Here is a 52,821-nt window from a genome sequence, read left to right on the forward strand (position 1 = left end):
TACTTATTTCTCAAAAAATCAAAATATAATTTAGAAATATTGCATCAATTATTTAGTGTTGTCACATTCTTAAAGTCTCGGATTTAATACTTTCGTTAAACTAAAATAATATCATATCAATTAATCCAATATTTACTGATAAAATAAAATAAAAATTTAATATCTCTACTTGTAAATATTTCTTAAAAGTTAAAATAACATTAACGAAGAAAAAATAATACTTGTTCTAAAGAAAACATTGAGTATTAAAATATGATCTTCAAAATGTATGGAAAATGCTTAGAAAGAAATTAAGCAGATATGTCCGAGGAGAAGATATTCTAAAGAAATTTCTTAAACCTACAAGTAAAGAAGAAAGTATAAACTCTGTAGTTCTTTCTTTTTTGGTATATGGACTAAGCCTAAACATATAAAAGATATATGGATTGAATTTGATGTTATTTTTATTTGAGTAAATACATGTTTAATACTTAACTATTACTTTTGTCCTGTTTTTGTATCCAAATTTTATTATTTTTGAAATCATACATAATGTTTAGTTTGAGTTTTAATTTGATATCACACCCTTAAAAAATTAACAAAACTGTTGATGTGACATTTTTATTTTTTACAATGATGACGTGATATTATCTTATGGTAATACATCAATGTCATCCTTAAGTTTTTAATGGCGAGATACCAAAATAAAACCTAAACTAAACAATAAGTAAGGTTTTGAAACAAAATAAAGTTTGGATACTAAAATAAAACAAAAGTAGTAGTTTAGACACTAAATGTGTAGTTTACCCTTATAAGCAAGGGAACTAAAGATAAAAAAGGGAAATTAATTACACGGTGGAAAGGAAGAAATGTCCAAGGGCACCGCTAATGGCTGTGGCCACCCTGTCCTCTATAGAGACATGTCATTTTCTCATCTTAAACACCCTTAAGAATACCGCTTCCATTGTAGGGCCTCAATCCATTGTAGATCTTTCCTTATTTTCTCTAAAAAATTACTTTTTTTTTTGCTTTCCAAATTACAAGTCGCTTAGTAGGACAAATCATTAACCCTTTCCCTACATCTTATCTTTGCCTACCACTTGCAGTATCCTGTGGATCATTCGTTCGTACAAAGCTCTCAGGGTATAAATTAAGAGCGCTAATTCCACACCAAAGAGAGAGTTTATCATGTGTATGTCGTTGGTTAATTAGTTTATGGCAATAGCAAGCATGAGCAACGATAACGTTGACTTCGACGAGGACGACAACAGCAGCAGCGGCAGTGGCGGCAAGGATGAGCACGAACAAGACATAGTGATGCCTGGATTTCGATTCCATCCGACCGAGGAAGAGCTTGTGGAATTCTACCTTCGCCGTAAGGTAGAGGGCAAGCGCTTCAATGTGGAACTCATTACTTTTCTTGATCTATATCGCTATGACCCTTGGGAGCTTCCTGGTATATATAGATATATGCGTGTGTGTGTATATATTTCCTCTCTAGTATTTACTTATCATACTTCATACATTCATTTATATCGATCCAATTACAACAATCAATCACATGATTCTTGTTTTGTTGGGCGTCAGCCATGGCAGCGATTGGGGAGAAGGAATGGTTCTTCTACGTGCCTAGAGACCGGAAGTATCGAAACGGTGATAGACCAAATCGTGTTACGACTTCAGGCTACTGGAAGGCAACTGGAGCCGACCGGTTGATTCGAGGAGAGAATTATCGATCCATCGGCCTAAAGAAAACCCTAGTCTTCTACTCCGGAAAAGCTCCCAAAGGCATCCGAAGCAGTTGGATTATGAACGAGTATCGATTGCCTCACCACGAAACAGACCGCTACCAAAAGGTATCCCATATTTCTTCACCTTTGATTTCCATGAAATCCTAATTTTTCTTCACCTTCTTCCACTTCTTTAGCTCTCCTAAAACTTATCAATGTGATAACAACTTCAATTTTGGGTCCCAAAGTTCCAGTTCCAGTCTAAATCCTTAAGTTTCAGGCTGAAATATCGCTTTGTCGCGTGTACAAGAGAGCCGGCGTTGAAGATCATCCGTCACTCCCACGGTATCTTCAAACGAGAGGACAGCACACAGAAAAGAAACATCCCCAGGTCCAAGATACGGCTCAACAAGCCATGGAAAGGTTTCAAGGCTTTTTAGGAGGACAATCACAACAAATAGAGATCGGAAAGATAATGAAGACCGATGGGAGCAGTAGTAGTTCTGATGCTACACCAACTCTCGGACTTTCCAAGCAGGCTGCGTACCGTCCAATGGCTCCCGTAAGAACAACAACACTTGGGTTACCATCTGGAATAGTGGAAGAGGATGGGCTGCCCTTAACTAACCAGTCTAAACAAGGCTTCACTTCATTACTCCCCAACTCCACGACTCTCTTTCCAACAATGGGTTCATCGTCGGTTTCATCGAATGTCGTCGACGATCTTCAAAGGCTAGTAAGCTACCAAATGAATCAGCTGCAATACTACAATACTTATCATCATCATCAACAGCAACAACAACAATCCGAGTTTCCGATATTTACTCTACAATCACAGGCTCAGACTCAGGCTCAGGAACAGCAGCTTTCACTCAGCATGCTACCCGCCTCACTTCCACCAACGACCTTCTCGGATCGGTTGTGGGAGTGGAGTCCAATCCCAGAACCAAATAAGGAGTACAATAATCCTTTCAAGTAATAGATATGTATTTTATCTCTCTACTGATCATATCATTTGTGTCTCTAGTCCTTAATTTCTCTGCTTGTATTTCCACCATCTCACTGGCTAGAATTTGATCAAATACAACTGTACTGAATACTTGGTTCTCAATTAGGGTTTTTTGGGTCCTTTTTAGGATAGTGCTGACTCCAACTTAAGGAAGGAGCATATATTTCTATCACTTGGTGGTCATACATCTTGAAGATAAAATTATGTACCCAGAATTTAGAACATGCCACTGAATCATGTTAATGTATTCTTAAGGTCAACTCTAGATCTCTTTAATCTTGAAAACAATGGAAAGACATCGGCACTATTGGAGACGTTTATCGCGATTGCGACAATAACCAATTCTATTAGAGGTATTACAGTTGTGAAATAACAATTTTGGACTACACCTTTACCGCTATACATCAGCTACTATTCTCTAACTATTCTGATAAGAGACCACTATTTATTTAAATCCGTGATCAACGGAGACGAGTGGTCTGGTGTAGTAGTTTGCAGTAAGCGAGGTTATAGGGCATAGCTGTATTATAATGTAGGCAGTGTTGATCTTTTATTGCTGCAAATGAAAAGTCAGGAAAACCCGCATGTGCACACTTTGTGGTGGTGGGCGTGCTTCTATGGCTGCGCGGTGGCCTTTTGGCGTTTCAGTTTTAGGGTTAAAACTAGAGAGGTCCATGGGATGCGGGCATCCGTTCCCTCCTATCACTCTTATCACTTAATACTTCATTGCTAGCCCATCAATGTACATAAGTTCATATTGACCTTTCAAAATTAAATAAACTGTTAATTGAATTATCGGTTGATTTGGTAAAATAAGATGCTAAATTTTTCAATAATTATCAATTTTTTTAATAGTATACGATGATTATAATATAATATTTATTTATAATATTATTTAGGTATTGACAATGTATACACATCATGCAAACGTAGATGTTTGAACCCAGAACTTCAAAGAAGAACCTACTCCCTTAATCACTAAGGGCCCGAATTCGAAACAATTGACAAATAAATAAGATACCAAATATGATAAAAATAAATAAAGAGACGACTGATTACATTTTTTATTAGTTTGAGGTGATTATAAGATAATATTTGTTCGAAAATACTCTCAATCGTTTGACAATGAACGTTCAAACACCCATTTAAACGATGTGCTCAAACCTAGAACCTCTAAGAATAAATAACAACTATCATTTAGCCACCGAAGTCGTTTGGTTCGTACAAACCACTACATTTCTTTTACCAACGGACAATAAACATATATAGTTGATTACGTACGTGTGGCAACATCATTCTCGTTTCACTTTTCAGCACCAAAATAGAATCACAATTAGCTTTGGTGATATCCTGTTAAACTAGTTCGTAACAAGAAATTAAAATGAAGTTGATAATCCACCCGATAACAATAACTCATCCACCCGAAATTCGACCCGATAACAATAACTCATCCACCCGAAATCTGACCCGACCCAACCCGCATAATATATGCCATCCACCCAATCCGAACCTAACCTGACTTTTTGAAATAAAATCTAAACTCGACCAGATCCGAAATAATAAAAAAATTATTCAATAAAAACAATGATTTAATTGAAAAAAAAATAATATATAGAGGGGTATTATTGTAATTATTCTTAAATATATAAGGTAAATTTTTTTTTAAAAAAAAATCGAGTCTGGTCGGATATTTTTCACCTTAAATCTAAATCCGACCCGAACACCACTTTTAAAAAACCTGACCGAAACTTAATTTTTAAAAAAAACCTACTCGATCGGATCAGAATCCGTCGAATTCGAGTCCCATGCCCATTCTAAGTAAGTTGTAATTTGAGATCTGCTCGTCACTAAATCTACAATCTCGTTTTTCATTCAAAATGTATTTTTTACACAAACTATAATTTTTCTCCCCTAAATATTTATCTTATTCATATTCTTCTGAATATTACAATAATAACGATATTAATTATAGTTTTCATGTATTAAAGAGATAATTTTAACTCAAGCACGTTTATTATAGAGTAATTGAAAATTTATTTATTACATGTGCTAACGAGTAACCTACCCGTGATGAATAGAAAATATATAGTAATACTATGAATGACCCATTATCGAATACTAGTAATAATATAAAAAAAGAATATTCTCTTGTGCTTCTAGACATTTCGAGCTTCACATATTCTTGTAGGGGATCAATTCCGTAGAAGATGGGATCAGTAAATGGAAATTCACTGAAACTTAATTTTTGTGATATCGTTAATATTGTACCAAAAGTATTTTTAGAGTATATTGAATCAATACAACTATCCTTCTTCTGACATAGCAAGGTAATTTCAAACAGTGTATCGACATGAAGCGATAGATAATTTTTTCTTCTTCTTGCTTGTCGATGTATAATCACGTATCATACAATAGAAAATTCCTGAAATTCTTAGAATATTATGTCTCAACTCTTAAGAAGTTTATAACGGCAAAATTTTTTAAATTTTGATTTTAATTATTTTAATTTTATAATTAATATATTTAAAATTACTTAATTCATAAATTTTAAAATATATTTTTATAACTTTGTATCAATAATATAATAAGTAATTTTTTTAAAAATGACTATTAAAATTTAAAATGTAACAAATTTATTAAAGAGAAAATAACCTCAGTGACCAAAAATACCTTATAATATACGATTTTAACCAACTTTTTTTGGATTTGCCAAAATGACCAACTAAATCGCAATGCGATCGATAATTCGCAACGCGATCTCCGGTATCGCAAATCAGTTTCCAGATTCGCAACACGGTTCTAACTATCGCATTGCGATTTCCCAAATTCGCATTGCGATTTTCCTAATTCGCAATGCGAATACGTAAATCGCATTGCGATTGCGATTTACGTAATCGCATTGCAATTTACGTAATCGCAACGAGATTCTGACTATCGCAATACTGAATTTCAAATTCGCAACCCGATTTCTGAATTCGCAACAGGTTTTAATTTCGCAACACAAATGTTTTGGGTATATAAATACGCAGTAGCAGTAACTCATAACCTAAATCCCTAAATCGCAACTCATTCCATCTCCATCTATCACTCTCTCCGGCGACATCCGTTCCTATATCCAACGACATCCTTCCCCATCCGGCAACAGGTTTTAGTTTCGCAGCTCGTTTGTTTAGTAAATTAATTTACAATAATGAAATCATCTAATGTTGATCATGTTTGGATAGATTCGTGTTTTGGAGGGTCATGGGAGAATGTTCATGGTGTTTTACAATATATGCCTTTACCCATGAATCTTCAACAAAATTTGTCATTAAAAAAGTTAACTTATGAAACTCTAATGTTACGTGTTGCAAATAAATGTAATTTAGAGCCCCTAAGTGGATTTAGGCTATCTTATCAGAGAAATGGTAAAGTTTATTTGTTAACCGATAATGAAGATGTTGAACGATTCATTGCTTACATTAGTGTTTCAAGTGATGATGTTACATTGTATGTTGTTGAACTTAGAAGTAGTGAAGTTGGGTCAGTAGCGGGTAGTAATCAACTAAGTTTTTCAACCCAGTTTATGGTGCTCAAAATTTAATGGTTCCACCACAATTTCATCACCAAGCAAATATTGTTTCACCACATTTCCAATACCAAACACAATCTCAAAACCCACAACCTTTCCCTAATCCAAATCCCAATAAACTTTCAGCACCAAATTTTGGTTTTCGTATTGACCAGTTAGACGATGATGAGCCAACAAAAAAATTGTGAGTACTAGTCAGTATTCGAAATTTGATCTTGGTCAATACCCGGACTTTGATCTTGGTCAATACTCGGATTTTGATGATTTTTCAGAAGAAGAAACAGACCCTGCGTGTAATGATTTTGATATTGGTCAATACCCGAATTTTGATGATGAAACAGCCGTTGCCGAGGAAGATGTTGTTGATGATAATGAGGAGGAAGTTACGACTGTAAATGAACATGTTGAACATCCATTCTGTAATTTATATAACACTGAAGAAGAAGAAGAAGAAGAAATCCCCAAAGAAAAGTCCCCAAAGAAAATGCCACGGGAGTATAACTGGAATATGCCAGAATTACTTCAGATACCGGAAGAAGAGTTGGTAAAGATAGCAGTTGATTGTCACACAAAAATTATTCGTATCAAGAAAGATGATTGTTTTGATACAAAGGAAGACTTGAAGATAGCTTTGTATACGAAATGTGTGGAAGATGGCTATCAACTAAAAGTTAAAAAATCAAGCAAAGATCGTTTCGAAACAAGGTGTATGATTGACAAAAACTGTATGTGGCGTATGATTGCAAAGAGGATAAAAGATTACGAAATGTTTCAAGTTAGGACTTTTATTGATAACATACATGTTCAAGAACCCAAGTTTTTCCTCACCATAGACAGGCAAACAAAAAGGTGTTGGGTGGTTTTCTGGCTGAGTTAATGTTTCTGAATGGTAGGGTATATCGGGGACATGAAATTATGACTGACACGAATGCTCGGTTCAAGATTAGTATCTCATATTCTCAAGCTTGGAGAGCCAAATGTTATGCCTTGGAATTGTTGAGGGGGTCGCCAGAAGCATCGTTTGCCCAACTGTCGGCTTATTGTCACAATTTAAAGCTGAAAAATCCTGGGTAGGTAACTCATATCAAAACAGATAGAGATGGACACTTTGAGTTGCTGTTTATCCCCATTGGTGCTGCGGTTAGTAAATCAATATAATTTTGTTGACTCATTTTTGTTAGTTACATGCATTTCACATTTAAATGATTATATTTCTTGTGTATATGATTTTGTAGATTCGTTCGTTTATTAATTGCATGCGCTCAGTTATTATAGTTGACGGAGCACATTTAAAAGGTCGATACCTTGGAGTAAACTTATTAGCAGTAACCATGGATGCTAACAATGGGATACTGCCAATAGTTTACGGGGTTGGAAAATCTGAAACCTCTGATTCATGGACATGGTTTATGGGGCATCTTAGGGATTACATAGGTCCTATTAGCAATCTGACAGTCATATCCGATAGGGCAAACTCAATTGACAACGTTGTTAGAAGGTGTTTCCTAGATGCTTTTCATGGACTTTGTGGTGTTCATTTGTATAGAAATCTAAAATCAAGGTCTGCTGGTATAAAAAATCACAAATGGACATACTGGAAGGCTGTAAAAGCTTATCGGGAAGTAGATTTTAATAAGCATATAAAGTGTTTAAGACGTGTTTTGCCTCAGTATACTCAAACACTATAAGATGTCGGGTTTGAAAGATGGTCAAGAGTACATCAACTTGGAGCAAGATATGGTTTCATGACGTCTAATAGTGCAGAATCAATCAACGCTCTAAGTCGTCATTCCCGGAAATTACCCATTACTATGTTAATGGAGTTTTTTCGAGCCTCTATTCAACAGTGGTACTACAAGAAAAGAAACCATGCAGGTATTATTTCTTTAAATTCGTAACTTATCATATATTTTACTAAATATTATTTATTTAAATTTACAGGAACATTGGAACATTGTGTTACACCATGGACAGAAAAAAAGATAACGAAACGTGTTGTGAAGTCAACGTCATGGAGAGTTGAACCATGTTCAAACACTTTGTTTGAAGTACTGGATAATAACTTAAATGGGCTTGTCGATCTAAATGCGAAGACGTGTAGTTGTATGAAATGGCAAACATCTGGTTATCCGTGTGGCCATGTTATAAAAGTTTCTCTTCATCTAAACCAAGATGATTCAAGCGCATACGCTATGGATTGCTACACTACAGAAGTATATCGACAGACTTATGGCGAGATTGTCTACCTTATTCCACATCCTTCTGAGTGGGACATACCAGATGACTTACAAACAGTTTTGCCACCAGCCATGGACAGAAGGCTACCTGGAAGACCAAAAAGTCACGATCGTATACCGTCTAAGGGTGAAGAGAAGAAGAGATCGACATGTAGTCGGTGCAAGGAAAGTGGTCATACAAGGTTGACATGTGGATCACCAGTGCCATCACAATCATCTTTTCCTCTACCAAAATATGAATCCTCATCAAAATCCAAAGCTCATATGGTGTCAAGCAAAAGGCAATCAAAATCGTAATCATCTTTAAAATCCCAATCACAACCGGCTTCACCTTTTGGGACTGTTAACTTAGGTGATTTTTAAATGCAAACGTTGTATTATGTGGATTTTATGTGTAAACTTTTAACATTTTCAGTTAGGCATGTATTAGTAAATTGAGTTTGAAAATTGCTATGATCTGTTCAGTTGTTATCAGTTATTAGGCATTCATTTGACTATCGCAACACGAAAATGACGTTCGCAATCATCTTAATGTCTATCGCAATACGGAAATGACTATCGCAATGCGAAATGAAAATCGCAACGAGAGAATCGCAACGCGAAATGAAAATCGCAACGAGAGAATCGCAATGCGAACTGAAAATCGTAACGAGGGAATCGCAATGTGAAATGAAAATCGCAACGCGAATTTAGTTTCGCGTTGCGATTTTGTCGTTGCGATTTTCATTTCGCGTTGCGATTTTCATTTCGCATTACGAAAGTCATTTTTTCCTTCAACATAATGCATATTGAAATCAACAAAATCAACCATTACATTTCAATCAATTAAACAAGCACAAATAAGAATTATGTTCACATCAATTAAACAAATCAACTTTTACAAATCATCTTTTACAAATCAATTAAACAATAAAAAAATAAGCAATAATTCTTATTTCCTCATCTACTATTGAATCAACTTTTGCAGCCATACATCATTTTCACGCAGCTCACTTCTGAGATTAACCTGCAGAAACCAAACATTTGCTCATACAACACTTTCTACACATCTAAAACCTACAAATAACAAATTATTGAATTCTAGGTACTTAACCAAACATTTTCAAACTACAAGCCTATAAACTTACCAATTGTTTATGGACATTTTTATAACGCGGATGCAGGTAGGCAGCGTCTCGTATATATCGATCTAGCCATATAATGCCGAAACCACAAGCCTACTGCAGCTCTATCTCTATCGGTGGGAGGTAGATACTTTATACTTCCTGTGATCAAACGCTCCAACGCCAAGCATACGAGAGGACCACAATATCCTCTGGGTCCTTTCGTTTGTTGTGGTGCGGTCTCGTCTATGCTAACTGTAATATTGAGCTTCTTTGGATTCTTGTTTCCAGAACGAGTCCAATAATTTATCGCATCCAAGAATTTAGCCAAATGAGAGCTCCATCCCTTAATAATATCTCTTAAATCAGCCAATGATATGTAATTTATCATGCTGTAATATACTATTGCCTTAAGGGATGAGAGCTGAAGCTCGACGAGAAGCCAATGTTTACGTTCCAAAACAGGGATAAACACATGCAATCATAAGTAATAATTCATTCATTTGCGCACTTATTTATGAATACCTTTAAACTCAATCTAAAATAAATACTAACCTTATCGACCTCCCACCATGCAGGATAAAGTTTAGCTTGTCCATTGCCCAACGCAAATGATTCATCTCGTTGATTCTTCAAGTGAACGGCGTTAAAAGACGTCGGCATAATTGTATATCGTGTATTTCTTTTATTTTCCTTAAGTTTCCTAATTATTAGAAGACGTGACACCCACGCATCGATATGCTGTTTTACAAAAAAGACATATATTAGTAACTTACATAAATTTAAAAAAAAATAATCAAATTGAAATATAAGAAAAATATAAGACTTACCCCTCCATCGAAATAGCCATTGTCTTCGACCCCTAATAATACGCCCCACCAAGTTCGATCAAGCAACAAATAGATATCATCGTTGAGCTTGCATATGTCAGTGAAACACCCCTGGCTGCGCTCATGTAGATAAAAATCAACTGCGGTCTTAGCCCAAAGGGTGTTATCCAGAATTGTGTCCGGTAGTTGTCTCCTCTCCACTTCAGATACCGGTATGGTACTGGCCGGTAACTCATACGAGAGCCAACTTGAATCCATCATGTCCCGCACGTCAGAGGGTTTCTCAAGAATCTTACATATGACGCCATGTGAATCGGGCTCTTGAATGGTGGGAGAGACCTCTTCAACGATGACAGTGGCCTCTTGAACGGTGGAAGGGGACTCTCGAGGAATGATAGAAGCCTCTTCAATGATAGGAGTGGACTCTTGAGGGATGACAGGCGAGTCGGGCTTCTTCTTGCGGTGTCTTCACACTATTGGGGTGTACGGAGACTTAATAGCACTTGCACACCGTCTGATGCGTGAACTCTGTCGTACAAGAAAAACCTGACGTAAAGCATCCACCTTATCGGGCCGCTAAATAATTAAATACAAAAATCAGTAAATAAACAGACATGATATTTAAACAGTGAAAACAAAGACAAATATGTTTCAAACTTGCATTGAATTCACCCAAGTCATTATTCTATCATAGTTCACAAAATGCATCAGATAACAAAGGCAAATAGGTTTCAAACTTGCAACACTGTCAACTTAGTATTTGTCTTTGTCTATTGGTTGAAGTAATGCAATTCATTCAAGTTTCAATTTGCAGAAGAAAAATAGTTTCTGGAACTTAAAATCGCAACGTGAAAAATGACTATCGCAACGCGAAATGAAAATCGCAACGAGAGAATGACAATCGCAACGCGAAACAAAAATCGCAACGCGAAATGAAAATCGTAACGACAAAATCACAACGCGAAACCAAAAATCGCAACGCGATTATATTTTCACGTTGCGATTTTTGGTTTCGCGTTGCGATTTTTTCGTTGCGATTTTCATTTCGCGTTGCGATTTTCATTCTCTCGTTGCGATTTTCATTTCAACCAAAAGACAAAACAGTGTTACTAAAATATAGTTTCAAGAATAAACTATTTCTTCTTCTTCTTCTGCAAATTGAAACTTGAATGGATTGCATTACTTCAACCAAAAGACAAAACAAAGACAAATACTAACTTCAGAGTATTAAAGAATACACAGTTTAGCAGAATTGACAGCAAACGAACAAATTTACTTTCAACCAAAAGACAAAACAAAGACAAATACTAACTTCACAGTGTTAAAGAATACACAGTTTAGCAGAATTGGCAGCAACCGAACAAATTTACTTTCAACCAAAAGACAAAACAAAGACAAATACTAACTTCACAGTGTTAAAGAATACACAGTTTAGAAGAATTGGCAGCAACCGAATAAATTTACTAAGCAATCTAAGTGAAATGGTTAATCTAAGTGAAATTACGAGTAAATTTATCATCAAGTTAAATATGGAAAATCTTAAACTTACCTTGTTGCGTAGAGTATGAACCTCATTCTGCAACGATACTACCATCTCACGTAGAGCGTCAACCTCACCACGTAAAGTAGACACCTCCATACGCCATGCACCATCGTTATCACATAGAGTATCGATCTCCTCACGCAAGGCATTGACCTTATCACGTAACTCCCTTGACTCATCCCGTGGAGGTGGAGAACAAGGAGATGGAAGTCGTGGCATCTTTGCCGGTCGCCTATCATGAGGTGATGGTGGAGAAGAGGCTCGATGATGTGACGGGATAGGTGATGTGTAACACCCCCAACCCGTATCCGACCCGGATACGAGTCCGAAGTGTCACATTGACTTTTCAAACCTTGACTCTTAAGAAAAATCCCGGGAAATTTAAAACTTTATTTAAAACAAAATACAGACTTTATCAGAGTGCTCGTACTTAATGACTTATTACATGCCAACACTTTATACATAAACAAATACATACTTTGTCAAACATTTCTGATCTGATCTTTTGGTAAGGAAACTGACCTGTCTTGCTCCGTATCACTCTTTACTCTTCTCGAAACCTACGTGTGAAACAATCACACGCTAAGTCGAAGACTTAGTGAGGCAATAAACATATGTGCAAACTTTAACTAATAATCATACAGAACAATTACTGTTATCATTCATGCAATTCATACACTCTTACAGGTAACAAATACATACATACATATATGTGATAATTATTCATACCTCTTATCCCAAGTTCCTATGATCTCTTATATTCATATAATTTATCTTGTAAACTTATTACTATATCACCATGTAAATCTATTATAATTATTCACATATACTGTAACATGTACTCATATATATCCTATCATAAAACAAATACACAAAAGTAACTATATCATCATCTTCATGCTTATCACTATCATTGATTCTTTTTATCATATGATTCAATAAACTATTTGTACATTCATATATCACACATAACATTTCACAAGGAAACAAACATATCATCATATCAAGTTTATTAATATTATCTCGTATTTAGCCCATGTACACTAGTGAGAACTTAAGGTATGTGAGTACATTGAGGTTGTGCACACATATGCTGTCACCACAGCTCGATCAATGTCCCGAAGGACCAGTCCATAGATTCCGAAGAACCTAGGTAATCAGTCCATATGTCCCGAAGGACATAGGTAAACAGTCCATATGTTCCGAAGAACATAGGTAAACAGTCCATATGTTCCGAAGGACATAGGTAAACAGTCCATATGTTCCGAAGAACATAGGTAAACAGTCCATATGTTCCGAAGAACATAGGTAAACCCTCGACTCTTGGCATGCCAACTATACCCCTAGCTCTCATATCACATAACATGGGCATTATCATTTATAACAGTTCACATTACTTATTCATATTCTTTCTCTTATAACCACATATCTTTTCTTTTCAGTCACGTATCACATGTACGTGTAATCATATATCTAATATCAGACGTTGCATGTAATCACATAGCTTCTTTTCATATTCTCATCGGATCACATAGTTCATATCTTATACTTTGTTTTCTCATGTTCACATATATCATGTCATATGATTCATATCTTTCTCATGCAATCACATAGTTCAGTTTCACATATGCTCATATATATATATATATACATTACATATCACATACTTCTCATAACATTACATTCAAAAGCATGTTAACACATATAATCATGCATACATACAATTCATGTTATTCATATACGTATAATCATATATTCATGCATTCTAACAGAGGAAATAGACTTGTCGCAAGTCTTGTTTCCATTTAGCACCATAAACTAATTAATATGCACTCACCTGGCCTCACTAGCCCCTTTCAATCTCTTATCTTCCCTTTTTATCGATCTTACTTGTCAATGATTTTCGGAACTCGTTTAGGCTTTGAATCTACATAATTATACAATTTAAGACAATTATTAGATACCTACACCTTTTAATTGGGATACTAGCAACTTAAACGAACTTATTAAACCAATATTAACATTTTCCTATAGGGGGAATCGGTTCCCCCCTGTGGGGGTATCGGTTCCCCTCTGGCATTCTGGAATTCTGTCGCTTGAAGGGGTATCGGTTCCCCTTGAATGGGTACCGATTCCCCTTGCCCAGAACTCATATTTTAAGCTCGAAAATCACTTCAATTTCTCTCAAACACTTCATATATCATCCCCTTTTCATTCTTAACTCTAGTACACATACTTAAACCAATCTATATTCATTTATTTCATCTTAAACCTTAGAATTCTATTCTCAATCTAGAATCCAATAATCATATCAAATTTTTCATGTTATTCAAACATACTTCTAATACTTCTAACTTCTTAATCTCATAGATGACAAGTCAAATTCAACTTTCAATTCTCAATATACACTTTATTTCAATATTTCATTCCAAAACTCCTAATCTTTAAATCCTCATAAACTCTTCATTTTGTTGTTTTAAAGCAAATTAATCCTTCCTTAATCTTACTTAGCATCTAATAATCAAAACTAAACTTAAATTTCAGCACATAATCAACTCAAGAGACAACTTACCTTTTGCTTGGCTTCACACGTGAAGAGAAAATGAAGAAGGAAAAGAGAGAATAGATTTTTCTGGAAACTCTCCATCCTTATTCATATATATATCATTAATTTTAATTTCAAGTCTAATGACCATTTTGCCCTTTAATTTTCTTTAACAATTACAAAATAACCTTCCTCATATGTATCCAATAATCCTTGAACTATTTCATTCTTATTCTTTAGTCATCAAATTCCGAAACTTTACAATTTGGTCACTAACCCGATATTGAGGATGTTACATGATGGCTCTCATTGTAGAGGTGTATAGTCGGGTCGATCAGGTGATGGCTCTGAGTGAGGTGATGGCTCTCGAAGTGGAGGAAGTGGAGGCTGCTCATCATTCGTGCCATCAAGAAAACGCTGACTAGCTTGCCAACAATCAGTGGCAAGCTCAACCTCCGTGGGTGTCAGTCTCATTAATGGAGTGTTGGCCTCCTAAAAATATAAAAAGTTAAACAAAGTTAAACGTCTACTATTAATAACTTATTTATATATGATAGTATTTGTGTTAACTTACATTATTTATTGTCGCATATGGTATTAAGTCTTCCCAATCTAACATACGTATCATCTTACAGGAAATAGCCCTAGGAATATCATTTGAGGTTTTTAATGCATATGTCCGCATGCTGGGGAAAGCCTCGAATATCCAAATCTACAAACAATATAATAACAAACATTAGTAATTGTTAAATAATTAATTATAATTTTGAAAACATTATATAGAAATTCTTACCTTAAAGGCCCAAACAAAGCCTGACAAAGTGTATTTCGACCCATCGCCACGCAAACTTTTGCGGTCATCAAAGGCAGACGACAACTTAGTCCAGGTAGCTTTACATATATACGAACCCCACGGAAACAAATTCCATGTATTTAGGTCCTCTACCAATAATATTAGCTCCTGAGGAATAGGTTGTCTGGCCTCTCTGCCTAAAAAGCCGGCATACAAAAGTAGTAGAAGGCATACTCGGACAACATCGACGTCATTCATCCGAGTAAAACCATCTTTCTTATTAAACAATTTCTTCAGGTCGTCGACGTGTAAGTTCGGCTTCTCTATTGACTCATCAGGAAAAACCCTGGATAACCATGATGGGCGGGTGATATGACGAGTGTACCAGCTTACATCATCGTGTCCGAATCGTAGACCAATGATTAAGCAGAACTCCTTCCGCCCAAAACAAGTATACGCCGGTGGAAAATGAAACCATATCTCTTCCTCACCACGTTGTATACTGTCGGGTAGATCGCTAGTCATGGTCTGAAGCCACAAATGGGTCAAATTAGCATCTCCACCCGGATGCTGTACTCTCAGCCATGGCCCGAAGCAGGTTTCCTCAAACAAATTTCTTTGTGCAGGTGAAAGCTTCGAAGCAATTGTAGTGGCTAGGCTAACTTTATTCCTTAATGTCAATGAAGCCGAAAAAAATTTCTACAAAAACAATAAACATACCAAGTTAGATATACCAAAAACTACACTGTAAAGATATACCAAAAACAATAAACATAAATAGTAGTTTATTCTTGAAACTAAAATTTGCAACACTGTTTTGTCTTTTGGTTGAAATGAAAATCGCAACGAGAGAATGAAAATCGCAACACGAAAATGACTATCGCAACGAGAGAATCGCAACGCGAATTGAAAATCGCAACGCGAATTGAAAATCGCAACGAGAGAATCGCAACGCGAAATGAAAATCACAACGAGAGAATCGCAACGCGAAATGAAAATCGCAATGCGATTTTGGTTTCGCGTTGCGATTCTCTCGTTGCGATAGTCATTTCCGCGTTGCGATTTTTATTCTCGAAACTATTCTTCTTCTGCATTACTTCAACCAAAAGACAAAACAAAGACAAATACTAACTTCACAGGGTTAAAGACTAAACAGTTTAGCAGTATTGACAACAATCGAATGAATTTAATAAGAAATCTAAGTGAAATGGTTAATCTATTATTGAAATTACCAGTAAACTTATCATCAATATATGAAAAACCTAAAATAATGCAAAAACTTCAAAATAAAAATAATTAAAAAAACTAACCCTCGGAGGTTGATTTTCCATTTCTGAATGATTGTGAGGGATTTCTGACCGTGAATGGTTGTGAGGGATTTCGCCGGCGATGGGGACGGAAATCTTCGGAGATGGGGATTTTAGGTTTGAGGTTATGAGTTACGATTTTAGGTTTGAGGTTATGAGATGGAGATGGGACTGAGTGTTGTGATTTTAGGTTTGAGGTTACGAGTTGCGATTACTGTGGACGGTTCAGTTTCCGATATATTAAGAAATTCGTGTTTGGAATTTGAAAAAAAAATACGCGTTAATACGAATGGCGCTATGTAAATCGCAATGCGATTTACGTATTCGCATTGCGATTTTCCTAATTCGCATTGCGATTTACGTAATCGCGTTGCGATTTACGTATTCGCATTGCGAATTAGGAAAATCGCAACACGAATTTGGAAAATCGCAATACGATAGTCAGAATCGTGTTGCGAATCTGGAAACTGATTTGCGATACCGGAGATCGCGTTGCGAATTATCGATCGCATTGCGATTTAGTTGGTCATTTTGGCAAATCCAAAAAAAATTGGTTAAAATCGTATATTATAAGGCATTTTTGGTCACTGAGGTTATTTTCTCTTTATTAAAACATGAATTGAGAATGAAAAATCTAGTATAAAATTAAAAAGAGAGAATCGTGTATCTGTTGACTTGATGGTTCGAAAATTGTGACCCATGACCCGACCCATGAAAAATAGTGGGTTAGATATTCAATCTGATAATTCAAATAAAATATCTAATTATTTAATTTGAGTAATTTTGAACACTTCAAAATATAACTCACATTCGTATAATAATATTAAAAATGTTCTAATATCGGTTAGTAATTTAATATTTTTGGGGAAAAAACCAATAATAGAAATAAATTATAATGATCATTATTTTTTTAAAGGACTGATTTGGCATTTTAACATTACTACCAAAACATTCAATTATAGGTGTCTATAAATATCAATTAATGATTACTTCATTATTATTTTAAAGTAAGATTAGAATTTTGAGAGTAAAATCATAAATATAATATCCTCTTATAATAAATATATTTATTGACATTTGATAGTTGAAATTTTATAATTTTAACTTTTATTATTTAAAATTTATTATTGATGTAAATTTAGATAAATATGTTTTAAAATTTTAATAATTATTTTTTAAATATTTAAAAATTGTAGTTTAAGTTTAATAAATAATAATTTAGTTAAGACAATAGAAGTATTTTATAATAATTAAAATTCTCTTTAAATATATATTATATTTCCTATCTAATATTAATCCAGCGGATGTTATTTGCTGTCCCTTTTTCTAAGATTTTGGTAAGTTAATTTCTAGGGTAAACTACATGTTTAATACATCAATTATTACTTCTCTTCTGTTTTGATCATTCAACTATTTTTTTAAATGACACCTAATGTTTGTATTGGTTTCATTTTTATCACACACTGTTAAAAATATTAATAGAACTATTGAAGTGATATTTTTTATTTTTTCAATAATGACTTGACATTATCTTATGATGACATGTCAGTAACATCATTAATTTTTTAATGAAAAGTGACCAAAATGAATCCAAAACTAAAAGATAGGTATGATTTTGAAAAAAATAGTTGAGTGACCAAAATAGAACAAAAGTAATAAATGAAGTACTAAACGTGAGGTTTACCCTAATATTTTCTATAGAAAATCCGGGTGGGAGGTAAGAAAACAGGCAGCACATCATTTTCAGGGCAAAGTGTCGGTGGTGTTAGTGTATGACTCTTACACATATTTTCAACTTCTTGTTAAGCAAACCTAGTCTTTTTCTCTTCTTTTGAGCTTTGATTTTTTTTTTGGTTTTTCCTTTTTCATCACAGAATTTTGAGGCAGAAAAAGGAAAAGAAATGGGATTTGATTTGAGGCAAGTTGTGGCGGGCATACTCACAATCACCATGTTTGTGATGCTTGGTCAAATGATCAAAAGAGACCATTTTGATTCTCTCCAAGTAATCCCTCTCTCTTTGATTTCTTGTTTCTTCTACAACTCTCTACTTCTTAATCTATGTTTTGCAAAGATTGGATCTTTATGCGTTTTATTTGATTAATCTCCGACTTTATGATACTAAATCAAAACAAGTTGCTTCAGTTCCCACTTTATCTGTTATCATCACATCTTAGTTTGTTAAGCTTCGAATCTGCAACTTCAAGAAACAGAAGAATATATACTGACCCTGATCTTCAAATGTGGTCTGCTTGTTTGGTATTTTTTTTAAAGTTGTTTTCCAGGTGAAGTATATGGAAAACTAGATTGAATAAGGTATAGAAAACAACCCATTTGAAGTTTAGATGAGTTAAATACTTGTTATTTCAGATTTATAATTTGAGTCCTAGATCTTAATTCAACTTCTCAAGCCTTTGTGACCAAACAGAGGAAATTGTAAATGTTTACTTATAATGGTTAAATGTCAGCCATTTTTTCTTCCAATTCCTTTTACAACTTGGGGATGTATACTCTAAATTTGATTTTCTTTTCCCTTCCTTTTTGTATAGGAAAAACTTCCAGGAGAACCTGAAGATGTTCAATTTGATAGTACCGATGTCTTCGAGAAGGACAGCCTCGTGCAGCTTTCAAAGAGGAGCAGAGGACCTTGGATGGAGGGCAGTCGTGAGCTAAGACCATGTTGGAGCAGGCCCACTTTGGGTTCGTTGACTTCTCTTATCGTCCTGAAAAAATGATCGATTGTTTTATAAGTTTGCGAATGCATGTATCGTTATCCCGATGTCTGCATTTCTTATTGTGACTTAACGGGCAGACGTTTATGTAAATGTTTCTTTTTAATTGGAGTTCTTACTTGGCTAATAGATGAGATAGAGCAGGCAAGAGGGTATGTTACTTTCTCATTGACTAATGGCCCGGAATACCATGTCTCTCAGGTATACAAAATATCTATTTTGGTTATGACTTTATCGAAATAGAATAGCATTGTTGTTGCCTTTTCTTTTTCTTACAAAGAAGAAGAAAGAACCTAGGTCTAATGCATTCGAAAGTCGCTAATCCGTTGCATCCTCTGAGGTGTTTTCTGGATCTTTACTTTTCTTGAAGTACCCATGCCCAATACAATTTCATATATGGGTTCAGGCATGTGATCCTTCGAATAATGCATGCAAAAAACTTTAGTAAAGATTGGAATTTGACATGTCGGACACAAACATGTATCCGACATTCACACCTAAGTCCTAGTAGCATAGCTTGTATTGATGTTTACTGCTTGTTTTTTTTTCTTCTGAAAATTCTTGTTTTGCTAAATACCTAGTTTAGGTAGAATCTTGAATATTAAGTAGATTATTTTACGAAATGGCACACAGTGATAGCAGTTTATGAATGGTAATTTATTCAGAACCTTTTGCTTGTTTTCCATCTAATTATTATTCATTCCGTGGTGATTGGCGAGTACCTCTTCAGCTAGCTGATGCTGTGGTAGTAGCAAGGTACCTAACAGCAACACTCGTGCTTCCGAACATAAGAGGAAGCAAACCTGGTGATGAAAGGTTAGTGTTCTTATTAATTTTGAAGATTTATTCTCTATAGTAAAACTTTTATCTTGTTAATTCAATGAAGAATATCAAGTAGTACAAGTCTGAGTTAATGTAACTGCAAAATCTGACTGTTTCTATTATGATTGAAAATCTTCAGAAACTTCGAAGATATTTATGATGTTGAGAGGTTCATGAAAAGCCTGGACGGGGTTGTCAAAGTAGCAAAAGAATTGCCCGATGAAATATCAATTCGGGATCTTGCTGCCGTGAAGGTTCCAAATCGGGTCACGGAAGATCACATTGAGGAAAACATAGAACCAATTTTTAAATCAAAGGGAAACATACGGCTTGCTACCTACTTCCCTACTGTAAATATGAGAAAAACCGCACAAAAGAGTAGTGCTGATTCAGTCGCGTGTTTGGGAATGTTTGGAACTTTAGAGTTGCAACCGGAGGTCAATGAAGTTGTCGATTCAATGATTGAACGGCTTAGAACTTTGAGTCGCAAATCAGATGGTCAGTTTATAGCAGTGGACTTGAGGGTTGATATAATCGAGAATAAGAATTGCCGTGGAAGTGGTTCTACTGCAGCAAAAAGTTGTTATAATGCACAGGAGATTGCTTTGTTTTTGAGGAAGGTCGGATTTGATACTGATACCACTATATACCTGACTCAGTCGAGGTGGGATAACAGCCTCAGTGTCCTCAAGGATATCTTCCCCAAAACATACACAAAGGTGAGTTCATTCTTCGTTCATCGGATAATAATTCTCCCAATTTATGTTTTAGATGTGCTTCTTGGACCATTATGTGAAATGCTTGCACAATCTCAATGTAGTTCTGAAAGTTTTCTCCAGAAAAATCCTTTGCATGATACATTAATCCGTAAATTCGGTACAGTTTTTAATGCTTGCTGATAACCAATGGTTACTAGCAGCTCAGTTTTCGAAACATGTAATTCCTATGAACCTGAGTATGCGTTTGCTATTGGGAATTATTGTAGGAAAACATAATGCCGGAGGAGAAAAAGGGGAAATTTCTCGAATCCGAGGATTCGGAACTAGAAAAGGTAATAGACTTCTACATATGTTCCAAGAGTGATGTCTTTGTTCCGGCCATATCTGGCCTGTTTTATGCCAATGTAGCCGGAAAAAGAATAGCGTCGGGGAAACCTCAAATCCTTGTTCCGGCGGATATACAAGGTACTGCTGCCATGGTCACCAACTACCTCTCTCCTTACGTTGCCAAGAAGAACCATTTGGCTTACTCATGCTTTTGCTAACCTTCTTTTGAATCCATTCTTTGCAAGTAAGTGGTTGAGGCCTTCATTTGGGTGTTAGTTCTCAAGTAAAATTCTGTGTTTAAGATGGTTTTTTTCTCTCCTTAAAATGATTTCAATCGAGCAGAAATGTTATAGGGTTTGATCATGTGATGCAAAACTTTATTTTTATAATTCTTCATTTTTATATGGGGTTTTATCAATTTTGCAATCTTTGTAGGGACGGTCAAAATATCCGAACCCAACCCTATAGTGTGTGTTTTTTTTTAATTTTGGGGCGGGATTGGACGGGTTATATAATAGGTAGATTCGGGGTGGGGTTTAAGGTGAAAAATACCAACTTGACCCAATCCTATCCTGTTATTTATATATATATAATGTTAAAATATATTATTATAAAATATATTATTTTAAAATATTGATATATTTGGGTCAGGTCGGGATTGAAATTTTAGTCTAAAAATCTGTGTGAGTTCGGGGCAAGAGAAAAGCTAAAAAATATTGGGCGGGCCGGGCCGGGTATAGACTATATTTTTGGGCGGTCAAAAAACCGGTCGACCCATGCCCCATCCCTAAATCTTTGACTATAAAAAGAAAAAAGGTTAAATTAAATTTTAGGGTAATTTACATTTCAAATCATTCAATTATTAGTTCGGTTATAAACAGGTTATGTTTTCGTAAACTATAATTTAACAACTCAATTAAAATATTGTTACGGACATGGTCATCCGTTGTTAAAATAAAAATATGATATGATAACAATTTTGATCTTAAAATATCATGTATTCTGTCAAATTAGTTTTAAATTAAATTAACTTGATAATTTAGTTTTTTTTATATTTAAAATTCTATCAATTTATTTCTTTTTATGATACTATCAAGTTAAATGAATTCATTATATTCGATCCCATCACAAAGTTAAGAGCCTTGAGTTCTACTAACTGTGCTAGATGGGCAATTCATAACGAAAGTCTTTCACGGAAACTGCTCTTAATCTGGCGTTGGGGGCAGCTTACTACCTTACCTCTCCCTTACCCCATTACATATGGGAATAGGGTCAGCTAATTATTATATCATAAAGTGTAAGCAAATTATATGGTTAAGCAAATTGACTATTGGTACAATTTATATTCGATGCTTTAAAAGCAGTAAAATAATATAACATTTTTTGGAAAATAAATAAATTTAGAGAAGAATAAATATTAAATTGATAAAAAAATAAATATAAAAATTTAAATTATTTTGAATTAAGATGAAATTAATAGAATGTGTAATTTTTAAGACAAAATCATACCATGCTATATTAGACTTTTATTTCAATTTTAACCGTAGAGTGATTTATTTATAATAATATTTCAATTGAGTGGTAAATTGTATTTTTTTTAAATGTGACGTTTTAAAACAACTTAATACTAGAGTAATCTAAAATATAATTCATCCCGCCATACTTTATTTAATAGTTTAGGGCGATTACAATATAATATTTATTTATGATATTTCTTAATTATTAACAAAACGCACACACCCTACAATGTAGCTATTTAACCACAAAAGAGAACATACCCCTTTAACCACAAAGGTCACTCAATGACTTCAGTCTCGCAAACTATATAAATAAGTACCAAATTATGGGAAAGCCTAAGGGACGACAACCTAATTTAAAGCTAAGGAACGACAGGGAATAGACGAACAAAAAATGTGATAAAAAGTATAACTTTTTCGGTTGGGTACAACCTAAAATGTTAATTTTTTCTTAACATTTTCGATTGAACATAGAATATTACATTCTTTGTAACATTTTAAGTCGGTTCATAACTTTTTCAGTTAAACTGAAAATGTTATAAAAAAAATTAACATTTTAGATTGCTCTCAATTGAAAATATTATATTTTTTTCACATTTTTAGTTGCATACATTCCCTATTAACCTTAAATGAAACTGACGTACAACAGAATTACAGATATTACAAATTCCTGCCACATTCCATTCATTTCGTGCTGCAAACTACAAGCTACCAAATTCCTTCATTGACGCAGGCCATGATCCAGAGATAAAATCATCTTTCTATGAATTGCACTGCTCCTCAAACTAAAATATCCCTATTCACAGCTTGCAATTTATCATTGAATGATATAGCAGAAATTTTAGTTAATTGCATTTTTTATCTTGTCCATTAGATAAGCAGAACAGGAACATAAGAAAAGAAGAAGAAGAAACAGTGCTTGAAAAAGAATTTTGGAATCATGATGATGATAAGTCTATGGAGTTGTGGGCTTCAATATCAACATGTCGAATGCCGGGAACAAGTTCTTGGATCTCCTTTTCGAGTCGATCGACTTCACTTCCTAATGCTGTGACTTCTTCCTCACCTGCAAAAAGGAACTCTTTTGTTATACACATTACAGCTCAATTTATTACAATCACTACTTGCATACCATAATTTGACATGATCTTTAGCAATGCAGAATCATCTTTCTCCTTTGCAGCATCTCGAAACTGTGCATGACCAAATTTTGATTGGTTAACATGGACATTAAACATGATAAAATACCAAAATTGGCTTCATGCTTCCTAATTTAGTGAGAAACCCAAAGATCAAACCAGTTGGACGCTCGTCCTTGATATATACAAATATATATTGCCCAAGTTGCAGGTTCTCGATAGCAAACAATGCACATACAAGCAAACAATGTTTTGGTGATGATAAGACATTAAAATTTTAAACCATAGAACAGAATAGTTATCAGCATGTTGAATTAAATGATAATTATGAAACTATGTTATAGCTAGAGTATACATATATTTTTGATTAAGCTAAGGTGATTACAAATAGTATATGTTCTAAATATTCTTAACCATTTGACAATGAACTCTCAATCATCCTGCTACAGTCGCCGGTACTCGAACCAGTGACTTCTAGGAACAACAACGATATCTTTAACCACTGAGGTAAGTTGGTTCGTGCAGCTTTAGAATATATTATATATCATTGATTGTATCAAAGAAAATGTTTATGCACGCAGGATAAAAGGACAAAATCACGGCAATTATTAGTTACACATAGATAACAGCAAAATATACCGAACATGCAAATGTGTTGAAGACAAAAAAGGAAATGGGAGATCAAAATATTAACCTGTCTTGCCCACTCTTCACGTCCTGTTCTCTCGAGATAATTTTGCACAACCACCACTCCATTGAAATCTGTAGTACGTTGTCATAGCAATACATAAAATGTAAGAAGGTTTCAACTAGAGAAATGTCAATTGTTTATTTTAGCAGACCAGATATTAGCATAAATTCCATGCTAGTACCTAAACTCCCAGATTTACCGATGATCATAAATCCAAAAGTATGGACTCTGTACAATTTTCATCATAATTCCATCAAGAAAACATCATATCAGTATTCATAACACAATAGCATTATTGATCTGTTACTGACTGGAAGAGAGCCAGTAAAATGTATCTCTTGCTTTCCAGTTAAAATACTGTATTGGATGAGATGAAAATTTGCAAAGAAAAACTATTGAAATAGAAATAATTATTATTAAGAAAACTAATTTCACCGGTCCAATCACCTCACTCTGGCTATTATATAAAGCATCTACAACCTGCAGAAATTTCAACTTTTCAAGAATGATTACAAATGAAGGATTGCCACATAATTCTAGTAGAGATATACCGGATCGTTCTTCAAGAAATGGAGAACCTTCTGAATATCATGGTCATCAATTGCTCTCCCTATCAAGGCATGCCGGTTGCGCTGGATGAGAAATATTGCGACCTACAAAATTGATAAGCTCCAATAAGATATAACACAATCCAAAAGATGCTTGAAATTATAATATTATAGAAACACAGCCTCAAGATTACTAACTCGCTTATAACTACAATCCCCCCTCCCTCCATCTTTCTCCTTAACTCACATTCGCATGTACACATGTACAATGTCTTCTATTGCAGAACCAATCTATCCAAAATGAACTAGCATAGTCATAGAAGCAAAGACCAACTCAGTTTTTTCCACCATGATAATTCCATATTATATGCCATCCCCAACAACTAGTATATGACAACAATTAATTCTCAGGAAACAAAAAACGGACATCTTGAAAAAGAAAAAGAAAAGGAAAGAGAAACAAGGCAGAAAGATGGTCCTTCATCAAACAGACGTTGTATATTACATTTAGTCCAAAAGAACCAGCTAAAATTATGAATATAAACAGTTGGGATTCAGTTGCCAAATTTACCACGCTATAGCTACATTGTTTGACACAACTACATCTAAAAACGAAGTTGAGAACGTACGAGCCAATGAAAGGCAAAACAAGAATATTTCCTCGTGTATTAATCACCCAGGAACTTTGTTTCAGTAACCTAAATCGTAACCAGGTTTCTGAATATTTCATGTAAGAATTCACATTAGCAATGCTAAGAAATCCAGGCCAGAATCAACGTTGCTGAAGCCATCAAAGTACAGAACAGTACCCAATCATCCGTTTCATAAAGGATATATGCCACGCATTTTTGTCGTAGGCTCATAGCACCTAAATATGACAGATATGACATAAATCATAAATCAGATCCTGCAAGTCACCAAGTCCGCATATCACCTCGCCAGAGAAGACTTGGTGACTTGCCTAAATTATTGGTTTTATCCACCCTTTTCATTTCCTAAAGACAACATAGTATGTTTTCTCAGTAACCCATAAGAGCACAAAAATGCCCAAGTCTAATTGGAATATCACCTTAAAAAGGATAAAATGACAAAGAAGCTGTGATTATGTCTTTAATTCAAAAAACTCCAAGCTTCTGGTTAAGACAAACATTAGTTATTGACTATGAGAAACTAACAAATACCATCCTGCAAGTTCAAAGAGTTTGGTTGCATTATATCAGGCAGTTATTACAGATAGTCAGTTAAAGATGTAAAATTTTCAGGTGTAAGAAGTATAACAGACCATTCCAATAAGGTTGCCGACTATAATGGAACCTAGGGGATCATATAAGGCATTCCCAGTTGTCTTCACTGCAACCAATGATGCTGCAGCTATAGCAAGAACAGTTACGGCAGCACCATCCTGCAAAACTTGACATAATACAACGTGAAGTAGAGGGGAAAAAAACTGCAGTAGTTTTGAAAAATCACAGGTGTCATCATGATTCTTATAATTTTTTAAGGAAGAAAAATTGAACGAGGAGAAAAACTGTGCATAAAGGTACATTCACAGACTAGATAGGTGCAGTAGTCAGAAAAAGGGAATTGGGGAAATATAGAACAAAGAGGTAATTCAGTCAACACTCAACATCACCCTTAAGGTCCACAGAAGAAAGAGAACGGAGCAGAAGATGGCAGGAGACAACAGTAAAGCACGTCAACAATTTAAGAAACATATTTCCAATTTAGACATCCAGTTGAAAGTATTACTTTTAGATCTTTCAAAACAGTAATCCAATCAAACCTATTAAATAATTTAAAGGGGAAACAACTCCTCAATCATTAGTTCATTACACCAGGAGCTGATCAATTATACCAAACGGGAGCAATAATGAAGAGCATAAGGAGATAAAGATATATGCAATTATAAAATTCTTCCTATGAAGACGCAAATTTAATTAGTCTTTTATGTAATTTACATGCCTCTACAGTTCACTAGTTTAGCTGCCTGTTACATAGAATGGAGCAAGAGGAAAAGGAAATTACAAATAGTTCTTCTCTTTTAGGGATGCTTGTTAAATTTACTATGTCATGAACACCTATGTCTATAAACTCTGACCCATCGGTTTGAGAATAAACAAGATAAGCTGTCAAGCCATTTAATTTGCTTTATTGGAGAACCAGTTGTAAACTTTCTGCAGACTGTATTTGATGACTAGTAAAATATGTCATCTTCCAAAGGGAAACGCAAACTGTAAAATCACAATAATGACAGGGAAAACTCCAATAAAATTATTCAACCAGCTCAACTGCAAATATGTTATGATGACAGGAAGGTTAGGGTTTGATAGTGTTGATTTGGGGGAAATCGCGAAGGGAAGAGTTGGGAAGAAACAGCAGAAATTGGGGGAGACTCGAAGGAAATTAGGGATTTCTCTGGAAGGCTAGGGATCGAGATACCTGAAGAATTGGGAATTGAAGAAATTAGAAGAGTCGGCTGAGGCATATGAGGGGTTAATGGGTCTATAGGTTAATTCTCTTTTAATTACTGTTGGGCCTTTAAGATGGGGCTTGAGTCTGTTAGAAGAGGCTGGTGATAAAAGAGGGAATGGTGAGTCAACATAGATGGTTATTTTGTTTTAGATTCTGTTTGGACAGCTGGTACTGTAGATATATAACCTGTACCAATCCTTTAAGGATTTTTCATCTTATGAATGAAGAACGTTTTCTGTACCTAAAATCTCTCTATTTCTGAAATCCCTAAAATTCTTCTATTTCTGATCCTAAAACATAACAAATTGGTAATCAAAGCTGGTTTTGTGATCCAAAATCAAGTAGTTCAAGCTGGGAAAGACAAGGAAGATGCAGAAGATTGGAACCAGTGAGGTACCAGAACAGACCATGGAGGTGAAAGAGGAATCTTTACCGTCGTGGTGAACTGAGCAGAAAGCTGAGTTGGAAGGAAGGATTCAAACACTAGAAGAAGGAATGACTGAGAACAGGGGGTATTTACAGATAATCCTGCAGCTGGTCAATCAAGCAGCTGAGGAGAAGGATTCACCTCAGTCAGTGAAGAACCAACCAACAGCAGTTGAGAAACAGGACAAAAATGGAGGTAAACAATCCTGTTTGATTACGGTTCTTAACGAGCATGAGAAATATACTTTTCAACCGAATGAACTTGGGATATTAGCTTCTAAACCTGTGGGGTTTACTGGTCATCAAACTGTTAATCCAAAGTTGCAAGAAGAAAATAGGATGGGTAGTTCTAGTGAGACTAAGGGGGAAGGAGATGAACATGTTGATAATAGAAGCTACTGTAAAAACCCTTTTGGGAATACAAATGCTGTGTTACAGAGACCCAAATTGGAGTTACCAATGTTTGATGGTAACAACTCCAGGGGCTGAATTAGGAAATGTCAGAAGTTCTTTAATTTGTTTGGAATTCCAGAGGAGCAAAAACTGGAATTAGCTGCTATGTACTTAGTAGGGAAGGCTGAAACCTGGTTTGATGGTTATATATTGCAGAAATATAGAGTTACTTGGCAGGAATTTGAGGCTGATTTGTGTCACAGATTTGGGGACAGAAACTATTATGATATTATTGAAGAATTCAATAAGTTGATGCAGAAGGGGAGTGTGGAGGAATATCAAAAAAAAATTGAAGAGCTAAAACCCTATTTACTGCAACAGAAAATGCATCTGGAGGAGGCTTATTTTGTGTCCAGCTTCATTAGTGGTCTCAAGGAAGAATTAAAGCACAAGGTGAAGGTGTTAGAGCCAAAGAAGTTATCTGAAGCTTACAGGCAAGCAAAACTTTATGAATTGGCTAATGAGATTGAAGGGAAGAAGTATAAAGTGGCTAACAAAATTTTTTCTTATAATCCCTCAAATATTCAACAGAGCAGTGGGAATAAGGGGTTTTTGCCTAAGACAACTCCTCCTAATACTAGTAACAAACAGAGTTTATTGGATTACAGAAGAGCCAATAACTTGTGTTTTAAATGTGGGGAAAAATTTGCTCCCGGACATCAATACAAAGTGAGACAGCTCAACTATATGGAGGAAGAGGAACCTATTGATTCTGCTGAACAAGAATTAGTAGAAGGAGAGATTAGAGAGGGGGAAGATCAAGCTAAAGAGACTCTGGAAATTTCTATTAATGCTATTACAGGGAATGTGGGGCATACTATCCTGAGAATCCAAGGTTTTATCAGAGGAAAACCTATTAATGTGCTAATTGATAGTGGCAGCACCCATAGTTTTGTAACTCCTAAATGGGCCAAGGAAGGGGTTGAATTAGTATATACCCAACCATTAGTCATCACAGTAGCTAATGGGGAGAAGCTGTTCAGTACTGCTAGGAGTAATAAGGTGAGCTGGAAGATGCAAGGCTATGATTTTCAGCATGACTTCAGAGTATTAGCTTTGGGAGGTAGTGATATGGTTTTGGGGGTGGATTGGATGGAAGAATTCAGCCCTATAATGATGGATTTTAAAACTAAAACTATCAGTTTTGAGAAGAATGGAGAAGCTGTAGTTATTAAAGGGTCTCAGAAGCTACCACTAATCAGATCTATCACATGTGACAAATTACAGAAGTTAGCAGAAAAGGACACTGAATTGAATGGAGAGATTTATTTGTTAAGTGCTGAAGTAGAAGGCAGTGAAATTCCTTTACCACTAGAAGACCTACTAGAAGAGTTTAAAGAAGTTTTTGAAGAACCAAGAGGAATGCCTCCTAGTAGACAACATGATCATGCAATTGTCCTTAAACAGGGAACACAACCAGTAAACCTTAGACCTTATAGATTTGCTCATCATCATAAGGCTGAAGTTGAGAAACAGATTACTGAAATGCTGTCCTCTTCTATTATTCAGGTGAGTAAAAGTCCTTTTGCTTCTCCATGTTTACTTATTAAAAAGAAAGATAGAACTTGGAGATTTTGTGTGGATTATAGGAAACTTAATTCTGCTACAGTTAAAAATAAGTTTCCTATTCCTATAGTGGAGGATTTGTTAGATGAATTGAATGGGGCTGCTTTCTTCTCAAAAATTGATTTGAGGTCAGGATATTGGCAAATTAGAATCAAGGAGGAAGATATTTACAAGACTGCTTTTAGGACTCATCAAGGACACTATGAGTTTAAAGTAATGCCATTTGGTCTTACTAATGCTCCAGCTACTTTTCAGGCTTTAATGAATGATTTGTTTGGAGCATATCTAAGGAAATTTGTTCTTGTATTTTTTGATGATATCTTGGTTTACAGTCCTAGCTTGGCAGAGCATAAACAGCATCTAAGAACAGTGTTGGAGGTACTGTTGGAAAACAAGTTATATGCTAAAAGAAGTAAGTGCTTCTTTGGACAGCAGCAAGTGGAATATCTAGGGCATTTAATATCAGCTGATGGGGTGGCTACAGATCCTACAAAAATTAAAGCCATGCAGCAGTGGCCTTTGCCTAAAAATCTGAAAGCTTTAAGAGGATTTTTGGGTTTAACTGGATACTACAGAAAATTCATCAGAGGATATGGGGAACTGAGTAAGCCTTTAACAAATATGCTGAAAAAGGATGGGTTTTATTGGTCTCAAGAAGCTATTACATCCTTTGAAAGGTTAAAGGAAGTTATGTGTAATGCTCCAGTTTTAGCTTTGCCTAATTTTGAACAGAAATTATTTTTGGAAACCGATGCGAGTTCTAAAGGGATTGTGGCTATTCTTTCTCAAGCAGGAAGACCTATAGCCTATTTGAGTAAAGCTTTGGGTCCTAAGCATGCAGATCTATCCATTTATGAGAAGGAGTATTTGGCCATTTTGATGGCAGTTTCACATTGGAGGCATTATCTAGAGAGTGGTTCTTTTGTCATTAAAACAGATCATGAGTCCTTGAAACATTTACTTGATCAGAAGTTAACTACAACTATTCAGAGGAAAGGGCTTACAAAGTTATTGGGGTTGGATTATATTATTCAGTACAGGAAGGGTAAGTCTAATAAAGCTGCAGATGCACTCTCTAGACAACAAATGGATTCTGGTGAATTTGATCAAATGAGAGTTACTTTTATAACTCCTACTTGGATACAAGATATTGAAAAGAGTTATGAAGAAGATGCTCTAGCTCAAGAAAATAAACCTATTCTGGTTATTAATCCAGATCAATTACAGGACTGGAAATTACTGAAGGGAGTCTTGTATTTCAAAAATAGGATTTATGTGGGCAGCAAAGGGAATTTGAGGCAGAATATAATTGTGGCTTTGCATGATTCACCACAAGGAGGTCACTCAGGAATTCAAGCTACTTATCAAAAAATTAAGTCTTATTTTTTCTGACCAAGGATGAAAATTCAAGTTCAGGAGCATATACAGCAGTGTGATATTTGTCAGAGGACTAAAATAGAACATATTTCTAAGCCAGGGTTGTTACAGCCTATTGCAGTCCCAAACAATGCTTGGGAAATGATTACAATGGACTTCATTGAAGGATTGCCACCTTCAACAAAGTATAATTGCATTTTAGTGGTGATTGATAAATTCACTAAATATGCTCATTTTATGCCACTATCTCATCCCTATACAGTAGTGGAGGTTGCTAGAGTTTATCTTGACCAGGTTTACAAATTACATGGTCCTCCTAAGGTGGCTATTTCTGATAGGGACAAGTCTTTTACTAGTCTGTTTTGGAAAGAATTAATGAAGCAATTGGGGTCAACTACATTATTTAGTACTGCCTATCATCCTGAGACAGATGGCCAGACAGAGAGGTTGAATCAGTGCTTGGAGCAGTATTTGAGGTGTATGTGTTTCTTGAAACCAAAGACTTGGTCCAAATGGTTAGCTCAGGCTGAGTGGTGGTACAATACTAACTACCACTCTGCTCTACAGATGACACCATTTGAAGCTTTATATGGGTATAAAGCCCCTAATGTGACATGGACAACAAAATCTAGGGTGGAAGCAGTGAAATATGTCATGCAACACAGGGAACAGTTAAATTTACTACTACGAGAGCAATTACTTAAAGCTTCTAACAGAATGAAGCAGATGAGTGACAAGCATAGAACAGACAGGGAGTTTCAAATTGGAGATGAAATTTACCTGAAGCTTCAACCATATAGACAAACATCACTGGCCCTCAGAAGAAATTTGAAGCTTGCTGCTCGTTATTTTGGACCCTACAAGATACAAAACAAAATTGGTCAAGTTGCTTATAAACTAGAGTTGCCAGCAAATTCGAAGATCCATCCAGTTTTTCACGTGAGTTTACTTAAAAAGAAAGTAGGGAACAAAGGACTTATCTCGATCGATCCTCCAGAGGTCGCGCCGGATGGACAATTGAAGATTTACCCAGCCCTTGTTTTGGATCAACGAGTGATTACAAGACAGAATCGAGCAGTCATTCAACTGCTCATTCAGTGGACGAATATGGGAGAGACAGAGGCAACTTGGGAAGATTATACAGTTTTAAGACAACAATTTCCTCAGTTCGATCCTTGGGGACAAGAATCATCTGGAGAAGGGGGTATTGTTATGATGACAGGAAGGTTAGGGTTTGATAGTGTTGATTTGGGGGAAATCGCGAAGGGAAGAGTTGGGAAGAAACAGCAGAAATTGGGGGAGACTCGAAGGAAATTAGGGATTTCTCTGGAAGGCTAGGGATCGAGATACCTGAAGAATTGGGAATTGAAGAAATTAGAAGAGTCGGCTGAGGCATATGAGGGGTTAATGGGTCTATAGGTTAATTCTCTTTTAATTACTGTTGGGCCTTTAAGATGGGGCTTGAGTCTGTTAGAAGAGGCTGGTGATAAAAGAGGGAATGGTGAGTCAGCATAGGTGGTTATTTTGTTTTAGATTCTGTTTGGACAGCTGGTACTGTAGATATATAACTTGTACCAATCCTTTAAGGATTTTTCATCTTATGAATGAAGAACGTTTTCTGTACCTAAAATCTCTCTATTTCTGAAATCCCTAAAATTCTTCTATTTCTGATCCTAAAACATAACAAAATACTCCATAAATCCCACAAATACCGCCGTATGGCTCAATACTGAAAATATGGCTGCACTAGGGAATGCTTACCCCTGGGTAAGAAGATGTGCAACATAACTGAAGCTTAGTGCTAGTGCTTCCTTCTTTTCCTCTTTTTCTTATTCTTTCTTCTTTTTCTTTTTTTTTTACATTTGCAACGCTTAAGGGACAAACATGTGAAATTGAATGCTTAAATTAGTTAATGGTAAACCGATTAAAATTAGGCTTGTCTCTTCAATAAATCGATAGACCTATCCATAGCTTTAGCAGTTTCATTGTTTCAAGTACATGCACTCTACAACGAAAATAAGATAAAACTAAAATATTATGTCAAGAAATCATATCATCTACGATCTTATTTCTACAGCAACTGAATATTTTAAATTCTCCCCAACTCTTTAATGATGTTCCAAATTTCCCAAATCCCAAGTTTGCATTTAACAAGTTCAATTCTTTAACAACCAAAAATGCAAAAAGGTATTGTGAATTACCTCTGTCATGACTGCAACAGATGTAGGATCATGGCCGCGCCAGACATAGTCCTTCACTTTCATTCCCTCTGCTGCTGCTCCTTTCTTGACAGCTTGTATGGCAACAACAAGAGAAGCACCTGAAAGGAAGATATGATAGTTTAAAGAGGGAAATCTGAGGAGGAATAGATTAAGCAAATGCACTTTTGCGGACTCATGATAGCCTACAACCATAATGCTACAATTTTACCTTCAATAATAAATGAACCACATATGACCAAAGCAGCATACTCAATATTATCTGGGGGCTGAAGAAAACAGAAAGTCAAATATGATATCATTTTTCGAGAGCTTGAAAAAATAAGAATGAGGGAAAAACTATAGAAGCAGAGAGTATATAATATATATAAATAAATGGGGAAAAATAGTCAAATACATATGCTATCCATAGGTTTTGAACTCCATGAACAATTGTAGTGCCGGAACCAAGACAGAATATACCAACAGCAGATATCAAGGACCAAACAAATCGTTCCTTGGAATAGCTATATCTGAGAAAAAGGCAGAGGTTTCAGCCTATCCTTAAAATATATGAACTTGCATCGTGTTTACAAATAATTCCCTGGTGTAGCATGTATGCGTCAAATTAAAACATTGGAATTATGAAAAAGAAGTCACCCACCTTAAAGGAAAGAAGATATGTGTTATTTAAATTTTTAAAAAAATATAAATTTCACAAGTTTCTACTCTTCCTCAGAACAGGAACCAGTTAATTACTAGAATTCTGAACTACCTGGTGTAGCATGTATGTGTTATTTAGTTACAAAGCAACAAACTAGTATCAAGAGAGTAAGAGATTAATGGGGAAAACAAAAAGGAGTGATTTAACTACCTGATTAGAAAAATCTGCAAGCGAATGAACCATTTCAGCCAACATAACATGGCTAGAGGTTGTTAACCAGTCCCCAAACTTGAGAGAAAACACAAGGATGTTGCACCAGAATGCAGTTGTAACAGCTCGTTGACTAGAGTGTCAAATATTTTTGGCAAAAAACAAAATGTCAAGGCAAAAAGATATGAACAAGCTGACATATAGTCCAAGCATTCACCAAACAATCAAAAGGAAACAAAAAGAGCTCAAGCCACTTTTAATGAAATACAATTAGCAGCCAACACACTCTTAGTTTTAATCACCAGGATTCAATCAAGCCACTACTGAAATTCTCCTTTAACCCGCCGCATTTAGATTTTTGTTTTTGTTAGATAGCATTGAAAAAGTGAATTTGAATGCAAAACAATTTTTTTTTTAAAATGCAGTTCATTGAAGAAAAAATTAGGTGATTATTCAAGGTCCATTTTCGAAAAGAACAAATAGAAAAGTAAAAGCAAAGGAATTACCTGTGCTGATCAGTGACTTCAATCTTCTTTATTGGTTTTGCCCTCGTAAAAAAAGCCTGCATATACATATCGACATTCAATTGTAAACAATTCCCAAAGTTCTATATAGTATTATTAAGTTAAAAAATAAAATAAAATAAAAATTTGGTGAGCTTAACGAACAAGAGACGAACAACAAATTTAATGAGTTTAATGAGTTACGGGTTGAGTAATAAATTTTTTTAATAAACACGAATCGAATAAAATTTTAATAAATTTAACGAGCAATGAATCAAACTTTTTAACTAGCAAGTCAAATACTATTCAACGTGTATTCTTTGTACTCGCCACGTGCCTTATGTGGGGCCTACATTCCCATGCACTTGCCCATTTGATGAACTCACTCTCAAATCTCCAATTGAGAAGCGACATGTCATTGGGCCTTGGCGCAACATCGTTGTAGTATAAAATCATGGGGTTTTCTTATTAAAAAAACCTAAGGTATCTGAACACGTGGCTTAATCAGGCGTCCTCAGAACGCGAATAGTAATAGGGTCGGATGTGGTTGAACTTTCGCTGGCGCACACGTAGATTTTCCCGCCTTCTTAATTTTCTGTGAAGGGTGGAAAGCAGCTCGGCTCGGCTTAGATGACCTGCTTCATACTTTTAGAATGATACTGAGTTTTATCAAAATAAAAAATATATATTTTTTTAACAATACAATCGATCAAACATCCGAATTTCGCAGGCTGGAGAGAAGCCTCAGCGTAGCAAGGAGCCGCCATGGGAGCATGAGGAGTTCAGAGAGCACTATAGAGAATATTGAAGAGCTTGAGATGTTACTGGAAGCATACTTCGGTCTCATTGACAGCACCCTAAATAAGTTGACTTCGGTATGTAAAGCATTTATTGTGGTTTATATCCTTTTCATCTCCCCATTTCTTGGGCGGAGATAATACTATTTTCTTCTTGTTTCAGTTGAAAGAATACATTGATGACACAGAGTATTTCATCAACGTTCAGCTGGTATGCTATTTTAATTCATTGATAGAAAAATTGTTACTGAAGTATTATTTTCCACGACCCTGAATGCTCTGTTTGGATTCACAGTGGCTTTGTGGTTACAGCTACCCAACTGGCACCCTGAATCCAAATGGTTCCAATTGATATTTTAATTTTCCGATTATCTTAGCTCATTTCTTGAAAATTTCTTAGAATGGAAACATTAATAGGATGAAAAAAATCGCATCTTTGCCAGGTTTATAATCAGGGATGAATCGAAGGGGGGTGTTTGAGGGCAGTCACTGAAAATTTCAAATTATTAATATTTTCTTTGTATTTTCTATTGATAATTGGTTTTCATCCCCTATAATTTTATAAGTTTGTATCCTCCTAAAATTTTATAAGTTCACCCACATAAAATCCTAAAATCCTGCGTCACTCTCTATTTATAACCTTGAAAACATGATTGCAGGGCGTAGAATCCAACTATATTCTAAAACACTAGTCAGCCTTCTTTCTCTCATATTTCTTGATGTTATGATTTCTGGTACTCCGGTGATATGTTTGGATTGTGACAAATTGCCAAAAAAAGCATTGGATTTTTTGTATATATCTAAGGACAAACTTTGGGTTGCAGGATAATGTTTGAAACCAGCTGATCCAATTCGAACTGCTGCTGACAACTGCGACCTTTGTTGTTGCTATATTTGGGATTATAGCAGGAGTATTTGGTATGAACTTTATGATACCAATGTTTAATGACCCTGGTGCATTTAAGTGGGTCCTCATAATTACTGGGGTTTCTAGGATCATCATATTTTGTGCATTTATATGGTTCTTCAAATACAGAAGACTGATGCCCCTATGAGAAAGAAAAAGAAAACCATGAAGAAGAGAGCAGTAATTTTGGCATCATTGTTTTTTGTACCCTGAAATGTATATGGAAACTCGAGAAAACCAAAGCAGAAAGCTCTCATTTTGGAGTCCATTCTTTTGTTACAAATGCATGATCATCTTTCACTGCAAATGTACCATACGTAGTTGAAGTTGGAGGAAGTGAACCATGTCAAGCATGATTAGATCTGGTGTTAGAACACGGGACTTATCACCTTCAGCTGACTGGGTATTCTCATTTCCTACAGGCATCCGATATCGTCCTCTTTGGACACTTGAGGGGGTCTCATATTGGTCCTTTATCAGGGAATATGCGAGGTGACGAGCTCTGATGCTTCAAGTAAAAAACCAAAAAATGTTATTTGTTTTGACTGATTACTTGGAACTCTGCTTGATGGTCCAAAGTCGTGAGATCTAGAAATCAACTTGCGTGAAACAATCTCTTGAATTAGTATATCGATAAACAGAGAGGATTTTAACTGAAAAACTATCAAAATATATCCCGCATCATCTTTCTTTTCAAATAAACACACGGTGAAGAGCATATGGAATTAATGTCGTCTAAACCAACAGAGCAATTGAATAAATATATTAAACTCGAATGGCGCATATCATAACCCATATTAATATGTTGAAATTGAAACTCCAATACATCATAACCCATTAAAGTAAAATACCAAACGTGACAAGATAAATAATAATTTGTTAAATAAGAAAGCTTAAGTATAAATGAGTTTAACTCGATTGGTATTTTTACCGGTGCCACATACAAAAGCACATGCAATTTAACATGTTTAAACGTTCAAAATCCTAACGGTTTAAGGGAGAAGAAGGATCAACAAAGTCTAGTTATTGCATTAAAAAAGAAAGAAAAAAAGAACAAAGTATACTTAATAACATAAAGCTAAATCATCTTAAGTTAGATTGATAATTTATTCCTCAATAAAGCGGATTTGGTCAAACAAACATTCTCATTTCTAAGCAAAATTATCACAAATACGAAACAAATGTCAACCTTGAAAGTGGTCAGATCACTCTATTACTTCCCTTTTTTTCAAACATCATCTACCAAGTATATTATTATTTTTTCCTTTTCCTTTTTTTTCAGCATTCAAGGTTTTCGACTGTGTACAGGACATTACCATGAAGTTATGAGCTTCCATTCCGACTCTCAAAAAGTTGCTGAAGGATCGAAGAACTTGACTTATTTTGAAGAAGAAAGTCGTTGACTCCGTGCTTTGTCAGCTTTTTCCATGTAATCTTGGTGTGACTGATGCTTTGCTCCTGCAGGGAAAATCAAGCATTTGTTCGATCAGTTCAAGAGATCAATGTATTAACAAAGAATCTCTAAGAAAATGTCACAAGCAGCCGCAAATATTCACAAGCAGCTAGAGGATTAAACACTAAGAATGCAACATGACATCTAGGAAGTTGGGTAAATTTGTTATCCTCGCATAACTTTCCTACAGTTATCTATCAAAAACATTTCAATATGAACCCCCTTGATGAGTTTAATATCTAGAACCAGTTTAGCAATGCTTTTGACACAACTTTTGAGATGAAAAGCTCTTCTTCACAGCAAAAGCAATGTTAATTGCTAAACGAATAAACATTTGGGCTTCTCCTGTTAAAACCATGCCAAACAAAAATACTAAACAAGCGATGCTTGTGACTTTGTTATCCTCAAATATCTAAAGTTCTATTATTTTAAACATACTTTTTTGACATTTCAATTTCAGAGCAAATATCAAATACTTACAAGTTTTTAAACAACAAACTTTCACCACACTTTTCAAAACATTTTCTCCAACCTAAGCTTTATGCTTTTTCTAATGGCAATGCTAAACAAGCCCTTAAAAGGTTTAAATTTAGAGTAGTCATCAACCATGGAATCCCGCACTCTTTCTTGCTCAAGTTTAGAAATTTTAAACTTTTATATAGCGAGTCATAAGCATGGAAGGAAAAGTGAAATTTATGGCACCGGAAGATATGGTAAATAGATGACATATAACATTTTTCATTAAATAAGACATTTATCATAAATTGAAGACAAGTTTTTAGTGTGTGTTCAGACCCAAAACAATTGATAATGAATAGTCTACCAAATAAATTAGTAATGAGATAAACCAAGAACATCACAAGAGATGTGAAACATTATCAACTTATTCCTCAAAGATAACAAAATTATTCTCCAAGCAGCACCAAAGTCCAAAGACACCTGAGAATAACAACATCTACTATATGATTAAAAGTGAGAGACCTACAAAGTAGAGGGTTTCTTTTTAAAAGTAAAAACTATCTCCAAAGCTTTGTTACTTGATCTCTCTGTGTGTGTAAAATACAAGTATGTGTCCGTCACAGGTATGCTCAACTTTTCTTTCTGTTTCTTTTACAAGAATTTCCATGTATTTGAAGGGTCCTTTGAGAGTCACGTCTCTATATCCATGTCCAAGTACATGTCGACATGGGTGCTTGAACACAAATAAAAGAGTTAGAGCAATGCAGCTCCAAAGAACTAGTGATACAGAGCTCCTAAGAACTAGAGATTATCTGTAAGCTGATCCAAAACTCAAATAATCTATTAAAGAAAAAAAAGAAGAAGAAGAAATCTATACTCTCCACAAGTCATGGCAACCTAAAAAATTTTACCCTTCAGAAAACACTTAGCCTATTCAACACAAAAGCTTCAAGTTCTAAGGTATGAACAAGAATTGACAAACAAGAATACCTAGGGCGTATACAATCCCTAGCTGATTTTTTTTAAGGTTTGCACCAACGGAATTGAGAAAAAAAACTAATCCGAATTCCTTGAATAAAATTTGCCTTGTTGACTGCCTGCAAAATTGCTCAATTTTCTTATGATGTCAACATCCTAGGAAAGGTGTACTTATAAACCAGCACCCACAGCCATCAAGACAACTGCTATTTTGAAATGTGTTTCTTGACCCATGTCAACATAAACTAGCACATTCTTTCTAAATTTAATAAAAAATGAACTTTAAAACTTGTAAAAGAACCATTGGAATCATAAATATTTGACTGATAGTCTGCTGCTAAAGGAAATGAGTTAAAAAAAAGTGAGAATTTAGCTTTAATATGGTTCCTCAACAACCCTAACTTCGATGCAATTACATTTTAGTCACATTTTCTTTTCATTAACTTTTTTTCCAAGCACGAGTTGTGTATAAATATAAACTCCAGTGAACAACATCAAACAAATGCTCACCAATTTGACTGATTCCATAATACCATGTTTGAGAACATTAAGTTGAAGATTCGATTTGGATTCTATTTACTATATAAATAGTGAGAATGAAATGCATACGCTATATATAAATTAGTTCAGATTCAATAGAACTATACATATGCATCTGAAAAGCATAAAACATGAAATTTTACCCACCAAGAATTTCATAATCGACTGCTAGCTATTGTGTAAACCCAATAAAGGAAAGAGGGGAAAGCAAACAAGAAACAGAAGCCAATTATGGTATATATCAACTTTGCTTCCGTGTATCAAGTCTACAGTAATCATAAAATCGTCTCAAGGTTGCAAATATATATAATTCAGTGATTCATTCAAAACCCAAAAGGTGAAACCAAAGCTGAAATAAAAATAATTAAGGGGAGAGAAAAATGAACCTCGATTCATGAGAAACCACGGGGCACCAAAAACGACGGCGATGATGGCGATGCCAGCCATAACGTGCTTCTTTTCACCGCTGTATATGTAGTGCTCCATTCTCGCCCGGAATCCTCCTCCTCCGTTGGTGGCGGTGTTGGTGGTTTTTGCTTCGTTTCCCATTTTGCCCCTAAACCAAACAATAAACTACTTGGGTTAGCCTCAGCTTCTGTTCTCCTTTCTGCTTACTTTGATTTCTCTTTTGGTCTCTGCTTCGGTGTTTGCAGATTTAATAAGGCTTTGCCGCCGCTCAGGTAATTCTCTAGGAGTGTTTGGTTGTTTTGGTGGGATATCTTAATCTACTCTAATCTTATCCTGTCAAGTTTAATTCTGTATTACACAATTTCTAGACAGTACAGTTATTTGTATATGGTGGAGTTCCCCCCTCCCTTTTTTCCCTCACTCTAATTACAATTGTTTATTTAAATATTCATTAATAAATATTGTGATATATTAAAATTATTTATGGAAAAATAAATTTTATTGATAACGTATAGAATATACGATTTTATTTGCTTTAATCTTCAACTTATAAAATATTTTTATTTTTAGATTTTATTAAAATATAATTCTAATCAAAATCAATAAAATTCATATGACTAAAATTATAAGTACTAGATACATAACACAATAACACTTCTCGAAGAGTCATAATCTCTCGACATGACATTTGACAAATTTATATTTCTGTCAAATATTACACTCCTCAACTAAAAAGAGAGACAAATATTACACTTCTGTCAAATGACCTTTGTATATTATCTCCGCACCATTACTTTAAGGCATTCGAAAAAAGAACTTCAAACACCTAACACTCCTCAAAAAGTCATAATTTCTTGACATGACATTTGACAAACTTACATAACCTACCAAAGTTATTGTTAGCTAATGATATTCACTTAGTCTGTCAACCTATAAGTAATTATTATGACTTTATATCTAATATCATCACTAAGAATCATTATAAAAACCTCTCAACTAAGATCGAGAGAAGGAATGATACCACCTCCCCTTCATTTATCTCTTATCTATCTCCTTGTAGAGATTAAAAAAACTTTGACACCAACCAACGATCATCTAACCACTGACTATAACTCTTCCTTCAAATTAAAAAAAAATCGTTTATAGCTGTCATTAACCATTTGTTTCCATCAACAAGTTTCGTATTCACCTACTTTTCTTATCTCATTTCAGTCTACAATATATTAAAAATACACAATATATATAGAATTATTCAGGTTAAACACATAATTGTACGTCACAAGCAAAAGCCTACGAATGAGTTCAAATTATTCAATTCAAGTTCAACTCAATCTGTTGCTAGTCTATATTGATACAATTATATTTAAGTAAACAATATCATATCGGTGTTCTATTACTCGATAAAGATTGAGTGATCAATTTGTTATAAACTGATAACATTCATGATTAAGTCTTACTTTTGAAACATTAATGGAAGGAAGAAAAACTTAATCAAATATTAATGGAAGGAGAAACCTTGATATATATAGTGGTATTTTTGTAAATATATTAAATAATATTTATCGGATCAAGTCGGGTCATATATTTTTAATGTATTACCCGACCCAAACCAGATTATCCCTCTCTTAAAACCCGACTCGACCCTATCTGAACTTGAATTTTTTTAAAAAAACAACCTTATCAATTCAGATCGAGTCGAAACCCGTCAGATCTGATTCGATACCCATCCCCATATGTAACTAAAGAGTTATATTTATTGAATTCATTGAATAGTTTGGTTTATGGAATGTGGTTTATTTTAAGTTTTTGGTTTGGATAATTACATTTATAGATTTATAGGGTGTGTATGTGTTGCCATTGATTAATAAATATTATGAATATATATTACATGCTAATCACCAAGATTATTTTAAAAAAGAGAATAGAATTTAATTATATTGTTAACCGATAACCAAAGCATTCACATGATTTTTCTGATGGTTGAATGCTCCTATATGATTTTCTATTGGTTTTCCATCCATTTTAATGCTTGAATATGATTCCACAACCCTCCTAGTTTTAAAAACTAACCTTATTTCATTGAAATTAAACTTCCCCTTCAATCACCATAAATACCCACTTCACCATTTAAGCATGAAACAATGAAATACATATACCAATTTGCAGAGAATTAAGTGTAGAACATTTTCCTATTCATACTTTAGTCCAAATTCTCACTAAAATGGATCAAAAATGAAAAATAAAAACTTACTCACCGTTGGCTGTGGAGTCACGGAAGAATGGAGAAGATGAACTGAACTTCTTGAAATTTCCCACAAAATAGCTCTTTTAAAAACCCAATTTAAAATGAATTAAAAAATTATTTTAGCCCAAAAGTTAAAATTACCCTTCATGAATCCTAATTTTTACCACCATGCTATCCTTTTATCTTCATTTTAATATTATTAAATAGTTGTAAAATTCTCATCTCTCAATTTTTCTTTTTTGAGCTCCAATTTTCTAAAATTTCATTTTAGTCACTAAATTGCATTATCTCACTTTATAGTGCAATTCTCACCAAATTCCACCGATCCAGCTTAAATTTAACTGTTTAAAAATATCCTATAATTTTTCCAACCCAAATATACATTCATTTAAATTTTTAAAAACTTTCTATTCGATCCAGTTATCCGAATAATATACCGAACTTTATCCTTTAATAGGCTTTTATGCAAACTGTATATCAAAAATCTAAAACCCACTAAAATAATTGTCTTGGGCTAAACTACTAATTTACAAACCCAAAACTTAACTTTTAAAAAAATATATTTGTAGTCCTTAAAATTGGGATATTACAAATCGCGTCTTGCAGGATGCGAGATATGTAAAATCGTGTTTCTCCGGGTATAAGAAGGCCTATAAATATGGATTTCATCATCATAACCATCGATTTCTTATCATCTAAATTGTTATATTTTGGCGGCGGGTTTATTAAGACATGATCGAAGTCACGTATTTGATTATTTGAGGCAAAACGATGAGGTAAATTAATTAATATTATTTTGTATTTTTAGTATTTATTTATTTGTTTGTTTAGTTTATTTGTTTTGGTATTTAAATAATTTTTTAATATTTATTTTGTAGGGATATGAATGTTTATTAGAGTGTCATATAAAACGTGTGACAACGCCTAATGCGGATATTATTGACTATTTACATTTAACAGGTTTCAGATATAGGCATTATTAGCTCTTATTTATTTCGTTCTTCAAAACTGAAATATTTATATTGAATTATTTTATTTTTGGTTAATTAAAATATTTTATGTTAATTGATCAATGTAGTTTATCGACAATTTTTACTTTAATCGAACTATTTTGAGTTATGCTAATTTTTTCCATTAATCGAACTATTTTGGTTATATATAAGTGAGATTTGGGGTTATGTTTCTAATAAAATAATAAAAATAGGCTCTTGGATTACATTATGCCATAATGGAACTCGCACTCTGCAACCCATGATATAAGTAGTCACGTCATTAGAACATCGTGGCTTACAACCCGCAATGTTCCTCACAATAAAAGAAATGCAAAAGAAGTTAATGACAACAATTCAGAAAATGTCGAGTAAAGGAAGCCTTACTGCTTTGGTATATTACGATAGCAAAATGATCGGTAATGCATCTCTCAGCGTCGTATTTCAGTCTGCACATACTGTGATAATAACGCTACCAAGGAAGTTAATGTATAACAAGTTGATGGAGTGAAGAAAAACGCCCCACATGTTCGCGGTAAAAAAAATTTACCCTTGAAGTATCGACTACCGATGTCATTAGAACCATAAATGTACACGATATACACCATTGAGGATAATAGTGATGTGCAGTTGATGGTCGATGCTCACTTGCAATATTCATTTAGAGGGACGAGGGAGTTGAATGCATTATTTTCTAATGCTGATGATGGTACCAGTGTGCCAAGTTAGAGACGAGTGGAGTTCGAATTTGATCCAACTGTTCACAGTTCGACGGTAAATTTGAGAAACAACTTTAATTTATTAAGCACAAACGATACACATAACAATTTAGGTACATCATCGTCTTCGATGCTAAGGCATTCTTGCATTGCTAGATTCAAGCTTGACTTGAACATGGCATCAACGCCTATTTCCACGTACAATCCATACAGTACGCATGAGCCTGCGTCGTCTTCTCAATAAGCCAATCGATGGTCAAATTATGAAACGTTTAACACATTCGATGATTTCTCATCTGGACGATATTCAATGTATATCCCTTTTGCAGATAATATCTTAACACATATGTGGAGACATTATTTTACTGGTGTACGTGACTTTGATCTTGGGGAACTGATTTTTGAGCGGTCTCATGAGCAATCTCGTGATCGACGAACACCTGAAATAATAGCTAACTTTGATTTAAATGAGGTTGATGTAACATCCCAAAAGTTGGGTCAATGACCAAAATAGAATTTTTGGTAATTTAGTGACCAATCTCAGAAAGATTAAAAGTTTAGGGATTTTAATGAAAAATGTTGGTGTTGGATTTAATAACAAAGTTTGGAAGTAATAAGGGTATTATGGTCATTTCTCAAGAAAGATTTTATTTCCCTTTATAAAGGATAATAAACACGTGGGAAATGAGAGAATTCTCTAGAGCTTTTTTTCTTCTTCTTCTCCAGCCGTGAGCTTCAAGAGAAAATTTGAGTTTTATGAATTCTTGATTATTTGTGGAATTAAAGGTTGAGTTTTGATCATTAGATAATAACCAAGCTTAAGAAAGCTTAAGTTATCTTAAAAATCAAAACATAAAGGAGTTACGAAAGATTAAAGAAAATGAGTTTCAAAGTGAATTTTTGAAAAAGAGTTAATAAATGATTGTGGGGATGGAATTTGACTTGTCATAGGTGTGAATAAAAAGTTATAAGTGTTAAATCAAAGTTTGGATAACATGGAAAATTGGGAATGATTCTTAATTTTAAGAATCATGAAGTGATATGAAAGATAAAGATAGCTTATATGGATATAAGTTGGTTTATAAAGTGGTAGTTAAGTTTAATGACATGTTAGGGGCTTAAAATATAAGAATTGAGTGAAGAGTTGATGATTTTCGGGCTTAAATACAATTTCTGGGCATGATGCATCGATACACATTCAATATGTACCGATGCACTCTTAAAAGAAGAACACCGAATGCCTGGAATACATCGATGCAGTTTGAGTGTGCACCGATGCACCAAGACAAATTTTGAAGGTGCATCGATGCATTAAGGGGATGCATTGATGCATGAGAATTCAAAGCTATTTTGTGTATCGATGCACCTATAGTGCATCGATGCACCCCTAAGGAAAAATGTGAATATGGGTTTATTAAGTTCGTTTAAGTTGCTAGTATCAAATTACAAGGTATATGTATCTAATAATTGTCTTAAAATGTATAATTATATAGATTTAGAGCCTAATCAAGTTCCGAAATCATTGACAAGTATGATCGATCAAGCGGAAAGATAAAAGATTGGAATTGACTAGTGAGGCCAGGTGAGTGCATACAAGTTAGTTTATGATGTTTAATGGAAATAAGACTTGCGACAAGTCTACTTTCTATAATAGAAGGCATGAATGTATGATTATATACATATGTTTGATTTGGGTATATGTGATATATATTATAGTATGTATTAAATGATTTGTGTGAATACATGTAGTGTGATAAGTTATAGGAATTAATATGATTAATCTATATGATTACATGGGAATGTGAAATAGGTTATATGATAGGTGACCATACATGTTACCTAGTAAATGTGATCAATAATAAGAATCAATATAATAGATTTATATGACTACATGAGAAGGGTGATGAATTAAATAAGATTATATTATAGAATAATATATTAGTGAAGGGAATTGAATATAAATGATGATGCCAAACTATAAGATAAGTGTTATAGAGAAGAAGTATACTTAAAGAGAATTATGGTATAAGAGTTATGTAAAATTTAACTAAACAAATAGATTAAACTGGTATAAATGGAAAATGAGATAAGTTAGGTAGCATTTACCTATGAGATAAAATAAGATTATATGAATAAGTAACATAAATGACATAAGGAAAACTTATGTGTTATATGATTTAAGCATTGAAATGAACATAAGATATATATTCATTTGAATTTATTCGGTAATATGATTATATGACATTATTATACGGTTTAGATGAAATATTATACATGAATAAATGTTTTTGAATCAAATGGTTTGTATTATGTTTTGGTTTTAGCTAAATAGTATTTTAAATACACTGTTTTGATTTCAGTGCTATGAAAATATATATTCTATGTGAAATACTATAAGTATATGATATATGTGATAATGTTCAATGGGAATAAATGATAAATTGAATATTGTTATATGAAGCACTATGCGTATATGCTCTATGTGAATAAATGCTATAGGAAATGCTATGAGTAATTGATTTATGTGAATAAATGATAAATTTGAGTAATGTTATTTGAAATATTATATGTTATATGAATACAAGAACATGAGATATGTGACATGTGAATTATATGGAAATGATCTATGTGTAAGTGAACTACGTAACTATGTGATTATATGAAAATGTGATAATGAGCTATGTGCAAAAACTATGAGACTACGTGCCTAGGTAATATGAATATGTGAACATGTGAAATGACATAAACGATAATGCCCATGTTATATGTCATGAGAGCTAGGGGTATAGTTGGCATGCCAAGAGTCGAGGGTCTACGCGGTCCTTCGGGACATATATGTATCATTTGGAACATCTATGAGGTCTTTTGAGACACATACTTGGTCCTTGGAATATGTATATGGATATAAAGGAATTTTCTATGTGGTCCTTAGGGACATCTTATATGGCACTTCGGTGCATTTCTACGCGGCACTTAGGTGCAATTCTACGTGGCACTTCGATGCATTTATATGAGCTGTGGTGACAGTATTAGTGCACAACCTCTATAGACTCACATATCCATAGTTCTCACATGTGTACATGGGCTAATAAAGAAGATGATATAAAAGAATCTTGTATGATATTATGTGCTTTGTTTGTAATCTTTATGTTGAGAAATGATATATGTGATATGATGTTGATGTGTATATAGCTTGGTTAAGAAGAATAGGTACAAGGACATCAGACTAAAAGATAAAGAACGAAAATAAGACTATTAAGAGATAATGATAAATGTATTACATACGCTTTATATGTTTTGTGTGTTAGGAAATATATTATCAGAATTATATGATGATATGTGTGTGTGTTTGTTGTGAGACAATATGTATATATATATGCGTTTATGTTTGGAAGCATTTTATAGTTTATCATGATTACATAAATTGTGTATAATAGGAATTAGTTATGATATACTATAATCAATTTATTTATGCCTCACTAAGTCATCGACTTAGCGTGTGAATGTTTCACACGTAGGTTCCGGAAAGCTAGAAGAAAGGTTAAGAGGAGCAAGACAGGTCAGCATCTTCCTTACAAAAATAATTTCATATCAGAAAATAGAGGATTTAAATGACTTTGGTTATTTTGAATATAGTTGCCATGTACTAATTGGTTGAGTTAAATATGCTCTGATTTATTCTGGTTATTATGGTCAATTTATGTAACTAAACCGCTTTTACTTTAATAAAAGTTTTAAATTTTCTTTGAATTTTGTCAAGAGTCAAAGTTTGAAAAGTCAATGTGACACCTCAGACTCGTATCCGGGTCGGGTACGAGTTCGGGTACGGGTTGGGGGTGTTATAGTTGAATCATTCTACTTTGAAGGGGATCATTATGACGAATAACTGATAAGGGAGCCCGACCCCGATGGTGATGAGTTAGGCCATTTCTATGAAAAACCAGAAGGCCTTGACATGCCACTAGAAGAAAAAGACAATGAAGAACAAGTTGGTATGGTTTTCAGGTTAATATAATGATTTAATTTTTATTATTTATTTTGATTTGTTTATTGGTAAGTTGGTCATTTTATTTACTCTTTTTAAGAATGAGTTTTAGGACAAAAAGAACAAGTTGTGCCTGCAATCAAGAACTACAACATATGTCGCTTCATTGCGTCAATTGTGAATAAAACTGATGCAGATAAGTACATCGCTGAATGTCTCCACAAGAAGCAGAGATGTAATTGGAGGGTTCGTGTATCACGGTTGAAGACGATGAACAACCTTTAAAAACTCACAAAATATGTCTATCAAACGATTTGAAGAAGTTCAAATACGCACTCTAACATATGGGCCCGACTTGCCAACCCCCAATATATATCACCGATATTGTTTAGGACATATTGCCGCAAACTATTTGAAGAAGTTTAAGAGTGAAGATGAGCTCATAATGGTCCTTCGAATGAGTAAGTTTTTCACCCTTTTCGATTTACCATATATTTACAAAAATTATTTCAAATTAATTGTTCAATTTTTTATTAATAGGCCATACAAAGTCCGTACATGAGTTTGAGGACCTGCTGTAAGAACTGAGACACAGAGATTCTGTTGGTTACAAGTACCTTGCTAGAATCCTATAGGAGAAATTGCTTAGATCATTTGATATGGGTAGACGGCATGGTCACATGACAATGAACTTGGTTGAGGCAATAAATTCATCACTAAATGGAGTGTGCCATTTTCCTATCACATCCATTGTTAAAATGACATATTATCGATTGGTAACCCCTTTCACAACATTGAGAAAGAAAACATTTAACTGGATGGCAGGTGGCCACCAAATCCACCCAGACCTTCTCAGAAAATTACAAACATTTTAGCAGCATTCCAAATCGATGAGTGCTATATGCTTCTCTCGCGAAATGTCATTATTCTATGTATCAGAATTTGCGAAGCCGTTAGAAGGCATACAACACAACACATACGTATTTAATTTACGAGAAAAAACATGCAAGTTGGATTTTTCCAAACTTTCAAATACATGTGTACGCACACCATTGTTATTGTTTCTTCTGTTCGAATACCCTACATGAGATTCGTTGATCGAGTTTACTTACTTGAAACTATATTCAAGGTTTATGAATGCGAGTTCTCTCTCATTGGAAATGAATGGGATCCAGATGAAGCTGATGATGAACCTACAATACGGCCAGATTATGCACTACAATAAAAAAAAATCTGGTCGTCCACGGTTCACCCGAATTTTTTGTGACAAGGATTTGGTTGAACATCAAGAAAGAACCGAACAACCGAAATTATGCTCTATATATAGGAATCCCGGACACACGAAGAACAAATGTCTCAATCGCTCAAGACCACATATCAATTAAATGGGCTTTTTGTATTATTTAGTTTTTAATTAACAACAAATATTACTTAGTTTTCAATTTATTTTGATTTTTCATGCACCAAATCATGCATTCGAACCTTTTCCAACACGATTTTCACCCTCATTAAAATATCTTGTATGTGAACAAATTAGCCTCAACATAAATATAAGTTGCAATATTATACCTCTAAGCATATAAATTCTGAAATCACTCATATTTACAAGCCAGAAATAACACTCAAATATGTCTATCAAACAATTTTTTTGTTATTCCTTCATAAAACCATGATTTCTAACCATTTTCAACGTCATTTTCACCCCGCTTAAAATGTCTCATATATGATGATATTATACTCACCTTAAAGATAAACTACAACACTACGTGTTTATAATTAAAAATTAAAAAAATCAAAATATATTTTTCCGTTAGTATCTCACGGTTTGCAAGGCGCGAGATTGCTATTTTCAAAAATTAATACTAGCTTTTATCTTATAAATTTTAAAATATATTATAATTATAATATTATTAATTGTTTATTATATTAAATATATTATACATATAATTTTCATTATTTCAAAATTTACAAAATATATTATAATAATTATATATAAAATATCTATTTTAAATACTATATTTATTTATTATTATATTTTCATTATTTATTATATTTAACAATTAATATTATTAATTATTAATTTTTATATTTATTTATTATATTTGTCGAAACGATTTTTTTCTAAAAGGTGAAAAAAAGTGAGATTTTGAAAACCACATTAATTCTTAATTGTCCCTTTTTAATTTAAAAACAAATGCGATTTAAAAAACCTCTCGTTTCGAAAAATTTTGAATTTCCTTTACGATCGAAAAATACGAGTTCGAAGAATCGCCACCAATCTTTGATTAGGGTGTGATTGGGCACCCAAAAATTCTTTGTCATTTTAAATAAAAATTAATTTTAATTAAAAAAACAAATTGAGGTATGCGTTATCAAAATCCGAGTTCGGGTGTCGATTACGTGTGGGGAAGGATTAGCACCCCCACAACGCCCTAAATCGGTACCTAGTCGATTAATTAACGTCTTTGCAATGAACTTTACAAATTCGAATTTAATTTGATTTTTGATCCCATAAAACAAAGATGTAAATTTAAAACATTCAAAAGCACTCAAATAAATTAAATTAAAAATACCAAGTCGTTTTAGGAAGATAAAGAATGTTCGATTATTTACAAATATCGAGATCGAATCTTAAAGATATAACAACCTTTTCTCGATATATTTAAATAAACGAACATTTCCTTTTCTTTCGTTCCCAAATTTTAGGTAACGAATCAATTTTTTTGTTTCACTTTCGGGATATACTTTTAATTTAAAATAGTCAAAACGGCCCTCTAATCAGTTAAGACATACCACTCGAAATAATTTTAAATTAAAAGGGTATTACCCTTAGTCCGATTATGTAATAGGTCGAGTTATGCACGCGAGACTATCATGCAAATTATGCAAAAAGTGGATTTCATGCCAAAATTAATTAAATAAAATTAAAAATATTATGCAACATGACATGCAAAAAATTACATACATATATTTTAATTAAGGATTATAAACCATGCATATTAACATACAATGTACAAATGTGACTTAAATATAAAAACAAAAACATAACATGTCAAACTATACATTTTAAAAAGCGTATACACATATTGTAATAATGGCTAAATTTAAATATATGCAAAATTAAACATGTAAAATTCGAAATAAACCCGTGACTTAAATGCACATTCATTGCAAATCTGGGAGGACTAAAACTTAATTATTTCTAAATAAAAGCCTATATAAATAACCAACATATATAAAAAAATGCAAAGCTAATTAATCAAAACATAAAAAAAAACTTAAATAAAATGAAAAGTATGATAACAATACCTAAGGCATAGGTACACGTGAACTTTTAATAGACATAATCTATATGAACTTATTTTAAGCTAATACCTGTGACCTTTTAATAAATATTTAATATATAATCTAACTAAAATAAAAAACCTAACCTAATATTACAATAACTACTCATCCACATCACGCTCATCTTCACTCTCAACTCATCTTCTCCTATCTCCCATATTCGGCAAAACCAGGGACACCACAAATCCTTACCGGAAACACTCAAAACCACACCCCAGTCGGACCGAAGCTTCGCCCTTTCCCAACGCTAACATGGTCATCACCGGTTAACCAAGGCCCTCAAGGCCCCTTTCCATTCTCTCCACTCACCTACGCTCGAAACCTCAGCCGCCATAGCCACCTGCCGGCCCCTTAACGACGACCACACTAAACCCCGACCACTACTGGACTTCAAACGAAGCCAAATGACCACCGTTACTCTCTATCGCTCGAGTCTCTCCATCCTGATGGCTTCAACTCCGGCGACCGACTCCTAGGTAAACACTAAACTCTTCCTTTTAATTTACTTTCAATTGAAAACATACATCTTTGGAAAATCTATAAAACGAAAGTAGAAAATGAAAACTGCTTGAAATCTTTTGCTTTGGTATGATTTCTGTCTCAAGAAATAGAAATGGGAAAGAGTTAGTTCTGTTTACAAATCTTGCGTGGTTTTGTCGAAATAGAAATGGGAACAAAGAATAGGGAAACGATTGGTATTGCTTGGTTTTGTATCGCTTCAATTAAAAAAACGTGGAAAGGATTCCAATACGAATTAGTGCTATGGATTTTATAAGAACCTAGATAATTTTACAATCTAATTATTACAATATAATCCAATCCTAAAGTTGATCCCATCTAGTTTCTCTAAATGACACAAACACACATAAAAAATTGGAAAAAAAATAAATCCCAGAAGAGTACCTCGAAAATTCTTGCAATTCTAATGTTTTCTAGGCTTTTGAATTGTGGGATCACCCTTGTTTTTCTTCTGTATCCCTTTACACT

General features: G+C 34.2%; 3 protein-coding genes and 1 pseudogene across 4 annotated transcripts; 2 read left to right on the forward strand and 2 right to left on the reverse strand.

Annotated features, from left to right (window-relative positions):
- Positions 1-1,085: 1,085 nt before the first annotated feature.
- Positions 1,086-2,903, forward strand: LOC120195873 (NAC domain-containing protein 35-like). The gene is made up of 3 exons (XM_039197809.1): positions 1,086-1,435; positions 1,567-1,835; positions 1,990-2,903. Exons 1-3 carry the CDS (start codon positions 1,195-1,197, stop codon positions 2,686-2,688), a joined length of 1,209 nt encoding a protein of 402 aa, XP_039053740.1. The 5' UTR covers positions 1,086-1,194; the 3' UTR covers positions 2,689-2,903.
- Positions 2,904-17,668: 14,765 nt separating this feature from the next.
- On the forward strand, positions 17,669-21,467 carry LOC120195811 (protein MANNAN SYNTHESIS-RELATED 1-like). Of its 2 annotated transcripts, none has more exons than XM_039197749.1 (7): positions 17,669-17,674; positions 18,541-18,650; positions 19,195-19,345; positions 19,508-19,578; positions 20,108-20,193; positions 20,339-20,918; positions 21,185-21,467. In XM_039197749.1, the coding sequence occupies exons 2-7, from the start codon at positions 18,549-18,551 to the stop codon at positions 21,461-21,463; spliced, it is 1,269 nt and encodes a 422-aa protein (XP_039053680.1). In that variant the 5' UTR covers positions 17,669-17,674; positions 18,541-18,548; the 3' UTR covers positions 21,464-21,467. The 2 variants fall into 2 exon arrangements, with proteins under 2 accessions (XP_039053680.1, XP_039053679.1); XM_039197748.1 differs by lacking the exon at positions 17,669-17,674 and adding an exon at positions 18,374-18,411 and having other exon boundaries at positions 18,522-18,650.
- Positions 21,468-23,663: 2,196 nt separating this feature from the next.
- LOC120195926 lies at positions 23,664-35,446 on the reverse strand (annotated as a pseudogene).
- Positions 35,447-37,998: 2,552 nt separating this feature from the next.
- LOC120195863 lies at positions 37,999-40,843 on the reverse strand. The gene is made up of 2 exons (XM_039197799.1): positions 40,530-40,843; positions 37,999-38,171 (listed from the first exon to the last, which is right to left on the reverse strand). Exons 1-2 carry the CDS (start codon positions 40,690-40,692, stop codon positions 38,092-38,094), a joined length of 243 nt encoding a protein of 80 aa, XP_039053730.1. The 5' UTR covers positions 40,693-40,843; the 3' UTR covers positions 37,999-38,091.
- Positions 40,844-52,821: the final 11,978 nt, after the last annotated feature.

The sequence above is a fragment of the Hibiscus syriacus genome, unplaced genomic scaffold, assembly GCF_006381635.1.
Source record: "Hibiscus syriacus cultivar Baekdansim isolate YM2019G1 unplaced genomic scaffold, ASM638163v2 tig00117021_pilon, whole genome shotgun sequence".
NCBI classification, from domain to species: Eukaryota; Viridiplantae; Streptophyta; class Magnoliopsida; order Malvales; family Malvaceae; genus Hibiscus; species Hibiscus syriacus.

Excerpts from the sequence above, each read along its gene's own strand:
- LOC120195873 (XM_039197809.1), top strand. The coding sequence starts at position 1,195 with ATGGCAATAGCAAGCATGAGCAACGATAACGTTGACTTCGACGAGGAC. Across the intron at positions 1,436-1,566 it reads TGACCCTTGGGAGCTTCCTG|CCATGGCAGCGATTGGGGAG; the intron begins GTATATATAGAT and ends GTTGGGCGTCAG. Across the intron at positions 1,836-1,989 it reads AAACAGACCGCTACCAAAAG|GCTGAAATATCGCTTTGTCG; the intron begins GTATCCCATATT and ends CTTAAGTTTCAG.
- LOC120195811 (XM_039197749.1), top strand. The coding sequence starts at position 18,549 with ATGGGATTTGATTTGAGGCAAGTTGTGGCGGGCATACTCACAATCACC. Across the intron at positions 18,651-19,194 it reads ACCATTTTGATTCTCTCCAA|GAAAAACTTCCAGGAGAACC; the intron begins GTAATCCCTCTC and ends CTTTTTGTATAG. Across the intron at positions 20,919-21,184 it reads TCCCCAAAACATACACAAAG|GAAAACATAATGCCGGAGGA; the intron begins GTGAGTTCATTC and ends GAATTATTGTAG.
- LOC120195863 (XM_039197799.1), bottom strand. The coding sequence starts at position 40,692 with ATGGGAAACGAAGCAAAAACCACCAACACCGCCACCAACGGAGGAGGA. Across the intron at positions 38,172-40,529 it reads GTGGTTTCTCATGAATCGAG|GAGCAAAGCATCAGTCACAC; the intron begins GTTCATTTTTCT and ends TTTTCCCTGCAG.